Source organism: Tenrec ecaudatus, chromosome 10, assembly GCF_050624435.1.
Source record: "Tenrec ecaudatus isolate mTenEca1 chromosome 10, mTenEca1.hap1, whole genome shotgun sequence".
Classification (NCBI taxonomy): Eukaryota; Metazoa; Chordata; class Mammalia; order Afrosoricida; family Tenrecidae; genus Tenrec; species Tenrec ecaudatus.
Genome location: NC_134539.1, coordinates 124,027,020 through 124,095,768, shown reverse-complemented (window position 1 = coordinate 124,095,768; position 68,749 = coordinate 124,027,020). Strand labels below are relative to the sequence as shown.

At 57.8% G+C, this 68,749-nt stretch overlaps 3 protein-coding genes across 3 annotated transcripts in view; all 3 read right to left on the bottom strand.

Annotated features, from left to right (window-relative positions):
* Positions 1-11,394: 11,394 nt before the first annotated feature.
* On the bottom strand, positions 11,395-33,542 carry TSPOAP1 (TSPO associated protein 1). The gene is given in 31 exon segments (XM_075559281.1): positions 11,395-11,424; positions 12,042-12,152; positions 12,314-12,385; positions 12,467-12,567; positions 12,742-12,774; positions 13,168-13,239; positions 13,575-13,743; positions 14,305-14,459; positions 14,550-14,649; positions 15,264-16,118; positions 16,646-16,834; positions 17,443-17,679; positions 17,758-18,135; positions 18,407-18,558; positions 18,726-19,574; positions 22,566-22,675; positions 22,965-23,080; positions 24,298-24,470; positions 24,977-25,181; positions 25,885-25,905; positions 26,379-26,429; positions 27,942-28,046; positions 28,293-28,415; positions 28,617-28,706; positions 28,959-29,042; positions 29,150-29,233; positions 30,429-30,605; positions 31,144-31,323; positions 31,859-31,987; positions 32,277-32,384; positions 33,213-33,542. Coding segments are annotated over 31 exon segments (5,589 nt in total).
* A 17,932-nt stretch (positions 33,543-51,474) lies between these two features.
* On the bottom strand, positions 51,475-56,091 carry SUPT4H1 (SPT4 homolog, DSIF elongation factor subunit). Its single transcript, XM_075561540.1, has 5 exons — positions 55,930-56,091; positions 55,514-55,620; positions 53,127-53,182; positions 52,844-52,897; positions 51,475-51,829 (listed from the first exon to the last, which is right to left on the bottom strand). Exons 1-5 carry the CDS (start codon positions 55,996-55,998, stop codon positions 51,762-51,764), a joined length of 354 nt encoding a protein of 117 aa, XP_075417655.1. The 5' UTR covers positions 55,999-56,091; the 3' UTR covers positions 51,475-51,761.
* A 1,907-nt stretch (positions 56,092-57,998) lies between these two features.
* RNF43 (ring finger protein 43) overlaps positions 57,999-68,749 on the bottom strand; it is a 64,899-nt gene continuing 54,148 nt past the window's right edge. The window contains exons 3-9 of the mRNA XM_075561539.1: positions 67,338-67,412; positions 67,094-67,225; positions 66,428-66,538; positions 63,972-64,133; positions 63,387-63,489; positions 61,474-62,811; positions 57,999-59,470 (exon numbers count right to left, since the gene is read on the bottom strand). Of these exons, the coding sequence (XP_075417654.1) occupies positions 59,427-59,470; positions 61,474-62,811; positions 63,387-63,489; positions 63,972-64,133; positions 66,428-66,538; positions 67,094-67,225; positions 67,338-67,412 (1,965 nt within the window). The 3' untranslated portion in view covers positions 57,999-59,426. The remainder of the gene's footprint in view (positions 59,471-61,473; positions 62,812-63,386; positions 63,490-63,971; positions 64,134-66,427; positions 66,539-67,093; positions 67,226-67,337; positions 67,413-68,749) is intronic.

Here is a 68,749-nt window from a genome sequence, read left to right as displayed (position 1 = left end):
ATTTATCATGATGTGACCTATTGGTCCAGTTGTGAGAAATTTTTATTTCTTTGAATTGAATCCATACTTAAGGTTGCGATCCTTGATCTTCATCAATAAGTGCCTCAAGTACTCCTCACGTTCAGTAAACAAGGTTGTATCATCTACATATCACATATTGTTTTTTAATTAAATCATTCTATTGAAGGCTCTTACAGCTCTTATCATAATCCATACATATGTCAAGCGCATTTGTACATATGTTGCCATTCACATTTTCAAAACATTTTCTTTCTACTTGAGCCTTTGATATCAGCTCCTCATTATTTCCCTTCCCCCACCCTCTCTCCCTCATGAACTCTTGATAATTTATAAATGCCCCCCTGCCCTGTCTTACACTAACAGCTGTCTCCCTACACCCACTTTTTTTTGTCCAGCCCCCTAGGAAGGGGTTATGTAGATCCTTGTGATCAATTCCCCCTCTCTCCCCCACCTTCCCCTTACTCTCCTGGTATCTTTATTCTCCTTATTGATCCCGAGGGGTTGATCTGTCCTGGATTCCCTGTGTTTCAGGCTCTTATCTGCAGCAGTGTGCATGCTCCGGTCTAGTCGGATTTGTAAGGTAGAATTGAGGTCATGATAGTGGGGGGGGGACACACACATATTGCTAATGAGCCTTGCTACAATCCCAATACTCCATTCTTCTTTATATAATCCAGTTTCTCTGATGATTTGCTCAGCACACAGACTGACTAATATGGCGAGAGAATGCAACCCTGATGCACACCTTTCCTGATTACAAACCATGCAGCATCCCCTTGTTCTGCCCGCACCACGGCCTGTTGATCCATGCACACGCTCTGAATGAGAGCAGTTAAGGGTTCTGGAATTCCATTCTTCTCAAGGTTATCTATCCATAGTTTCTTATGACCCACACACAAGTCCACATCTTTCTGGTATTCTCTGCTTTCAGCCAAGATCCACATGACATCAGTAATGACAGCCCTTGTTCCATGTCCTCTTCTGAATCCATCCTGAACCACTGGCATCTCCTTGACAATGTACTGCTGCAACTATTGGCGGATGATCTTCAGCAAAAATTTATTTGCATGTGGTATCTGTAAGGTTTATTGGGGTGTGAAACAGAACCAAAGATCCAATTGGCAAAGGTTTAGAAGCAGGCTTTATTAAGAGGCTTGCGGGCGGGTTCAGCAACTCAGGGTGTTGAGCTATTGAAACCGCGCTGCAAAAAATCCTGGCAGCGTTTTTATGCCCACTGCTGGCAGGCACAGCTGGGAAGGATCAAAGCTGGGGAGGGTCTGCGCACACAGGTGCTTCAGAGGGGAGAAGGTCATTAATCTTATCTATATGTCAAGGACGGGTGGAGTGACCATATCTTCAAAGAACGTCCTGGCCCTGGGGATGTTTGGTTCTCAGAACTTGAGGTTTTCAGCAAGGGGAGGGGAGGCCAGAGAGGGGTGAGTTCTGAGAGCTAAGGTGGAGGCGCCGAACTCAAAATGGAGTCCCTTGTGCCAAGACCAGGCAGTATCAGTGATAGTGTTCTGTCATTTATGCATTCTGTTAGGTCGCCTTTCTTTGGTACAATATGGTACGAATAATGGATTGCTTCCAGTCAGCTAGGCAAATAGCTGTCTTTCAAATTCCCTAGCATAGATCAGTAAGTAGGTCCTTCTAATGCCTCATCAGTTTGTCGAAATTCTCCAGTTGGCATTGCTGAAATCCCTGGATCTTTGTTTTGGGGTCCTGCTTTCAAGATGGCTTGAGTATTACTAGTAGTTTTTGCTCATACGCCAGCTCCTGAAATGATGAGGGTCCACTAGGTCTTTCTGGTACAATGACTGTGTGTGTATTCTTTCCATCTTCTTTAGATGCTGCAATATTTTGCCCATAGAATCTCTCGATATTGCAACTTAAGGCTTGAGTTTTCTTTCTTGAGTTCTTTCCACTTGAGATATGATGAGCGTCTTCTTCCTTTTTGGTTTTCTAATTCTAGTTCTCTGCGCAGTTCATTGTAATGTTTTACCTTGTTTTCTTGGGCTGCCCTTTGAAATTTCTCTGTTCAATTCTTTTTTCATTTCTTCCATGTGCCTTAGCTAGTCTATGATTAAGAGCAATGTTAGAGTCTCCTCTGACATCCACTTTGATCTTTTCTTTCTTGCTTGCCTTTTTTGCTTTCCTTATGTATGATATTCTTAATGTCATCCCACAGCTGAGGCCTTCTGTCATTGGTGTTCAATGAGTCAAATCTGTTCTTGAACTTGCGGTGGACATACTCAAAGTCCTCACTTGGACCTTGTGGGCTTGTTTTCATTTCTGAACTTACAAGGAGTAATTGATCTGTTCCAAAGACAGCGCCTCCCCCTCGTCTCTTCCCACAGATATAGTCCATTTGATTTCTGTGTGTTGCACCTGCAGAAGTCCACCTGTACAGTTGTTGCCTTTTGCGTTGTTGACAAATGTGCTGTGAATAAGCCGTTGGTCTTGCAAAATGCCATCCTGCGGTACCCAGCTTCATTTCTATCATCCAGACCATACTTTGCATACTGTTCACTCTTCTTTGTTTCCAGCTTTTGCAGTCCAATCACCAATAATTATCAATGCATTTCGATTGCATGTTCTATCAAGGTCCAACTGAAGACATTGGAAGAATTCTTCAATTTCTGCATCACTAGCTTTAGTGGTTGGTGCATAAATCTGAGTGGTAGTTGTATTGATTGGACTTCTTGTAAGTGGGTAGACATTATACTATCACAGACAAGATTGTATTTCAAGATAGACCTTGACATTTCCTTTTTCACAGTAAATGCAACTCCACTCTAGGCATAGTCAGCCACACGATTTTCTGATTCAACGTGGCTACTGCCAGCCGCTTCAGCTCAATATGTAGACACATCATTCCATGTTTTAATGACTTCCTATCTTCTTAGATTCACAATTGATACATTTCAGGTTCCAATTATTAATTAATGTTTGCAGATGCTGCTTCTCTTTTTTTCATTATTAATCATTTTATTGGGGCTCTCAAAGATCTGATAACAACCCATAATTTGATTGTATCAAGTACACTTGCACATTTGTTGCCATCATCATTTTCAAACTATTTTATTTCTACTTGAGCCCTTGGTATCAGCTTCTCTTTTTTCCCCTTCCTCTCCCTCCCTCCCACTCTTGTGAGTCATCGATCAATTATATATTAGTATTGTTATCGGTTCCCCCTTTCTCCCACTCCACCCACACACACTCCCCCTATCCTCATGGTATCACTACTCTCTCTACTGTTCCTGAGGGGTTTATCTGTCCTGAATTCCATGTGTCAAGAGCTTTTATCTGTACCAATGTGTGTACTCCGGTCTAGCAGGATTTGTAAAGTACAACTGGGTCATGATAGTGGGGGTGGGGAAGCATTAAAGAACTAGAGGTGAGGGAGGGATGAGTGGGCAGGGAGGGGGAAAATGAGGGGCTGATACCAAGGATTCAAGTAGAAAGCAAATGTCTTGACAATGATGAGGGCAACAAATGTACAAATGTGCTTGACACACAATGGATGGATGTATGGATTGTAACAAGAGTTGTATGAGCTCCCAATAAAATGATTTTTTAAAAAAGAACTAGAGGAATGTGGTGTGTTTCGTTGGTGCTATACTGCACCCTGGCTGAATCATCCCTTCCTGTGACCCTTCTGTGAGGGGATGTCCAATTGCCTACAGATGGACTGTGGGTCTCCACTCCAACCCCCTCATTTGCATCGATATAATTATTTGTGTTGAATCTTTTGATACCTGATACCTGATCCTGTTGACATCTTCTGATCACACAGGCTGGTGTGCGTCTTCCATGTGGGCTTAGTAGCTTCCCTGATAGATGGCTGCTTATTTATCTTCAAGCCTTTAAGACCCCAGATGCTATCTCTTTTGCTAGCCGGGCACCATCAGCTTTCCTCACCACATTTGCTTATGCACCCATTTGTCTTTGGTGATCGTGTAGAGAAGGTGAGTATAAGAGTGTGAGGTTATCAGAGCAAAGTGTTCTTGTGTTTAGGGAGGGCTTGAGTAGAGGCTCAATGTCCATCTGCTACCTTAATACTTAACATATAAATATATGGACATAGACCTATACCCCTATCATTATAAACTAATATATTTACATATATACATGCCTATGTTTATACCTCTATAAATAGCTTTTGCCTCCTAGTTCTTTCCTCTATTTCCTTTTATTTTCCTCCTCCCCCACTAACATGTTTGCCCTTCATTCGGTGATCAGTAATTCCTCTCAGATACATTGCACTTGATGAAATCCCACCGAGCATTTTACACCCTCCTTGCCATCAATTTTATTTATTTATGTTTTCTGCTACTCTTTGCCATCAAATTCAGAGCCCTTATTGTTCCCTGGTCCCTGAGTTTGTTGGCTCCCCACTCCCTTTTCCCCACCTCCTCCTCCCCCATATCTCCCTAGAACCCATCAGTCCCATTGTTTTCTCTTTGGGGTTATTTGTCCTGCCTATCTTTTTTTTTTTCACTTTCCATTTATTCTTCAATTAAGTCCCATTTTTCACAGGTGTGCCATGATGAATTCTTTTTCTTTTTTTAAGTCTTTTTATTGGGGGCTCGCACAACTCATCACAATCCATACATACATCCTTTGTGTCAAGCACATTTGTACATCTGTTGCCATCATCATTCTCAAAACATTTGCTTTCTACTTGAGCCCTTGATATCAGCTCCTCATTTCCCCTCCCTCAGGAACCCTTGATAATTTATAAATTATTATTACTTTGCCATATCTTACACTCTCCAACATCTCCTTTCACCCACTTTTCTGTTGTCAACCCCCAGGGAGAGGGTCACATGTAGATCCTTGTAATTGGCTCCCCCTTTCCACCCTATCCTGCCTATCTTATATAAATAGATATAGAGGAAAGGGAAAAAAAGGAAGAAGAAAAAACAAGCCTATAAATAGTTCCAGGTCTGTCTGCTGACCTTTATGAATATTTTCCAATCAAGTCTGATGAGGTGCCAAATCCTGCCCCCAAGTCAGAAGTCTCTTTTGGGGACTTCATTACTTTGCTCCCCTTGCTGCTCTGGGCTGTCCCTTCCCGTTTTGCCCCACAGTGTGTGCGTGTGTGTTGGGGGAGGGAGAGAGGCGGGCAGACCGGGCACACTTTCTGCTCTGGCCTCCAGTAGCACTGTGGGTCAGTGAGGGGCACTGGCTGCTGTGGGCAGGGATGTCATCCTCAGGGTGGGTGAGCCGTGATGAGGTCCACTCTCTCCCTCTCTCTCCCTCCCTCTGAGTTTGCTCCCGTGTAGTCTGGACAGACCCAACGCTCTGCCTGAGCTGTATCTTCAATGCTGTCCTTTGTATTACATTCTATTGGGGAGGGGATCAGCATAGCTGGACTTGGGGTCATCCCACTGCTTCTCCTTTTGAGTTGTTCCCGATCCGCAAATGAAGGTCCCAAAGGCTTTTCTCCCGCAAGCTTGCCTCCATCAGCATCGCTGCTGTCAGCTCTGCTCTGAGAAGGCGGCCCTTCCTCAGTGGTACTCTGAGTCCACCTGCGGGGGCTCATCCTCTGTGCTGTGTTCGTTTTCACTAACGGACAATGCTGTCCACACAGTCCGTGGCTAGTTCCTCTGACGCAGACAGCCTGCTCCTTTGCAGTCAGTTCATCGTTTGGAAGCCCTGCTGGCTCAGCTGACATGTGAAAGACCAGCGACACACAAGCCACCACAGGGTGACAAGCAGACAGGTGGGAGCAATATGTGATAGGATGCCTGTTTCCTCAACATCAGACGACGCCTGAGAATCAAGGAGCCGTGGAACCCTGCTTTGGCTCGGGAAAGAGGCCCTGGTGGTGTCTCCTAATCAGAAGGTCAGCAGTTCAAGCCAGCTGCTCCCAAGGGAAATGATGTGGCACCTGCTTCGGTAAAATGAGAGCCCGTAGTTCCCTACTTGGCTGTTCTTCTATACTTGCTGTCTCCGGAAAGTCTTTCCAGCATTATTGGTGGAAAGCCTACTTTTCTGTTACTAAGTAACCAGCTTCCTATTCTCATTCTAACCGGATCCCGAGCAGATCTTCCTGTTCAACGTGGGCATAGCCATTGGAAAACAGCAGACTTTCCCTCCTCCACCACCTCCTCCTCCTCCACCACCTCCTCCTCCTCCTCCACCTCCTCCTCCTCCTCTTCCACCACCACCACCTTCTCCTCCTCTTCCTCCTCCTCCTCCTCCACCACCACCTCCTCCTCCTCCTCTTCCTCCTCCTCCTCCTCCACCACCACCACCTTCTCCTCCTCCTCTTCCTCCTCCTCCTCCTCCACCACCACCACCTCCTCCTCCTCTTCCTCCTCCTCCTCCTCCACCACCACCACCTCCTCCTCCTCCTCCACCACCACCACCTCCTCCTCCTCTTCCTCCTCCTCCTCTTCCACCACCACCACCTCCTCCTCCTCTTCCTCCTCCTCCTCCTCTTCCTCTTCCTCCTCCGCCTCCCCCTCAGTCTGCAGTCCCAGCGTCCTCAGCCCCTTCTCCCAGGTCTGCCCACTCAGGGGACCCTGTGGCCTGGGTCATCTCCAGGGCCGTGTTTCCCGGCCCCCATGCTCCTCCAGCTGGCAGCTCTGAAGGCTCTTCCCTCCACCTCCCGCACTGCTCAGAAAGGCAGCCCTTTCCCCAGTCCTGAGCAGCCCTGGGAAGCCAGCGCCTCACCCGGATCCATGGCTGCAGCTCCGGCCTCAGGAGAGGGAGCGCGAGCACATTCTGGACACTCCTCCTTGGTGGCGGTGGCGGCGGTGGCCCTGTGAGGTGCTTTGGAAGGCCTCCAGCCAGGCATGGAAGGGCTCTTTGATAATGTCGGATGGGTGGGTAAGAATTTCAGGCACCTGGCCAAAACACACATGGCCTGTAATCGTTAACTCCGTCTGTAAACAGTTCAAACGGCACTGAGAGGCCGTCAGTTATTACAGCAGGAGAAGCCTTTCATCTCTCTTGCTCAGAAGCCAGGCGTCCAGCACTGGCCCCACTGCTGGCCATCGGAGCCACGGGGCTCTGGGCACAGACGTGCAGGGCCAGAGGGACGGAACCTGCCCTGGACGACCGACCAGCTTGAAGGAATCGTTCATTTCCTTTTGTCCTGCATCTGGCTGATGCTGAGGGGGGAGGGGTGGGGGGAGCCTGACCAGGAATAAGCGGTGGGGAAGACATGGTCGTCTGGACGGGAAGTGTCCGTTGTCAGGGGGATTTCCCACTCACACCCACGTTCCGAATGCTTTGCATCCTCGTGCCTCACCCTTGACGTTGCCTTTCCTCCACTCCGCTTCCTTCTCTGAGTGTGGCCCTCGGTGCAGCGCCTGGTCACTCGGGAGGGTCAGGCCTGCAGTGCACAGCTCAGGGCTCCCTGCCCTCCAGAGGCTCCCTCACCGAGAGACCGAGAGACCGCGGACTAAGCGCTGCCACCGCCAGAGGGGCGCGTAGGTGCCCAGTAAGGTGCAGGGTGCGTGTCTGCGGGCTCAGAGCGGGGAAGCAACAGCCAAGTGCACCGGCGGTCAGGGGAGGCCTCCTGGTGCTGAGAACAACAACGCCATCAGTAGCTTTAAAACTACTATTATTCGCTTCTTTTCTCTCGTGTTTTGTTATGCCCTTTCCACCCCCTTGCTCATTCTGTTGGGCAGGTGAGAGGACACACCTCGGGTGCACATTTCTTGATTTTAGGCCCTGCAGTATTTCTGTTCTGGGCACACATTTCTTGATTTTAAGCCAGGTGGTATTCCCATTCTGTGCACCCGGCTGCCGCTTGTCCATGCACAGGTTCCGTGGGAGAACAATAAAGTGTCTGGGTTCCCGTTCTTCCCCGTGTCTTCTGCAATTTGCTGTGATGCAGTCAGGTGCCGTTGGCTATGCAGTAAACACCGCAAAGCATCTTTCTAGTGTTCTCTGCTTCTAGCCAGAACCGATCTGCTGTCAGCAGCGAGCCCCCTCATTCTACATTCTTTTCTGAATTGGGCTGGACTTTCTGGCAGTTCCCTGTCCATATGCTACCCCCATTGTTTGAATTCTTTGGTACCCCCTGGGACCCTCCCTGCTGTCTGACCTCTAGGCACGGAGCAGAGGCAGTAGAACTATCTCCCTCTATCCCGCCCTGAGGTTCCGGAGTACGATCCCCCAACAGCCTCCCATATTTTTCTAAAACCCTGCCGTTTCCAGCCTCCTAAGAGGCCCCTCTCCGGTTGGCAAAAGGAAGCGCATGTGCTTTTCTGACCTGTCCTTCGGCGATGGGTTCGGGTTCGGGTTCGGGCTCGGGGAAGAAAGAGTGCACCGGGCAGTCAGTTCATGCACCATAAGGAAATGGGTGCTTGCCTGTCCCCTCTCCCTTTCCCAGGCTCTTGTGCCTCAACTCCAAATGCCTGCTCCTGCAACCAGGGGATCGGAAAGCTAAACCTTCATCTTAGGAAAAGGGAAGTCAAGAGCTGCTGGGTCCTCTTGGTGTAAGCCAGCATCGCCTTGGTCCTAGCTGCCTCTTGCATGTAACTCCTGGATTCTGGCCAAGTTCAAAGCCTGACGTCAGCCACCCCGCCAAAGAGTCCTTTGCCCCAGGGAGAGTCCAGCATCAATTTTGTGAAAATAGACTTTATTATAATAAAATGTCTTTTTTTAAACAAATGCCCCCACCATCCCGCACCTCTGGAGAGGAGGGTGGAAGTGGAGACTCAGTCGAACCATCTTCCGTCACAACAAAGGACACATGCAAAGCAACACTCACCCAGCCAGAGGGTGGGGGGTCAGTGGTTAAGGTACGGGTGGGGACCCCCGACCCCATTCTAAACAGGGAATGTATGAAAATAGCTTTATATGTCTGTCCTTCCCCCCAGCCCCAGACTCAGTGGGGCCAGAGGAAATTGATGCAAAAGAGAAGTTGAATCCAATGAGCAAAATAAGGCAAACCAACTCCTGCTTTCTGCCCGAGGGCCCCTGCGCCTTTGGGGCTTGACCTCGCAGGGGGCTGGGCTGGCAAGGAGGGGTGGAGCACTATGGGTCGGGTCGGGTCAGGCCCGCTTTGGCATGGCCGGTCTCCTTCCGAGGGGCCTGTGCGGTGGAAGCGAGATGCAGGGAGCTGGGCTGAGGTACTGAGTATGTACATATCTACAGGGCTCCCGTCCTGCCGGTGGGGAAGGCGGGCCGGGGAGGGTCCAAGTGCAAACGGTCCTGAAGGGGGGAAGACAGGTCGGTGGGGCGGTTGATCCGTGGGCCAGGAGAGCCAGCGCTGTCGGAGAGAACGGGCAGAATGTGGTGGAGATGCCCTGGGCTAGGAGGCAGCTGTCCCACTGCCAGCTCTGGCTCTGTGGCTGAGGTCTGGAGGCCTTGGTAAGAGTGACTCCCTCCTTGGGCCACGGCTCCTCCTCCTGTGAGCGGAAGGTGCTCCTCAAGAGGACCCATCTTCAAGGCCCGTCTAGCTCTGACCTGCACCACGTCTCATCGAAGTGCCACAGTGTTCTTCTGGGCAATGGGAGGCACGGACCCTGTCATGGCAGACTGCGGGGTCTCCGGAGCTTCGGGGGCCCTTCCGCCTGTCCGATGGGCTAGTCTCACTCCTTCTTCCCAGAGCCCAGTTTCCTGAGGAGCTGCTTCCCCTTGGAGAGGAGACCCCGAATCTTCTCACTCGTACCCTGTGGCTCCCCCAATTCAGTCCTGGAGGGGCCACCAGGGTTGGGGGCGTTGGGCCAGGCCAGGGGTCCTGGTGTTGTGCTGGCCGCATCCTGGAATAGGAGAGAAAGGGGGCAATTGAAGGCCCACCCATCCCCTGACTTCTTCCTCACAAACTCATGCACAAGTGGGATCCCATCTGCCAGACTGAGGCGGTAAGAGCCCAAGGCCCCTGCTCTATCCCACCGAGACCAACACTCGGAGCAGAGAGAGGAGACGGCCGGCTGAGCCAGGGAGCCCTGAGCTGGGAGTCGGACCCGACACTCTCAGCCCTGCTGTTGACTTGTGATGCTGGGCAAGCCCCTTCCCCTCTCTGTGTCTCAATTCTCCGAGGTCTCAGAACCTGACCCTGGGGTGGGGGAGGCTCCACCTTCCTGCAGGTTCTCCCGGCCCAGTCAAGTGAGGCTCGAGACCTGTTCCAACAGTGCCTCTGTGGTTCTCACTGCCCTAGAGGCGGCTCTGACTCACAAGCGGCCCTTTGGGGCAGGGTAGAACTGCCCCTGCGCGTTTCCCAGGCGGTAACTCGCTACCAGGGTAGACGGCGGTCGGCCGCATCTTTTGCCCAAGGAGGCTGCTGTTATAAGGGCTGCCCGTGTGGTTTGCAGGCCAGTGAGGCATCACTATGTCAACAGTGCCTCATCGGTCACCCTGCCCAGCCCGGGACCTTCAGTGAGTGGAGCCACTGGGAGGGGAAGGGGGGGTGGGGGGTGAGGTCTGGCCCTTGAAAAGACCCCAGGACCAAGAGGAAACTCAGGATCCATCAGGCCCACCCGCCCTCCTCCTCCCTCAGCGCTTCCTCGGGACTACAGCCAAGCCCTGTGTCCTCCTTCCCCCTGCTCTCCCCCACCCCACCCCCAGAACGGCAACTTCTCAGCCAGTCAGCTACAGGGCCCAGACCAGACCAGGGAACTGAGAACATGGCCTGGGGCCTCACCTACCCCAAGGCCCTGGGTTATGTGGCAAGACCTGCCCACAAAGAGGTCTGGAACCACCGCCAACTGCCCAGGGCTTCAGGAGCAGGCTGGGAAAGCCCTACTTTCTTACTCGCTCCCAGGGCCCCTTCCCCAGAAGGGAGGGGCTGCTGGGAAAACACAAGGAGGGGCTCCCTGAGCCCCAGAGAAGAGAGGCTTGGGGGTTTCAAGAGGCTCTCCCTTCCATCCCCCAAGAAGAGGAACTTGAGAGCTGGCAGTCAAGTCATGCATGTGGTCCCCGACCTGGCCATGATGCAGGAGAAAGGGGTGGAGAGTGCCTTACAGAGTCATCTTTGTACCCCCAGTAGCAATCCCATGTTACACTGTTCTGTAATGCATCATGGTACACAGACGAGCCACAATGAGTGGGAGGGCAGCAACACAAGCGTCTATAAACTGAGTGTGTTACACAACAGGAGGAGCCAGCTAGTATGAGAGAGGCCTCACATACTAGGATGAATTACATATTCCGATGACCACTGGAACTGCCAGGGAGGTGGGGAGGAGGGAGGCACACCAAGCCAGGGGTGGAGAATCTGGATCCAGCCAAGAGCCAGATCCCCCCTCCACCCACAAGACAGCAGCAAGCAGAGCCAGCCGGGCTCAGGGTCTGAGGCAGGGGTGTCCTGTGTGATTGTGGTGAGAGGGATGGGGAGGTTGTGTGAGATGTAGGGGGGGGCATTCCCCCCACTTACATGGTGCTCTTTCTACATATATCTACCTCCTTCTAGCACTGGACTCTTCGCCTCCTCGTTCTCTGAGCGCAGGGAACAAAGAGAGGAGACGGGTTACCCACAGACCCGCCCGCCGGTCACCACCAGTCACCAGGCCACAGAGCAGGGGGGTGTCCACTTTGAGATCACTTGCATTTGTAACCAGTACACATGGCAGCTCAGAGATTTCCGGTTGGGGCCAGCCCCGCCCTCGGCCCTGCCTCCCTCAGCCCGCCCCTCTGTGGCTGGAGCTTCATCATTCCCCCGCCAGGTGCAAAGAGACTAGCACTCTAGCACTGAGGACAGGACCTGAAGACTCAGTCCTTGCTGGGCAGCTGGCTTTAAACTCTGAGGCCACAGGACGGGGACCACTTGGGAGACACAGATACAGCAGGGACAGGGAGAGCCTGGACCCGCATGCCCTGATGCCCACGCTGCCCTGGCCAGGGAGTGGCTGATGGGGTCAGTGTTGCGGCCACGCCCCACCCCCCCTGCAAACAGGAGCACACTCTGCACCTCCCAGCTCCTGGGAGAGAGCTACCCCTGCTGGTGACACCACAGTACTGGGGCAGTGCTCACGTTGTTACGGCGGCCCCGGCCCACGGCCACCCCAGCAGAGGAGAGACCAGACTGTTGACTGGGAGCCTGGCTCCCCACTGACCTGACTCTCGGCCGGGGGTGTCCCACGCTCCCTGTCCAGGCTGCCCACCTCAGGCCTGGGACCCTCCAGGAAGTTGGATGGCACAAGGCCCCATTTTCCGTTCAGTTCCCCCTAGGGAGGAGATGCTGGTGAGACAGAGGCGCCTCCTGAGGCCTGCCCCCCCAGCCCTGCCCCATTGGCCTGGCAGTCCCCCAGCCCTGCCCCCGCAGGGAACAGCACTATCACGGGAGTGTCATCAGGAAACCCTCCCCCAACACCCCGCACACGCTCACATAGTAGAAGCCATCATCATCCATGCCTCCGAACACAGTGATGACGTCCCCGGCCTGGAAGGGCAGCTCTGCCTGTGGAGACCAAGGGCAGGGGTCAGTGGAGAGGCCCTGCCTAGGCCCCGCTCCGTGTGGGCTCTGTCTGCGGGCACGTACCTCCACGTCCGTGTTGGGGGAGTTCTCCCGCGGATTGTAGTCAAATGCTGCCACCATATCTCGGGGAGCTTTCAGGCCGGCAGAGCCCGCCTGGGGCGGGCCTGTGGGAGGGAGCCCTGCAAGAGAAGGGTGGGCAGGCTCAGGGCTCCCTCTAGACGCCACCACCCACCCTGGAGGCCTGCGACTCTTTCACCACCACCACCTGACTCCTGGTAGCTCCTGGAGTGGCTGCTGGCCCAGCTCTCTTGCCCTGTCTCCCCGGGCTGGCCTCTCACCTGGACAGGGCTAGGCAGGACCTTCTGTCTCCGCTGTGGAACAAGGCTGCGCTGAGCCCTGCCTCCCACTGACTACCTCACCCAAGACTGGGGTGGTGCGGGGCACACTGGGTAATCCGGTCACAAAGCTGAGGTGGGCTCCAGGATCACTTGGGGGCGAGGGGATTTGGGGGATGGTAAGGGACATGCTCAGGCCACTCAGATTTCACAGTCTGGCTCTGTGGAGCAGACCCCTGCCCATCACCCCTCACTCCCAACAGACTCAAGCACCCACCTGAGGAGGGAGGAAGCAGGCGAAAGTCTGCCCTGAGTCCCTTTACTTGCCCCCAAACCTGCATGCAGGACTCCCCAGAAGGTCCATCAGTGCACCTTCACTCACCCAGCTCACACACCCACAGGCATCGAGGGGGCCAGGGTCTCACCCACCTTTCTTGGAGCGGCGGGGCTTCGGGGGAGGCCCAGCTGTGCGGGCTTCGGCATATGCAAAGGTGCAGTTCCCTGATCCGGGAAGGAAAGCAAGGGTCAGAGGTGAACTGCAGCGGGGAGTGTGGGGGTTGGGCAGACCGTGCACGTCTCAGGGTGGGGCCATGGGTCTTCAGGGCCTTCCTCCCCTGCCCATCCTCCCCTCCAAGACCCGACATACGTGGGTACCTGAGAGCATTCCCCTGAGCAGGCCCATTCCTCCACAGCAGACTCCCAAGCCACCCCTGCCTGGTCTCCACAGGGCCCGGCTAAACAAGGCCCCCGCCACTCCTGATGTGCCCATCCCTCAGAGTGGCACCGGGTTGGAACAGGGTAGTGGATGGCAGGTGAGGGACAGCAGCAGGTCCTACCTGAGCCCTCCACAAGGACATCTGGGGACAGGTAACCCCACTGAAGCAGCTGTTGCCTCCCCGCAGGACTGTCCACCGCTACCTCTGCCACCATGTTGCAGGGGATGTAGCCAGTGCGGCCCCCACCTTCGCCCCGGTAGAAGCCATCAGCATCCTTGTCACCAAACACCTAGAGACAAAGACCAGTTCTCTCAGGCCATTCTGAGTCCTGCCCAGGCCCTAGGCCCTGAGCTCCACACCTGTGCCTGCTGCAGATGACCTGCCTCTGGTGGGCCGTGGTACAGAAAGCCGGGAGAACAACACAGAAGAGTATCATTATGGCTCCCCACTTGCCCACGGCCCCCCGCCCCCCAGCTCACCCCGGAGCGGAGCTCTCCAATCTCAGCAGAGCAATAGCAAAAAGCCTCCGATAAATAACTCGCAGGAATGGTAAAAGGGTAATGCCAACAATTGTGGTGCACTGTGTACCAGGCAGTTCCTGGCCTTATGTCTGTTGAATCGCTGAATCCTCTAACAATGCTGTGAGGGGGGCTCTCCTCTTGCCCCCACTGTGTCAATGAGGAAACTGAGGCACAGGGGTTGGGTCACCTCCCCAAGATCTCCCGGCCACCAGTGGCAGAGCCAGGATCACACCATCTGCTCCAGAAGCAGTGCCCTGGGTCTATCATGGAAACCTCCAGTGGGGCTGGATGAAGGAGCTGAGCCCCCAAATCAGCCAGAAGTCAGTCACCTTCAGGATCTGCCCCTCCCGGAAGGGGAGCTCCTCTTCCCCAGCATCGGGGTTGGGAGACATCGACAGGGGGTCGTAGTCAAACAGAGCCACAAAGAGTCGGACAGCTAGGTCCTGGGAGGCCAGGACCTCTTCCGGGGGGCTCCTCAGGGGGGCTGCGGAGAGAGGGCAGCATCTCAATGAGCTCAGGCCAAGGGGTCCCAACAGGCCCCTCATGCCAAGCGCAGCCCCCTTCAGGTGCTCACCTGGTTCCCTGCAGCCTGGTCGGGATGCCCGCGGCCCTCTCCGGGGGGGAGCCCTGCGCCCAGAGCCATCTTGTCCCCTGAGCTCCCCCATCTCTATGGCCTGCAAAGAGAGGGCGACGCACAGCAGAGGTGACCCGCCATCCCTCTGGTGGGCAGGGCCATGCCCGCCCCCGGTGCTGCCCACCAGCATAAGCAGCAGAGCAGGGACAGCATGCTTCTCTGGAGGCCCCGCCCCCGCTCCACCCCACGGGGGCAGCGGCAGGCAGGTAGGAGGGGAGGCTGGAGCCCCCCCAAGCGTTAGATGGGTGCGGGGGAGGGACTAGGCTTAGGTGTCGAGAGTTTGTCCAGAAGCGTGTGACAGGGGCGCCTCAGGTCAAGGTGTCAAGCTTGGTGGTGTTGGACTGGCATCGCAGTGGCATCCCGAAGACGTGACTAGCTAAGCCGGGGACAGGGCCGCCCTGCCCAAGGGCCGGGGGCTGACGGGACACAATCAGAGCTTAGTGTCCACAGAGCATTGTGGGTCCCAGTCCTGTTCGCAAAAGCAGCAAAGCGGTGGAATGCGGGTGGAAGGAGGCAGTTGGGGAGCCCGGAGGCCCAGCCCCCACCTCTGCGGATGGAGGCGGCTGCGTGGAATGGGAGTGGCAGGTGGGCAGCAAGCAGGGCCACCCGGCAGCCACAGGCACGGGGCTGCCCGAGACGGAGGTGGGCACGGACCCGGGAGGCTGGCTCCGTGGCTCTGACAGTCACACTGCGGCCTCTCCCCTGTGGCTCCCCTTTCTCCCAGGTTGGGGGCCGTGGGTTAGTGCTGGGGGCTGCACTGGCCTTCAGAGTCCCCCTGGGCCATCCTGCAGGTGCCGTGCCCCAGCTCTCCCCCTCTCCGGGGGGGCAGGAGCCGGTGACGCTGATGCCCCCGACGCCCACCTCTTGCTCATCCTCAGACTCATACTCAATGCTGATCTCCAAGCACTTGGGAGACAGGCAGCTGGCCAGGCCAGATTCCAGGGGCCGGCCACGCGGGCATTTCCAGGAAGGGGCCGGCCGTGCTCTCCCACCAACCTCTGCCCCGGCTCTGGTCCCCTCGCCCCCAGGGGGACCGCCCCTCTCCCGCGTGGGGCCCGGGCGTCCAGAGGGCTGGAGTCCCCCGTTGCCCAGGACACGGCTGCAGTGTTCTCGGGGGTCTGGGGGCCGCCTGCGGCTTGGGAGTTTCTCCACGGGGCCACCTCCTCGCCTCCAGCAGCTTCCTCCAGCTAGTCCGGGCATGTCCTCTAGGTGGTCCCCAGCCCCAAAGGGGTTGGGAGACGAGGGGTGTGGGGCCAGTCCTTCGGGTTGAGCAGCACAGCCGGCCCCTAGCAATGACGTGGGGTCAGGCAGACTAGTGTCTCGGGGAGAGCAGCCTGCCCCTCGCTTCTCCTCCTCCTCCTCCTCCTCTTCATCCTCCTCCTCGTCCTCCTCCTCCTCGGGGATGCTGAAGAGCTTCTTGCTGCAGAACTGCTGCAGAGGCAGCCCCAAGACCTGCTCCAGCATCTCCTCGTCGCTGTCTGTCTCGCACGAGGAGTCGGGCTGCTGGGGCTGGGGCCCAGGAGCAGCAGAAAGAGCGGCCCATACGGAAGAGGAGACAGGTGGGACCTCTGCCCTCAACGAGGACAGGGGGTGGGGGCAGCCCCACAGCCTGCCCTCAGCTCCCTCCAAGGCCATCCCCCGACCCGCCAGTCTTTCCCTACAGCGGAGAAGAACCCAGAGAGGCCAGTCAGGGGAAGAACTGGGGGGGCACACCCCGGGATCAGGGCCTGGAGGAGAGAAGGTTACGCCTGTAGAGCAGTGACTCCCCCACCCGAGCCCTGAGGCAGAAGCTCCAAACACAAGGCTCCCCTGAGCCCAGGCACTAAATACTGAAAAGAAACCCTCCTCTCCCCTTCCTCCCAGTGAGCCAGAGACCTCTCCTGGGCCACTTCACCCCACCTGGGCCCAGACCACACACCCAGGACCTTGCTGGTGCTCAGCTCTGGGGCTGCAACAGCTGCTGGCACACGGGGTGGAGGGGCCCTCCCTGGAGGCTCAGGACCAGGGCCCGCTAGCCCCTCTCATCACCCTGTTACCTGGGCCCCGTTCTCCCTGATGCTGTTGCCAGTAACCTGCTTCTGGAATGAGCAAGGCCTAGGACCCAGCTCCCCCTCCTCCTCCTCCTCCTCCTCTTCCTCCTCCTGGATGTCTGACAGGTCTGAGCTTCGGTTGTGGTCCACAAGGGGGCTCACCAAACGCGCCCCAAGCTCTGCTGTGTCTTCTCTCTGTAACCGAGTACAAGGATCTACATGTGACCTCCTCCCTGGGGGACGGACAACAGAGAAGGGGGTGAAGGGAGACGCCGGATAGGGCAAGATATGATAAAATAATAATCTATAAATTATCAAGGGCTCATGAGGGAGAGGGGAGCGGGGAGGGAGGGGAAAAAAGAGGACCTGATGCAAAGGGCTTAAGTGGAGAGCAAATGCTTCTAAAATGATTAGGGCAAAGAATGTACGGATGTGCTCTATACAGTTGATGTATGTATATGTATGGATTATGATAAGAGTTGTATGAGCCCCTAATTAAAAAAAAAAGAGGTGGGCAAGAGAGGGGCAGTGAGAGGGCACCAGGGCCTCTGGACAGGCTCTGCCAGGGCAAGGAGGAAAGATGGGAAGGGGGGGTGTATGACAGGGGGACCTTCCTGAACTCTGAGGCAGGAGAGAGATCAAGAGGAGGATGGAAGCAAACACAGAAAGGTGTCTGGGAAGAAACTCATGACAGAGACCCAGACACACAGCACAGACCAGAATGGAGAACAAGGGAGAGGGTGACAACCAGGATGGAAGGGTGCCATCCTTGGGGGAGGCACGTTGCCTCCCCAGCACCATACCTGGACCCTGGTCAGAAGCCCAGACCCTGTGTCTCCCTGGTTGGCCTCCATACACAGGGCCGCCTGGGCCAGGGCTCCCTGGGTGGGGCATGGCACCGGCTGGGCCTCTGCTGTGGACCACTCGGCCTCTTCCTGGGTCCGGCCAGGAGCCGTAGGGCCAGGGCCTTGCTCGCCCACTGTCAGCTCACAGACCCTCCTCTCCTCCAAGGTGCCCAGCACTGCGGCCCCAGCCTCCTCCTGCAATGGTGGGCACTGAGGAGGGGGTCCCAAGCCCCAGGCCCTTCTCCCAGGCCCCACCAGCTCTTCCAAGGGTACCTGGGACAAAGACGCTGGAGGCTCCTCCAGAGGTCCTCTTGATGCCTTGCTGGGAAGGCTGGCTGGGGGGGCCCCTGGGGGCTCTTGAGTTCCGTTGGGGACAAGGAACGGGAGTGGGGAAGCAGGGTCTCCAGGCCCTGAGGAGGCTGGAGCAAAGGGTGGCCTGGCCTCCGGGCCTGGGTGGGGTGAGGGGCAGGAGACCCTGGCTGGCAGGCAGGCCAGAGCCAGGGCAGGGCCAACAGGCGCTGGGATAGAGTCAGCCGACTCGCCGTGGGGTGACATGGTGCGCACAGCCACCTCCCGGCACACTAGCAGCAGCTGCAGGTGCCACAGCTCCACTAGCACACTGCCCGCCGTGGGCGAGGCCACCTCCATGATCTGCGGAGCAGGAAGACAGGAGAGAGAGGTGAGGAGACCCGCTGCTTGGACACAGAACACGGGCGACTGCCGTTACGCCACCATGCTAAACCCTCTGCACGACTTTCATCTCAGTCTCCTGACCAAGAGTGCTGGGGCAGCTGCAAACCAGTCAGCTGATGCCAAAGCCTGTGCTCTCAACCAACAGTGCCCAAATACCAGGGGCTGGGCACCTCTGGGCCAGGCCAGAGACTAGGCAAGGAGGTCCTCCGGGTACCCTCCAGGGCCATACCTTCTGCCCATCGGCATAGACAGCATAGCCTGTGACCCGGACGCCATTGGAAGAGCCGGCAGCATCGATGGTGACTGGGAGCCAACTGATGATCAAGATTCCGGGGGAGGGTCCCTGCTCAATCTGCACATCCAGGGGGGCATCGGGTGGGCCTAGGGGAAGGGCACAAGGCCTAGTAATGCCCACCGGGGACAGCAGCCCAATTGGCCACGTCCTTGAAAATGCAAAGAGAAGTCTCCCCCTCTGGCGCCACCCCATGACCGCCCCGAGTCGGTGCCCCACTGCCCCAGCCCACCCCTCGGTGCTCAGAACTGCATACCTGCTGGGAGGGTGGTGAACTGCAGGGTGGCTGCCCTCTGCTCTGGCATCTCCCAACCTGATTCCCAGGACCCTCGGGGGGGAAGCTGCGCCTCCACTCGGGCCTGGTAGGGGGTCCCGGGCTGCAAGTTGCAGAAGGTGGCCCAGTAGGTGCTGGGGCGGGCAGGTGGGCATTCTTCCCCATTGAGGTAGATGGCATAGGCCAAGTTGCTATTGCCGGGCACCCAGGTGATCTCAGCAGATGTGGCAGTCAGTCGATGGAGCTGCAGCTGGCTAGGCCCCACCCCTGCCCGGCTGCCCACAGCCAGGCAACAGCGCAAGGGATCGGAGTTGCCCCGGCTAGTCAGAGCCCGGACAGAGACATGGAGAAGGTCAGTCCGCAGGTCCAGGTTCTCAAGCATGGCCTTGGGGGGCGCCCCGGGCCCCAGGGCCTGCCGCAGTTCACCATTCACCAAGATGTGGTAGCCATGCACGTCCACTGGCTCTGGGGGCGGCTCCCAGGCCAGCAGCATGCTGTGGGCCAGCTGCTTGAGGACCGCCAGGCGGCGCGGGTAAGGCACCACAGAGGGCTCACCAAGGCCGTCCAGCTGGGGACTCAGGCAGAGCTCACAGCCCACATCATTCTCCTCCAGAGGGGGCTGGCTACACTCTCCACTGCTCTGGGCCCCCCTGCTGCTGCCATCCCCGCCGCCTCCGCCGCCGCTGCCACCGCTCAGGAAACTGAGTTCAGGGCCAGAACTGTGTGACAAGTCGGTCAGCTCCAGAGGGAGGGAGGTCAGAAGGTCGTCATCAGACACACGCTCTACAAAATTGGAGGGGACCAGGCCCCTTCGGCCATCCATCAGCTCTCCTGGCAAAGTGGTGAGCAGGAAGGGCAAGGGGGTGGGGGGGGGTGGAGAAAAGGGAGAGAAACACCCAGCCGTTAATGACTGGGTGTCATTTTGGTGACATCCAGTGCGTGATTTGAATCAAAACTCAGAACACGGAGTGGGTGGCAGCTCCATGGGATAAGGTAGAACTGTGCCTGGGGGTTTCTGAGACTTTAACTCTTTACAGAGATCGAAAGCCTCCTTTTTCTCCCAAGGAGCCGACTGGTGGCTTTGAACTGCTGGCTTGCACGTAGCAGCCCAACGGATAACCTCCTGCATCACTGGGGCTACTGATGGTCATCATTTGACTCAAACCAACAGGCACCTGCCGGTGCTTTCAAAGAACAAGAGCAGCCAAATCCAAGGAACTGGGGAGCTATTGGGACTCATGGTGGGTGTGAGAATGATTATGTGAAACCAAAAGCAAACCAACCCGTGGCCCACGGAGTCCATTCCAAGGCCTCGTGAGTGGGAGCTGATAAAACACGGCAGAATTGCTCCACGGGCTTTTCAGAGCAAGCAGGCTGCCAGGTCTTGCTTCTGAGGTGCACCAAGTGGGTTCAAACTGCCCATCTTTGGGGTTGCGGTCAAATGCTTAACCGTGTTTACCACCCGGGGACCACCGGCCATCTTCAGTTCCAGTATCCGTATGTCTCAGCTGGAGATCAGTTAAAATGCTGACTCTCGTCCACTAGGTCCGGCCGGTGGGTCAGGATTCCGTGCTCCTAACAAGCTCCGGGTGACGACGCTGCCTCTAGGATGTAGCCCGTCCCTGGTTTCGGGAGCGGCAGTGACAGCTTCCTGGGTCAAAGGTCAAAAGGTCTGCAACCAGCACTCAAAACTTTTTCTTTGAGACCCTCGAGTGGAAAACTGTCTATCACTGCTGGGTCGAGGTTAGGGCATCGAGGCTCACTGGACTGTTATCCCGTCATACTGGAAACGGAGGGAGGGGAGTCCACAGGCCAACATGAGGAACCAGATTCTGATTGGGAAGTTCCCGTGGTGGGGTTACAGATCGGAGGCGTCAGGTTGGGGGGCCCTTGCTCCTTTGTGGGAAGGGGACCAGCCTCCTTCTCAGGGCAAGGGAAGGAATCGTTAGCAGTGAAAGCTGTAGGTGCCGGTGACCAGTAGGTGGTGGGTTCTAGAAGGTGCGTGACCTGGCAGCCATCCCAGGCTGCAGCCAAAGGTGAGGCTGTCCCCTGGTGCCAGGCCCCCTGCAGAGTTGGCAAAGACGTCTTTGAAGACACTTGTGGTTGTTTGTTTGGCACACAGCATGTGAAGTCGCGGCCAAGGTGGGGGCAGGCAAAGACGTCCTGAGGGGACAGCCTGGTTGGTGGCTGCACCACCTTACTGGGAGAGAGAGCTCATGGCTTAGAGCGGAAAAAGTGAGCCAGCCCGGCAGCGCTTAGCAGCAGGCCTGCCCCAGGGTTTCCCCAGCAGTCCCACGGCTTGTGCAAGCAGCGAGGAATCCTGGAGAACGAGCCTGCAAGCGGCCCCCAAAAGATAGGTCCACGTCCCAACCCCTGGCCCCCAGGACCTTATTTGGAAGACATGACTTTGCAGCTGCAGTTCAGTAAAGCATCTCAAGGGGGCAGTCACATCCACCCACAAGGGTCTCCCAGAGAGACACGGCAGAGGCCCTGCAGCTCAGAGGCTGAGACTGGGGAAACGCGGCCACAAGCCAAGGAACCCCAGGAGTCCCCGGACGCTGAAAGGGCGAGGAATGAAATCTCTCTCTTAAGCCTTCAGGGAGGGCTGAGGTGCTGCCACCCACTGTGATTTCGGCCTTCCAGCCTCCAGGGCTGAGAGAACATCCATTCCGCTCTTTTCAACCACTCCGTTTGTGGGGCTTTGCTAGGGCACTTGAGGGATGTAAGGTAGAAGGGGGTGCTTTAATCCGAGGCTGATCTCCAGCCCTGCAGGACCGGGGAGCTGGAGCATCTGCTGCAGTTAGGGAGCCTGGAAGCTGGCCACCAGGAGCGGGTGAGGGGGAGCAGTGTCCCTGGAGTGCTCCTTGCTGGACAAAGTGACAAACAGCGCCCCTTTATCCACACCCTTCCAGTTCCTGCATGCGTGGTTCATTCATACGTGGGCTTCTGTTCTTCCTCCACATACTTGGTTTTTAAATTTCTCATCACAAGGGCATATTTACCTGGGAGCTGCATAATCTGGCTTGCTGAGATCCCGCCCTATGGGACTGGAGCCGTGTAAACCACGCAGAAAGAGTGAGGACCATCGTTCCAGGCGGCCATTGGAATACCGGGCCCAGGTGCAGACACCGCAGGGAAGAGGCACTGCACAGGTTCTGGAGGCCTGGCCTTGCGAACCCAACCCTATGGTGCTACAGGCTCAGGTCCAAAGCCTCGCCAAGACCTCACACACAGGTATACACGGGTGGACCCCAATCGTGCCCACACCGTGCCACCTTTCCCTCTGCTGAACCAGGCCAGAGCCAACCTGGAGCACATCCCACTGTCAGGTCTTCTGCACACGGGTCCTAGTGCTCTGGAATGAACCCAATGGCTCCCAAGAGGAACTGGAGGACTTCCCTGAGCCTCAGCATCTCCCTGGACCCTGAAAACTGCTAACCACTTATGTCCACTCCTCCTGGGAGCTGAAGCCTGGGGAAGCCTGGGACCTCCTTCCCACACCTGGCTGGCTCCGCGCCTCGCTAACCACCATCGCCCTGCCTGTGAGCCTGGCATCGATATGGCCCCAGTGCCCTGTGACACTGCCATCGTCTGGACCGTGAGTGTGCACTGTGCCGCCCTGTTTGGGGCCAGGCCCACAGACAGCCTCGTCGTCTCCTTCCCCGGCCCAGTTCGTGGCCTTTCCCCATGGGCCGCCAGGCTCCCTTGATGCCTTTTAGCTGAATCTAAGGTGGTGTAGAAGGCTGAGCGTGCTGAGAGGACTTGGGGAACACGGGCTTAAAGGCAGGGGAGCAGACAGCGCGACTCCCCCTCCCTCCCTACCTTCGAAGAAGCCATCCTCGTCCATGCCGCCACAGACGTAGATATACTCGCCGGCAGTCAGGGGAAGCTCAGCCTCAGGGTTCTCGTTGGGGCCCTCAAAGGGGTTGTAGCTATTAGGGGAAGCAGGAGGAAGAGGAGGAGGAGGACGGCAGTGACTACGTCCCTCCTCCACGTCCTGCCTCCTCTAGCCCTCGGCATCGGGTCGTCATGGAAGCACAGTTGTCCATTTCCAGCAGGGCAGGGCCTTTACAGTGACCCCTGGGTCCAGCCAAGTGAGGAGCACACGCCTGCTGCCGAGAGCCCTGCAGCCCCACTCCCACCCCAACAACATCTCTGTCACATGGTCCCCTCCTCACACCCACCAAAGGGCTGGGGGCAGGGCAAGGGAGAGGGGCTCACCTGTAGCGTGCTAGGAAGACCTGGATCCTGGCCCCTCCTGGGGTTTTCTCTGGCACTTCGGGGAACAGGGGGACGCTGTCTGCCTCCAGCTCCTCTACTTCACTGGCTGTGTCCACCTGGGGGCAAAGAGAGTGGGCTGGTCCTGTCCAGAGCCCAGAGCCGAAGGCCCAAGCTGGCAGGTTGCCAGGCTGCGCCCGAGGAAGACCCAGGCCTGGGAGAAGGACAGCTAACACGTGCTGGACATGGCCAGTTGTAAGAGGCATGGGGGGCAGCGGGAGGGGTGGAGTTGTCCCTAAATCCATACCTGAGCCAGCAGGACGGACAGAACCCAGCTGCATGTCCCAGGAAGCCAGAGTGGGGTAGTGGGATGACCTGAACCCCCCGGGAGCCCTGGCCAGCTGAGAGAGAGCCGGGCAGAGCTGGGATGGGGACCGAGTGTCCAGTGGTGTTTGACTCCTCTACAGGAAGCCTGCCTGATGAGCAGGGCGGGGGCGGGGGCTGGAGAAGTCCCTGCCTCTGGTCCTCTGACAGTGTTCAGCCCTGGAAGGCAGCACTTCCAGTCCACTTGGCTGGCCCTGGCCTAGGGCAGACACCCCTGCGCCTCGGGCTCTGCCTCACCTTTATCGGACCAACCTGAAGAACCATCTTTGCTTCTCTGAAGCTTGGGCCCTGGGGACTGAGGGAGGCGTGGGCAGGGGCAGGGGCAGCTCCTCCGTGACCAGCATTCCCTTTCTGTCACACAAGGGGCAGTAGAAGCCTGGGCGCTGCAGTTCCACCCACTTTGCTAAGGTTGGGCAGCTCCTGACTTGCCCGGCTTCCACCCACCCACCCACGCTGGGACTTGGGAGAGAGAGGGGGTGGCGCTCACAGTGCTGTGTGGGCTGTCTTCCCCCCCCCCCCCCGACATACACACACATCCTCACAGTCACCCCCAGGGCACGTTGTAGCAGCATCAGTATTCGGATATGGGCACAAGCGCTCAGAAAGGGGTCGGTCGGTGGGGGGCTGGCCTAAGACAACGCTGGGGGTTGAATGCTCAACTCCTTGTTCTTTCTCACCGCCACAGGCCCTCCGACGGGACCGTCTCATGATGTGGATCCTGGCGCCGGCATGTCTCCATGCACCCAGCCCAGGACTCTGGGGCCTCCCCAGGTCCCCAAGGGGCGGGGCCAGGTGGCCCCAAGGTGGGGCTCTCCAGAGGCCCTGGAGAGCAGGTGTGGGGCACACAGGGAGGGATGCATGGTCCTACGCTCCCCAAGTCTGCCTCCACCTCTCTGTTTGGGCCCCGACTGCTTGGGAGGACTGGAAGCCCCAGCTCCCTGGTGGCACTGACCTCGGGCGTTGGGCAGGACTTGGCGCTGTTGTGAATGGACTCGGAACGAGAGGAGTCGGAGAGAGTCTCTGCCTTCTTAGCCGCCCTTCGTCCAACCCCGGCGAGGGCCGCGGAGGCAGATTCAGAGGACTTAGAGGCGCAGCGCCCTGGAGAGCCCGGCGGGAGGTCAAGGTCTAAAGAGAAGATGGCACATGGGCTGGGGGTCTGTGTCCTGAGGGACCAGGGAGATAGGGTGGAGCTTCTTGGATGTGGGGTCAAGCCCCACAGAGATACGGAGACACGGGGGCGGAGCTTGTGATCTCACACGACCCTCACAGCAGTGTGGTGAGGGGCATGTAATTGTATCAGAAATGACAGCCCGTCGGCTGCAAAGTCAGTGGGGCTGGGACCACCCAATCCAACCGCCTCCCAAGCCCATCCTGGTGTCTACTGACTCCTGCTGCCCAACTCCCAGCTAGGGCCACGAAATCTTGCTGGACAGAGGGGCGCAGGAGTTCTATTTCCTCCCTTCAGTGCCTGGCTCTAGTCAGGAGGCCCGGCTCTAACTTGCAGTGTGGCTCTGGGTGAGTTGCTAGCCCTCTCTGAGCCTGAACCTCCTGCTCTGCACGATGAGGGCCCACCTTTCCAAAAGAACCCCAGGCTGGGAGTTCCAGGCCAGTGTCGCTGGGACCCCCCTCACCTTTGGAGCCGGACCCCCGGCAGGGCTGGGGTGTGGAGCAGCAACAAGGGGGAGGTGGGCGGTCCCCGAAGGCACTGCCGCCCAGAGCGGAGGAGAGAAGATCCAAGGGGCCAGGGTGCAGGCGGAAGGCCTGTAGCTCCCGTGCCAAGAGGCTGAAGCGCTCGGTTTGACTTCGACACTGCTCCTCAAGCTCTCGGACCCGCGCCTGGGCCAAGATTCACCGTGAGCCCAGCAAAGCTGCCCGGTGCCAGCCCTTGCCACTCAGGGCCTCAGATCACAGGCCCGCACCCCCCCCCCAGTTCCAGATCCAACCCTTGGCCTGACTGCACCTCAGCCCTTAATGCTGACTGAGTGGAGGGGAGGAAGTCCTGGGGCTGTTGGATGCCCAGGTCCCACCCTCCTCCACAGTCAAGACCAGCCTCACATCCCCCAGCGTGTCCTCAAGGCAGGCTGCACTTCCTGCTTTGGGCAGCTTTCTAGGCCAAAAAGGACCACCCCCACCCCCATCACCACCACCAGTAACACCTCAGGGTTCCTCAGCCCTGTCACTTGCCACCTTCCCACAGTCAGTGACCCAAATTCCTGCCCTCAGGGAGGAGGGACAAGACACTCCACCAGGGACCCTGGGAGCTCTTTGTGACACATACAGGCCAATTGCCAAGATTATCTCTCAGGTATCGGGAGAGCCTGGACCTGGCCAGTGTAAGGAGACTCATGGGTTAACTTCCTCAAGGTCTGAATGACTCAGTGTTGGGGGAGGGAAGACCCCTAGTAGCAGGTCTGGGACAAACGTGCCACTGGGACTGCTGGGCTCTAAGGGCGCAGATGAGGCTCAGCAAGCCAGGAGCAGTGTGGATGAACGGGAGTGCCCGGGGAGGCTGGGGGGCAGAGGGGCCAGGAGCTCCTACCTGCATGGAGTCCAAGGTAGACTGCAACAGAAAAGGGAAGCACAGGGTGGTGAGAACCCCAGTCCCTGGGGCAGTCACCCAGAACACCAAGAGCCAAGTTCACTGCCATCTCTCTCCCCATTAACCCAATGGAGGTGGGAGGTGGGGTGGGGAGTGGGGCCCGAGTGGACCACACCCTCATCCAGCAGGCTCCCTGGACAGGCTGAGAAGTTCCCAAATGGAAGGATATTTTTTAGGAATGTCAGCCTCTGCAGAGTGGGCTACAATGAGACTGTTTCCACCAGACTCAGGAGCCCCCTGAGCAATAGTTCAATGGTGGTGGGGATTCCTCAGGGCTGGACAAGTCCAGGGAAACTCCAGAAAGCAAGCGCACTCTCGTGCATGCACACATGCATGCCCACACACGCACAGTTCACTCCAGCTTCATCTGAAGTTCCCTGCCTTTCTCCCAAGTGCCAGACCTGGTGGCCATCTCCAAGGACTAAGGACCTTACCTCCAACAGCTGCATGGCCCCTTCATGTTCCCGCTTGGCTTCTGCCTGGGCCTATCAAGAGGAAGCCATGGAGTAAGATTGGGGAAGGGAGGCGGGCGAGGGAGGGGGACCGTGGAGAGGGTGAATGTTAGGGGGGCTGGGAGCAGCAGAGCCGAAGGGCTCTCCCCGCTGCTCACTCACCCTCAGCCATACCTTGGTCAGGAGGCAGAAGGGTCAAGGAGAGGTGGGGCCTGGTGCTGTTTCTCTGTCCAGCATAGCCACCCCCTTGCACCCATCCAACCCTCTGGGTGTGGACCCTGAGTGTTCTGCACCTGTTGTGCCTCTTCCGCTTCTTGTGAACGTGAGGGGCTTCCAGGGCATGGTGCCAGGCCTATTTCTTACTCTACACCCAAGTCCCAAGCCTCACTGTCACCCTAGGCTCTTCGATTTCCCTCTGGGAGGGTGAGGTAACACCGAACATGGGCGACGACGGAGTAGAGACTCAACTTGAATCCCACAGCGAGTCTCACCCAGTCTGTCTCCAAAATATACTTCTACTCGCCCACTTGATTCCCCCTCCATGGCCTGTCCCCTAGACCAGAATACCATTGTTTCCCATCTGGACCACGGCAACGACACCCTCCTGCAGGCCAGCACCCACAATCCCTCTCCTGAACTGACCCGAAAGTGTTCTAAAACCATGACTAGGGTCTCTCCCCTAACTGCTCACAGAACAAAATACCCCAATGATTCCCTCCGCTTTTCCATCTGACAGGATCCAGCCCTCGCCCATTCCTTACTAGATGCGCATTCTAGCCAGAGTGGTCAAAGGAATGCTACCTGGTGGCACGGTAGTTACACACTGGGCTACGATCCTCAAGGCCAGCAGTTCAAACCCTGCAGCCGCTCCTCGGGAGAAAGAGGAGGCTTTCTACTCCCGTAAAGAGTTACAGTCTCGGAAGCCCACAGGGGCCGTTCTGCCCTGCCCTGCCCGGAGGGTCTCTATGTGTCGGCATCAAGGGCAGTGAGTGAGCCTTACAGTTCCAACACTCCTATTACAGGGCATTTACACTTCTAATCCGGGTTCCAGGAGCGCCCATCCCTTGGCTCTCAGGGCTGGCTCCTCCTTGTCCTTTAGGGATGAGCCCAACTGTTAACTTTTTACTTCGGTAGAGTTACAGTCTCAGAAGCCCCCGGGGCAGTTCTACTCCGTCCTGCAGGGGAGGGTCTCTATGAGTCAGCACGGACTCCAGAGCAGTGAGTGAGTGAGCGAGCGGTCTCGGACAGGTCTTCCCTGATCACCTCTCTAAAGCAGCTCCTCCCTCTGACATATCACCTTGTTCATTTCCCCCACTGCACTTGTCAGTGTCTGAAACCGCCTCATTCCTGGGTCTGAATATTTGCAGATTGGGAGGGAACCCTGCCTTCCGGACCATGGTCTCAGGGTCACCCCAGTGCCTGGCAGGCACACCGTGAGGGCTCAGGGAATGCTTGTTGCCTGAATGAATGAATGACTAAACTGCAGTCCAACAGCCAACTGCCCTTCCCTCACTCCTGCCCGCTCCCAGGAGGCCTGGTCCCCACCTGCTGCAGCCTCCGGACCTCCTCCTGCTTCTCCTGTAGGCTGAGTCGAGCCTGCTCATGCTCTGCCTCCAGCTGCTGCCTCCGATGGGCCACGTCCCGCATGTGCTGAAACACAAGCTCCTGAGTCAAGGTCAGGGCCAGCGCCTGGTAGCTACCCTTACTAGGGAAGATCCATGGGGGAGGGGCCTCAGACACCCGCTGTCTATCCCAGATCCCCTCTGTGAAAAAGAAAACAGAGACTAGAAGTGCAAATGGCTAGACTTGGGATATTGGCCCCAGGCCTTCCTGGGAACATCCCATTCTCCTCTCCCCCATCACTGGTACCAGGGCCTCTCCCCACCTGCACCTCACCTTCAGCACCTGCTCTAGGCTCTCCAGCTTGCTCTGCAGGCCCTGGCTCTTGTGAAGGGCCGAATCCCGCTCCTGTGTCACTCCTAGAAGCCGGCCCCTCAGCTCCACATTCTCCCACTGCACCTGGAGAGGAATGTGTCGGAGCCATGGGTGCGTGCATGAGCTCTGTCCCCCACACTCCCTCATTAGGGAGATTAGCAGTCTCCCTACCCTAGCCCAGGTCGGGGTGGAGAAGGAAGTTTCTAGCCTGGTTGGAGACCCAGAAGGAGTCCAGGTCCCACTGTCCCTGCCCCCCCTTACCCCCCTCTCGGGCAGAACTAGTACCTGCTGCTTCTCTGTGGCACTCCCACTGAGCCGAGAGTTCTCCTCCGTGAGGCGGGCATTCTCCTTCTGGGCTTCTCGCAACTGTAACTCCTGAGGGGGCAGTGGAGCTCTGGAGAGGGGGTCTAGCACCCACTCGCCCCCTCTCCCCACACAGAGGAGCCTGCCCACCGAGTCATGGCCACTTGCTCCCCTGCCTGGAGCCTGCCCCGGACAAAGGAAAGCCCACAGAATGTGAAGGAGAGAACGTTCTCGATGGTCAGGAGGGAGACCAGCAGGGCTCGGGGAAACCCACTTGCTGGTTGGCCGAGGGGAAGGGGGTGCTGCAGCTGGCCCTCAGCTCACCAGCTCCTCACATCGGCGCTGTTTCTTCCGGGCTTCCTGTTCCAGACTCTCACATTTCTTCCGCTTCTTACTGAGCTCTGACTCCTGTTCAGGGGGGCCAGAACCCAAAGGTGTCAGCGCCGGGGCTACTCAGGAGGGAGAGGCAACCGGCCCACTGCAAATGTCCTCCAGGCCTGGCCCTGGGCACTTACCAGCTGCTGTACCTCCGGCAGTTTCTCAGGCTCAGGCTGCCCTAGGATGACCTGCGGGATGTCCACATCCTCCTCAGGCCTGGCCTGTAAATGCCCAGGGATGGGAGGGCAAGAACTGAGTAGGGGGGGGGGGGGACAGTAGGCCCCACCCTATCTCACAGTCAGCAATGAGAACCCAGCCCAGGAGGGGCTGCCTACCCACCCCCATCCATCCTCTCCACTTGATGTGACTAGCAGAGGCTGGACCCCAGTGTCCCGAGTCCTAAGTGCTTTGAGATCCTGGGACCCACGTGTGTCCTGGGAAGGAGGTTCCTTATCCAGGCCAGAGCATTCCCTTGTTAGCTTGCAGCAGCCAGCCCCACTCACGTGCCCTTCCGTGACTGGCTGAGAATTTGGAGGTTGCCTGGACCCAGGGGACAGGGAGGTGTCTCCAGAGCTGGGGTTCTGGAGCCTTCGAATCAATCAGGGGCCTAGCTTGGAGCAGCGCACACCAGGCCCGAGCTGACTCCTGGCTTCCCCCAAACCTGCCTGGTCCCCTGCTCCCGTGCAGGCTGCAGACGCTGAGGGGAGGGCAGGTCCAGCGGGAGGTGCATCTGCCCCTCCTGAGCCAGGCAGGGGTCCCAAATCAGAAACAGAAGCACCCCGCCTCCAGACCCTGGGGCCTAGCTCGCCATGGGTCCAGCGTCCCATCATCTTCCCAGAACAGGGTAGGCCTAGATGCTGCTCGGCAGAGGATGGAGAGGAGGCAGCCCCCTAAGTGCTCAGGATCCGCAGAGGGGCCCCAAGCCCTCGGGAGAGGAGCTGCCTAAGCCCGGTGCCCTTCGAGGGTCGCCCGTACCTGGAGCCGGAGCGGACACACCGCCGCCCCCGAGGAGCCGGGCGGACCTGGCCAGCCGGGCGGGCGCTGAAGGGGGCGTCCCCGCGCTACGGCGGCGGCGGGAGGAGGCGGCTCGGGCTGGGCCCCGGGCGGCTGCTAGGGCAACCGGGGATTTGTAGCCGGGCTATACCACTGGCGGCGCGGCAGGGGCGGCGGGGCGGGCCCGCGGGGCGCAGACCCGCGCAGGGCGCACCCGGGATGCCCGGGGCGGGCGCGGCGCAGGTAGGACGCGGGGAGAGGTGTGGGCGTCCCGGCACCCGGGAAGCTCCGCAGCGCTTCGGAGTGCAAAGGGTCCCCAGGTGGGAGCGCGTGCAGGGGCCACTGGCGCTTCCCGTACCGCCTCCTCCCTCCGCACCCCCAGTCTGCACGCACCCGCTCAGCTGCCCGGGCGTCTGCGCTCACCTCTCTCGGGGCCCCAGGGGCGGGCGCCCCGGCTGCGGCCAGGACCGCGGGACCCGGGGGCCGGGGCGGCTCCTGCTGGTTGCGCAGCGCGATCTGCCTCTGCAGCCGCAGCACCTCCCGCTGGGACTCGCGCAGCAGCCGGTCGAAGTCCCGCACGTGGAGCCACTGAGGGCCCTCCTGGGGTGGGGGCCCGCGGAGGGGAGTCAGGCCCCACGGCGCCCCCCCGGGAGAACGCCGGACCCCGCCCCGCCCCGCCGGAGCCGCTCGGAGGCGCGGGAACAGGCCTGGCCTGGCAGGCAAACCTGCCAGGTGTGTGCAGGCGTCTCCAACCACATGCTCCCACTAGCTCGTGTGCGGCCAGCCACCGGAGAGTAACTCAGTGCTGGGCACGCTCGGCGAGCGAAAGGTCTACAAAGCATCCCTTCCCGCGTGTGTGAGGCCCACGAGCATGTGGATTAAAACAGATGACTAGCCCGCGGCCTCGAGCTGAGAGCACAGCCATTCCCAAGTCTGGGACTCCGGGAGGGCTCCACCCCTTTCAGTTCAAGCGCCTTCTCTTCGCTCCCACCTGGGCCCGTTGCCAGGGGAACCTACTCTCCAGCAGCCTCTACCTTCCCCCTCATTTGCATCTCATTAACATCTCATCCACATCCCCCTAGCTGGCGGCCAGCGGCCCTCCGGAGGGCCGGGCACGGGAAGGGCCCCTTAAGCGCACCTTGCCCACCAGGGTGAGCCTGGCTTGCAGCAGCATGCACTCCCGCTGCAGGGCGGCGATCTGCTTGTCCTTGGCCAGCAGGGCGCTAGCGGTCTCGCTGAGGTCCCGGGCTCGCTGGCGGGCCAGGGCCTTCCGGCATAACTCCAGACTGGGCCCTGGACGGGGCACGGGCGCGCTCACCTGGCCAGAGGTGTAGTGTGGCCAATGGTCAACACTGGTCATCACTGACAAGCAAGGGCCCTTTGCCGGCTCCTCTGCTCTCCTCCCACAGGAGGGGTTGGGGTAAAAACCTAGCGAGGTGGCCTCAGGGGACCAGTGGCCTCATTTGACTCTATGCTGGCAGCCCCCAGGGAGGAAGGAGTTAACTCCACAGCCTAGTTTAGGCACTAAACACACTGCTAATTTTGGGCTGCCACCGGGATGGATCTTCATTCCTACCCTGAGATGAGCTCAGCAGAAGCTGCAGCCGGCACCACACGTGGTAACCCAGAATTCTGCTCCCTCCCATCCAGCCCTTCCCACCCCTGGGAGCTCCAGAAACCCTGAACTTCCCAGGCAGCTCGCCTTTACCCTTCTGACTCCTCTGGGCCCAGCTTCCTGCTTTCCTGGGTGCTAAGAGTCTGTGAGCCCTGAGCCCCGATCCCTCAAAGTCACCTCTGGTTCCCCTCTTCCCTGGTCACTCTGCCTCTATCTATCCAGCAGCTCTGGTCCTCACCACCCTCAGGTTCGTCTCCTGCAGCTTCCTGGCCCTCTCCTCCAGGCGCTTGGCAATGACCGCCAGCTCGGCGTTCTTTCGCTTCAGCCTCCGCACCTTCTCCTCCGTCTCGGGAAAGCTGCTCTTTCTCTGACAAGGGGCCAGGCAGAATTGGAGCCGTGTGTGGAGTCCCCCCACCCACCCTGCCTCCAGGCTCTGTGCTAACTGCCCAGTCCTGAGCCGGGGCCCTGAGTTCACAGCAGGGCCCCAGCAACTACAGACAGGGGCCCACCCTCTCCTGGGTCTTAGGATTCTGTCCCTTGCAGGTGGCGCCTGGTTGGAGGGATGTCTTGGGGTGGGGTGGGGAAGGGCCTGGGACAGGGTCAGGGAGTCTGAGTCTGCCTGGCCCAGGGTTCTAGCTCCACTTTCTGAGCCTCACCAGCAACTGATTTTCCTCCTTCAGGACGGCACAGTGCTGCTGTAGCTCCCCCAGGGCCCGCAGCAGCTCCAGGTGGGGCCTGTTCCCGAAGCCCACACTCAGCTTGGCCTGGCATGGAAAGGAAGTGGTGGGGCCCAGCCTCAGGAGCCCACCCTCCCAGTCAGAGCCCGCCCTTTGGCAGCACCACCTGTCTGAGGTGGAGACACAGAGGCAGGAAGGTTCCCCACCGTACCCCAGGTCTCCGAGGAGCCCAAAGAGCCCGAGAAGGGGCTGCTCCGTCCTGACCCCGGGCCCCTCCATGCCTTTCCTTGGTTCATCCCACTGCCATCTTCTCTGCCTCCTGGAAATGCCAGTTCAACTCCCACTCCAACCCCTGCAGGCTCTCCATGACTCCAGAGTCCCCTCCCTTCCCCCAAAGTACTGATCGCTCCCCCCCCCCCCGCCACACACACACACACAACACATCTTCTGTAGGAGACGCCCACCCTCAAACTTGGCCCTCCCTACTCAGTCCTCGCTCAACCCAGCCCCAAACTCCTTTTCCTAAACCATCAGTTTTCTTGGGTTTCGATTCCACCACACACCTCAACACATACACACCAGTATACTCAGCCCCTCGGGACAAACGGACAGAAACACATGAAAGAGACACAGACAGACAGATTGCCACAGAGAGAGACACGGGGAAAAGGCGGGGACAGGACCAGATGTAGACACAAGCAAGATCCCAAATGACAGATGGAGAAAAATGGAGTCCCTGAGATCAGTGCCGAAAGAAGGAAAGACAGACATGACAGAGACAGATGCACAGACAGACCAGCCAAGAAGACAGGCAAGGTGGGCAGAGGGGCTGCACATCCTGCCCTGCCGTGTCCCGAGGCCAGAGGGCATGACAAGAAGCCCCCACCTTGCAGACCCTGCGTCCCCAGCCCTTACCGTTGGGAAAGCTTCCACCGTCTTGTCCTCCAGCTTCGGGTGGCCGGGTCCAGGGCCGTCAGCTGGCTGCCCTGGGAGAGGCAACCCTGCCAATGCCTCTTCAGAACCAGTGCCCTCCACAGGCTGGGGGCTCGGGTCTCCCTCAGGCTCCGAGCCCTCCTTGGGCCTCCATTCTCCAACCTGCCGAGCTGCTGGACTGTCAGCAGCGCCCGGAGCTATGCTGCCAGGCTGTCCGCCCTGGTCTGGGGTGCCGCTCGGCCAGGCAGGCAGTGCCCATGACTCCATGGCTCCGGGGTCCCCAGGCTGTGAGGGAGATGTCAGTGGCTCCATGGTTTTGCCAAGGGACCCCAGAACCTGAGCAGAGAGACATCACCCAGCCCGGTGGGGGAACTGACTGGCGAGGGTCATGGCCAGCCAGACCCTGTCTCTCAGCTCCTTGTTTCACCGAGGCTCCATCCGAGGCTGGCTGAGTGGTCTCCGTCCCCGAGCTGGGAGGCTGCCGAAGGAGCGAGGCTGCGGGAGCTGGAGCCGGGGGTTGCGAGCTCTGTCTGCGCGTGGTTGTGTATGGGCGTGTGGAGAAGGGAGGGTGTCCCCCGTGGGGGCAGGGAGGCTATGCAGAGGCCACCAACAGCGGCACCTGGGTGAGGGTGTGTATGTGCAGCTCCCAGGTCTATCCGTGTGGGTCCCTGATGTTTGTAGAGCACCCCCCGTGGGTGTCACTGTCCGTGCCTGTGTCAGAGTTACCAGTTGTTTCTGTGTGTGTGTGGAGGGGGGGGGCCGGAATTGCCAGCCTGTGGCAGTGTGTGATGCTGTCACTGGTTGTATCTGAGTGTCTCAGTGTTGTGCAGCTGTGTGCATGCGTGTCATTGTGTGTCCGTCAGCGTCGCGTCTGTGAGTCTGGCCATCCATCACATCCCCTCTCAGCCTGACTAGGGTCCGCAGGAGCTGCTGGGGTGGTCCCCACTGGTTCGCCGTGGTCCTTTATCTCGGCTCCTCGATCCGCCGCTCTCGATGGCCAGGCAGCCAAGCTGTCCTAAGGAGGCCTGGGTCGATGGGCTGCTTGCCTCATAGTCTCTGCCCCCAGTGGACTCAGCTCCGAGGACTGCAGGGGTCCCCTACAGCCACAGCCCCGAGATGGTGGGCGCGGAGGAGGGCTGAGCCTCAGAATGGGGAGCAAGCAGGGGGGAGAGCCAGCCCTCCCTTCCCCCTCCTCCTCCCCTCTTGCCCACCAATAGGAAGTCAGCTGCCGGTTTCCATGGTGATGGAGAAGGGCTGGTGAGCTGGACCGGCTGGCAGGGTCGGGACAGAGGGAAGAGCAGGTTCCTCCTGGGATCCCAGCCCAGTGGACCCTGCCTGTGACCTCGCACCCACCCCTCATCCCCACCCACCCTTGTACCTCCCACGGTGCAGAGGCAAGGGAGCTGCGCGGGTGGACCATCCCACATTCCAGCCTGAAGTGAGGAGACTGAGGAGACGTAGAGAAGAAACGGCATGACTGACAGACAGACGTCCAGCCCTGGCGAAGGGCAGGAATAGAAGAGATGAGATTGGACAAGAAACAAAGAGAGAACTAGGCAGAGAAACGGAGAGGTAAAAACCGGCTGGAGAGTCGCTCCGCTCTCTCCTGATGGGCTGCATTTGAGGGACATCCTGGCTGTCTCCCGCCAGCAAGGGGGACCACAGGGTCAGTGAGCTGCTTTTGCCTCATAGCGCCTCTTCTGTCTAGCCTTGGACCGTATTGTGAGAAAATGGCTTTTTGGAACAGGGACCTAGGAACTGCTTACCCATGAGTCGACCTGTTCATGGGAGCAGGAGCCGAGACAGAGGACCCAGAGGGGAGTGGGGTGGGGGGTGTTGGGACAGGCTGTGGAGAAGCAGCCCCTCCCCTCTGAACCTGAACTCTGTCTGTCTGCAGTCTCAAAAAGCCTGTCGCAGCCAAAGTTGAGAGCCCTCGTGTGGCGTCCCCGGGGAATAGCAGCTGTCCTGAGCCACAAGGCCCCCACTGAGGGTGGCTCCACCCCAGGTGGCAGCTGATGGAACTGTGGGCGATGCCTGGGGAAGAAGTTACACACTCACTTCCCGAAAACAGGATGTGGATCGGTATGACAAGATGTTGTCACTGCGTGTACTTCAAAGACGTGTGCCTGCCGTCGTGTGTGTGCATGGTATCATGTGCATTGATTAACAGGCATCGCTGATGTTGTAGGTGTATGGGGCCATTGTTCTCCTAGAAAGATGAAGGGACTTCAAAAACGTCATGGGAAACGGAATTGAAAGATCATGGAATTTCCTCCACAAACTTTCTGAAACCCCCTTGGCATTACTAATAAGGTGTCTGTGGGCTTCATGGGGTATGTATGTATATAGACATGTGTGTGTTTGTGTGTGTGTGTATGTGCGTGTCCAGAACCCTGAGTTTGCTTTTTGGTTTTTGTGTGTGTCATTGTGTATTCTGTCTGTTTGCCAGCATCTGTGTGCTTGATGTTAGGGGTGTGTGAGGCTATCGTAGTCTACAGGCATGTCATGAAAAATGCATATGCATCTCGGTTATGTCACTGAACACATATACAAAACAGTGTCATTTTGTATTGTGTAAACATGTATGTGGCCGTGCACATGGGTGTGTTGTGTGAGTGTGCCCCTGTGTTTGCTGGTGAATGTCATTGCTATGCTTCTGTGTGGACGCTCTCCTCTGCATGTTCACTTAGATGCTTATCTCTGCACATTGTGTGACCTGCCAGTCACTGCACGCGTGCTGATAGCATATGCACATGTAGAAAGGCACGCGTGTGCTTGTGTGTGCGTGTTACTACCTATGCCTTTGACTGCACAAGGTGCTTTGTGTATGTGCTAAGGTACACATGTGCCCGATCCTCAGGCTGTGAAGGGCCATGGATGTTCTTGGATTAAAACTGAAGGTGGCAGCCCTCCACGGGGGACCAAGGGGTGGGGGGCAGGCAGCAGGTGGAGGGCACAGCAGGGCCAGAGCTGGGTTGAAAGGTGAGAGGCCCTTCCCAACCCTGCCGCTCCAGGTCTCCTCCTCTTTCCTCGGAAGCCCAGGAGGTCCTCTTCCCAGCAGCCCAGGCCCTTCCCTCCCGTGAGCCTGGGTGTCTTCTGGTTTCGTTTTTAAAGGAGCACCACCTCCGAATCAATCTCCAGCTCATGGCACCTGGTGCGTTTCGTTTCAGAGAACGGCGCCCGGGTCGTCCTCTGTCCAGAAGCTGGCCAGCCGCCGGGTGGGCTCAGCCGCCAACCTCTAGGTTATTAGTTAAGCACACCCATTTGTGTGGCCCAGGGAGCTTTCTGGTCTAGGAGACAGGGCCCAAACCATTTCCTCCAGAGAATGGGAGGCCTTCTTCTTCCAGGCCTCAGGGTGCCCCATCCCATCCACGTGCCTGCTACCCCCACTCATCCCCCAATCCCAGTAACAAGAGTCTCAGACAAAAGAGAAAGAGTCCATTTTTTATTAGTGAAGAGGGCCCTGGCACTCCCACCCCCTGCCCTCCCTCTGCCCTCCTCTCCGGTCTCTTCCTTGCCCCGGCATCGATCCATCCATCGTCTGGCTTTCGCCTGGGCCCCCATTCCTTCTGGTCCTCTTCGAAGTTGCATCAGATGTACACACCATCCGGGCCTCCCCACACCCCACCTCAGACTTTGGGGCAGCAGAGGAGCAAGTATGGCGGGTTCCTGGTTGGCAGGAACCAGCACTGGGGACAGTGGTTGTCAAGGTGGGAGAGGAGGGGGAGAAAGTGCTGGGAAGGTGGGGGGGACGACACCTGCGGTGCTCACCTGTCATGTGAGATCCTTAGATGGTGGCAGGCGGCCGCGGGGGCGATGGCGTGGTCTCCGAAGCCCACAGTACACTCATCCATAAAGTAGGAAACACTACACCCTCCAGTGCTGTTAGTAGTGCTTTCTACTTTATGGGTGACTGCACTGTCTGTCTGTCCGTCCGTGTGTGCTTCTGGCCGCCTGCTCCTCTTCCACACTGCTGTACGCCGCGGGGCTTCCTAGGACCCCACCACCCTACAAGGTGGCCCCAAGGACCCGCCCTAGGCCCTGTGGGCGGTGACTCAGCATGGCGCCAGATCTTGCCTCCTCTACCAACCCCCCCACTTCCTCTTTGGTTCCTTCTTCCCTTCCCCCTAAGCCTCTGCCCCATCCCCCACTTTGGGGGGCACTCAGGTACAGGAGACTTAGCAGCACTGCCGCCCTCAGGCCTTCCACCCGCTGAAGGACTCCTGCCAGACACACTGCCCCCCTTCCAGCGCCCTCCCAAGGTCGCCCCACTCTCTTCCCAAGGCCAGGTCTCTAGCCTCCCCACCCAGCCCCAGCCCAGGCCCTCATCCCGCCTGGCGGCTTCCCCCAGGGTGTGGCAAAGAGGAGACTGGCCATGTTGGGCAGAGGGAGAAGTTTGGCACCCCTTTGCCGACCCTGCATCAACCTCACCCCCACCCCTTCTCTCTGGCCTCCTGCCACAGGGCTTCTGACTCCTTCCCTTCGTTGGGGCCAGGAGCCACTTCACACCCTTATCCAGAGAGAAGTTGCCATCGCCATCGGCCAGGCTCCACCACCATAAAGAGGGGGAGGGGCTACTCCTAGAGCTTTGCTAGTAGGCCTTGTCCCCCTCCCCAGGCTCCTGGCCCCCTCCCCAAAGTATCTCCACACTGGGCCCCAAAACCCAAGCCCTCCTCTGCTCTGAGGCCCGGCAATTGGGGGGCTCCCATTGGCGCTGAAGACAAAGTTCTGACCTTACCTGATGCCTGAAGGCTGAGAAGAGCAGGTCCTGGGCTCCAGGCTGAGAAATGGGGTCCCCTCAGGGCGGGCAGGGCTTATAACCCCAAGGCCACGTGGGTCAGCTCTCAGGGCACCCAACGGACTTGGAGCCCGCCCCCATACCGCAGCACAGAACCGAGGGCCCCTCCCTCTCTGGGGAGGAGGACAGACAGGAAACCAGTCAGGCCTGGGTGTCGGTGGGCGGAGGCCCAAAGGGACCATCTCACACGTCGTCCTAGGCAGGTGGCTTCCTGACCTGACCTTCTTCTCCCCCCTCTCTCGGTCCCTCCCCCCGCCCCATGGCACCAGCGCCAGGGGATGGTGCAAGAATCTGAGACTGATTCAGGGCATTGGAGGTACCCTAGAGACAGGCCCCCTGCTAGGAACCTTGATGGGTGCCCCAAGCTTAGGGTCCTCCATTCCAGCAGGAGGGACGGTGCTCTCTCTAAGCCCCACTCCCGTGGAGTTGACCCCAACCCAGAACGCTGCCTTCTCTTCCAGGCAACAGTGGCGGTAAGACCTCTACACATGCTCCCCAGAGAGGCCACCAAGCTGCCTGCCGAGGCAAGAAGGGGCTCTGGGCTAGCATGCCCTCAGCACCCACAGAGCCGCTTCTCCCCTGGCCCCAGGCTATCCCAGGCTGCAAGAGACCAGGCCTGGTTTGGAGGACGCTTTGCACAGGGGGCGAGGCGGGGGTCAAATCAGGCCCCAGTGGGTCTATTGGCACCAGGCTTCCCTTGGGGTCTGTGGTGGGGGACACCAGGCTTCCCTTGGAATCTGGGGGGACACCGGTACAGGACAGAGCTGTGCTATGGTCCTAAAACAGAAGGCTGCCCAGGAGGCAGGAGAGACAGGGGAGTAAAGAGAAAGAGGCTCCAATGGGGGTGGGGGTGTTTTTGGCAGCCACCGGATGTGGGCATGGAGTCCACCCACCTGCATGTCACCCCCGCTTTCCCCACGGGCAAAGCAGGAAACTGCCTAGCCCAGGGCCTGTGTGGGGAGAGGTCTTCGTGATCTAGGGCCGCGACAACAGAAACGCCCCACGTGGACACTCTCCTAGAGAGGTCTTTCCTCACTAGCAGGACACACTCCGTGTGGCGGCTCGGGGCACAGGCGTCTCTCTCTGCTGTCTCCGAAGGAAGGTTCTAGACCTAGTCTCTTCTGAACTTCTGCTCTTGGTCACTCTCTCTTCCCTCACCTCTGCTTCTTTCCCTTATTTGTTGAATCACCTGTGTACATCTAAAGAGATTAACCAAAGACACACCTAACCGGAATCCTGTCTCATTAACATAACAAAGGCAACACATCCCGTAATGGGATTATAGGTTACCACAGGCATAGGGTTTAGAATTGACAGCACCTAATTTTGACACAATTCCATAGGTGGAAACCTCTTGGCCCCTCACAATACATGTGCTTGTCATATGCAAAACACAGCCACCCCATCACCTCACCTGGAAAGTTTTAAATTCACCTCAGCTCCAAACTCTCATGTTCTGACTCACCCAGATCAAATATGGAGGAGACTTCAGGCCTACTCCATCCTGAGGTCAAGTTCCTCTTCTCCTGTGGAATCTAGGCAGCAAATTACCTACTGCTGAAGCCCAATAACGGAAAAAGCACGGGTCAACATTTTCATTGCAAATGGTTGACTTTGAGAACTGGAGGAAAAGAAGAGCCAGCAGGCATCCAGTAAGCCCCAAAGAAAGCAAGCCACTTATAGGAACTTTCAAGGCATGAGAAGAAAATGGTCTTTGGAAATGTCTGAGAAGCACCCTGCCCTCCAGCCTCGAGGCCCCAGACCTGGGATTCAGCCCTCCCTTCCAAACCCACTGGGGTGGCAGCCTGCTCCCTTGGCTTTGTGTGGTCCATTCTCCTCGTCTGTCTGAGTGGCAACCCACCCTCAGCTCTTTGGCCATGGCAGCTCCACCCCCTCAACTTCAGGAGGCAACTCCGTCTTCCTTGCACCCTTGGCCACCAGCCTCACATCTGGAACTGGGTTGTTGAAGATCCCATTCTTCGGAGGCTGGGAGGCTGTGGCCTAGCTCTGAGACCCACAAGACCCCGACACAACCCAGAAGGTCCTGTTTCCCACGCCTCTCCCAACCCTTCTGCAGATCACAAGGCTGACGGAGAGCCGGTTCTTTGCTTTTCACTGAGGACAACAGACGCCGTGCCTTTGGCCTGTTTTCTGCCAAGAGTAGGGAGCACTCCTCCTGTCACGCTTTCTCTACCTGCTTTAATGGATGGACGCTGATGGGCTGTCAGCTGCGGGTAGTTGGCAAGATTCAGCCGACACAGGCTTAACCTCTTGTGTAGCCGCGTCCTTAGGAGACCTGCTGCGACACCTGTCCTACTCGGAACCTTCCAGATCTTTACGTCTGGCGTTCCTTTCAGGCAGTTCATGTTTAAGTCTGCCTCTTGCCTCTTGCATTTATTTGACTCTAAGTGACAAGGAGAAACCACGCAGCCACGTGGAGCTCTCATCAGCCAGCTGTCCAGGTTCATCACATGCAGCTCCACCACCATCACCCCCACCCTCATCCAGACAGGCTCTTTGCCACTGCTTAAGAAGCACCACCCTGCCTCCATTGGACAACCACATGCTCTTTGTTTTCTTTAAAAAGAATTTTTTTTTTATTTAAAAATTTTACCAAAAGCACATTTCACCTCCACCTTGCCAGCAGCACTCTGCTGCTGGGGGCACACGGGTTCTCTAGTAGCGGTTCTCCACCTGTGGGTCGCGACCCCCTTGGGGTCGAATGACCCTTTCACAGGGGTTGCCTGATTCGTAGCAGTAGCAAAATGACAGTGATGAAGCAGCAGCAAAAATCGTGCTATGGTCGGGGGTCAGCACCCCAGGAGGAGCTGTGTGAAAGGGTCGTGGCGTGAGGGAGGCTGAGAACCACTGCTCTGAGAGGACAGACGCTCGTCTGCCTTACGCTCCAGTCTTCCAGACGCTGCCCACTACCCAATTCCAGAGACAACTCACAGCATAGGTGTCAGAATAGCACCCCACTCTTCAGGGACCTACTTCTCTCTTACATAGCTAGTGCAACCCAAACAGAAAGACTATACGTGAGGGATTTTAACGAACAGAATTTTCACGCATACTTTAGGAGGCAAGAAGTTCTGATTTCAGCATGTTGGTTCTAGAGAAGGTTTCCTCTCTCTCTCTCTCTCTCTCTCTCTCTCTCTCTCTCTCTCTCTCTCTCTCTCTCTCTCTTCTTCTCCTCCTCCTCCTCCTCTTCCTTCTTCTTCTTCTTCTTCTTCTCTGCAAGGAGGTCCTTGTCTCTTCTGAACTTCTGCTCCTGGGTGAGATTCACAAAGCATGACATCATTCTCCCCCCAGCTCTGCTTCCTTTAGTTATTTGTTCAATCTCATTTGTATCTCAGAGAGATGAACTCAATGTACACCCCATAGTAAGTCTCCCTCATTTACGTAACAAAGGCATTTTATTCCCAAATGGGGTTCTAACCACAGCCTTAGAGGTTAGGATTTATAACACATATTCTGGGAGGGACACAATTCAATTCATAACTGGAGGGGAGCCACAAACGGTCGGGGCAGTGGAGCTGGGATGGGCTGGGGTTGGGACACTCTTTCCCCCCAGGGTTCAGCAAACCTCTCAGTGGGTTGGGCTCTGTATTCAAGAGGGATGGGCTCAAGAGAAGGTCCGGGAGGCCGGAAGAGGAGAATGACCCATGACACCTTCCTAGAAGACTGTGAGCCCCTTCTCTGGGTGCCCCTTCCGGGGACAGGCCCCCACAGACTTCAGGGCCTGGACTCGAATTGGCATGGAGAGCAAGCGTGGCAGAGATGACCGGACAAGGCCCTCTTCGAAAGGGCCCTTGAATGGGAGAGTGGCTTTCAACAATGCAGCAGAGAAAGGGGGACCTCCACTCGGACCAAGAGCAGAGGGAAGGGTGGTTTGTAGGGCCAACTGGCCAGAAATGGATCAGTGCTCCTTTAAGAGACCACCCCTGCCTCTGACTCTGGGCGGAGGGGAAGTGGCTGCCCCAGGCGATAAGAGGGTAAGAATATCAAAGTTGTGCAGTGATCTGGGTTCCTAGACCCCCACCCATCGTGGCCCCTCCTCCTAGGGCATCTGCTCGCCCTCCCTTTATGCAGTCCTTCCCAGCAGAGTCCCAGAGGAGAGCCAGAGGGCCTGGCTTCTGGGGCAGCTCTGTCATGGGGCCCTATGGCATGTGAGCTGGGGCAAGTCAGCCTTGAGAATCTCACCCCTTCCAACAGTCTCCCGCCCAAACCCTTCCTGTCCTGAACGGACTAGTTGGTGTTCCTGGCCGCCTTCACCAACAAAGGACACTTCTTTTCTGAGGCCACCCTGCACCCTGCTGCCTTCCTATATGTGTGTCTCTGAGGAGAAAGACTGAGGTCCCTTATCTCTGTCTGCAGAGCCTCTGGAACCAGGAGGTTTCAGAAGAGGCCGGGGCTGCAGAAGGGAGGAACGGAGGGGGTCCAATCTCCAGGGGCTCGGGGTGCCTATCTCTGGACTAGTCCCTGGGGAGAGAACAGGGCCAGAGATGGGTGTAAGTACTAACTCAGGGGCAAGGGCAGGGGCTGAGTCTAGGACAAGGCCCCAGGAGCAATACGAACAACCCAGAGACCAACTTTGTAAGCCTGAGTGTGTGGTGTGGGGGCTGGGCGTACCCCTGGGAGTGGAGTGGCATGCTGGACTGAAGCCTGCGCCAGGCGGGCACCCCACGCTGGGGGCTGCCGGACCGAGCCACGTGGGGCTGAGAGCAAACGTGGTGGGTGTAAGTGTGAATGCACAGGCACCAGGCCGCCCAACAGCCACGCCGCTGCGGACATGCCGGCGAGGCTCCGGACACACGTGGAGGGAAGCCTCCTGCACACCCCGCATGGGGAAAGGGAGCCGCTCGTTCGTGGGAACTGAGCTGGCGTTTGAGAAGGTGGCTGGAAGAGCACTCGGTGGGCTCAGAAGGCAGACCCCTCCATGGCCCATGGGAGAGGCCTGACTCCCACCCCGCCCCTGGAAGCCTCGGGGGATGAGGGAAGTGAAGCCCTCCACGGTCACTGCGAGGAGACACTGTGGCACTGCGCTGTGCGGAGACTTCCAATGGACAGTTCACTTCCACCCCCGCCCCAGCCAGATCCCGAGGGACAAGCTGGGCTCACTCGGACCCTGCTGAGAAATGTCCTCCAAGGGCCTTTCTGCTTGGACCTCTTATCCCAGGGGTTCGCTGCCTGAGGGCAGGAAGGACCAGGACATGAACCCGGGTGGAGAACGAGCTTGGACCAGGTGACAAGGGTGAGGCTGTGGGGCCCTGAGCACAGCACCCTGCAAGGCTCCCACCCCCATGTCCCTGGCCTCAGGGGCAGCCCACATGGGGTCAAGCTGAAGCTGTGGGCAGGTCAAGAGGGGACTAAGGAGAAAAGGGGATAGGACCGGTCTCAGGTGCTCTCCAGATACCGGTGAGGGTGTGTGAGGGCGCTTTGTACCTAGAGCTTCATTCGGTGCTCATAACGACCCCCACCCCCTTGACTCTGAGGGGCAAAGCAGAATAATTACATAAAAGGACAACGACAGGCACACCTTGGCCCTGGGTGGCACTGCTGACAGTGTCCACGGGGCCGGACTTGTAGATGCCGCGGTGGCAAGCTCAAAGTCACAGGGACCCCTCCCCCTCTCCCCTGTCCTGTCCAAAGGCTCCTGGAGGAGGGTAGGTGGAGCAGGGCTTGGAAGAAGAAAGGGAAGTGGTTTTCAAGGTCCTAAAGCGTGTGAGGGGAACAGGTCCAGAGGGTGGAAGGAGAGGCCTACTGTCTGTACATGAAGAAAACTGAGGCTCCCCTCCAGCTGCCAGGGATGGGGGCAGGGCCCTCAGCAGGCTGAGATGGCAGCTCAGATAACCTGCCTTGTGAAGAGACACCAAGAGAGAAGCCACAGGACCTAACCACTCGCAAACAGGAAGGCGGAGCAGGTCTGGCCTCCAAGGAGCTAGGGCTGGGGGCACAGGGGGGAGGGCGGTGGGAGAGAAGGCAGAGGACAGGCCACAAGGGAAACTGATCTTTGTGATCTGAGCAGCAAGGGGCCGAGTCCAGCCATTACAGGATGGATGCGGATGACGATGCCAACAGCCCCCATGTTCCAAAGCTTCCTCATCCGCCCTGCAGGGGCAGCAAAGGGAGCAGAGGGAAGAAGGAAGGGGCCTGAGAATCCCCAAACTGCTCACATCCCCACAGGGGTCATCTTGGCACCTAGGCAAAACTCCAGGACCACTCCTGCCCTGAAGTCCCTACACCAGTTAGGACCACGCCATGCTCAGACTTCTCATCACAGCTAAGAGTGGCAGGGGTGGGTGTAGGTGAGGGGCAGGAGCAGGCCGCCCTGACCACTGCTGTGGGAGTGGGCAGTGAAGCCAACTGCATCCCAGGTGACCTGGGAACTTTTGTCTCTCTGGGACCTCCTCGTGGGGCTGGGGGATAGGAAAGAAACCCACCCCCAGTTCTCCCCAAACTTTGTGTGACCGGCAGAGCTGCACCTGCTCCAGCTGTACCTGCTGCACATAAACTGTGGGTGCCCACCACAGCCTTTAGCAGCCCAACCACTCTGCACCAGCAGCAGGGCGGGAAACCGGTGTTGAGGGGCCTAGTCCCTCCGGGTGACTGTTGGCAGGGTGATTCTGAATGTAACATCAAGAGCATTTAAAAGCGGGGCAGGAGCCTCATGTTCCAGAGCAGTGGGGCACCTGCCCAGGGACCTGAGAGGAGGGAGCAGACCTGCCCCCACCCCACTCCACAACCCCCTCTGGCCCTGAGCATCCTTTGGCTGGGAACAAAAGGCCTTTGGTCCCTGTTTTCCCACACAGAACTTCCAGGGTGCCTGGAAAAGCTGAGGGGGGCGGGGATGAACTGAGAACTCAGGAGATGTGCCCCCCACCCCCAAAGCCTGGTTCCTTTCTTCCTTCACTCCATTCACCTCCATCTTCTGCACATCATGGGGAGAAGGTGGGGGCCACCAGACACCAGGCCACCTTCAGAAAGCATAGTCACACCTGGATCTCAGTCAGTCACCTTGCTGGGGTGGAGGGTGAGAGCCACATCTCAGAGACAGGACCCTGAAACTCAGGCGTGGGGTGGGGGTGTTAAGTTTCAGGCCAACGGCTTGAATGCCAGTCCCATCCTCTCTGAGAGAGTCCCATTCCCCACGCCTCAAAAGTTGCTGGTCTGGCTGACCACGGAGGGACTTGGCCTTGGGGGAGACCCCCCCCTGCCTGCTGCTCCTCTCACACACTAACAGGAAGGGGGGGCTGCCTAGAGAACAGCGAGAGGAACTCAGGCGACTCCCCGTCGCCAGCCATGAGACCAAGTGACCTTCAAAAATCTCTCCAAGGGTCATGGCCACCTGAGCCCCTTTCCCTGGAGTTTAGTAAGCAGTCAGATGGGGGAGGGGGCCACGAAGGCTGGGAGCCCCCAGCAGCCGGCTCCAAGCACAGGAGCCGTTAAAAAGTGACTCAACCAGAAAGTGTGTTTGAAGCAAAGGCCGCCTGGGCCCCAGAGCCAAACCTCAAAAGGACGAAGTGAGAGAGGCCTGGTGGGGGTGGTGGAGGTGGGGGGTGGGGGGTGCTGGGCCGAAGCGGGAGGCCCGGCCTGGAGGCGGCCTGGCCAAATAAGGGCAAATGCTCTGGGGCTAGCCAATAGGGTGCAGGCAGCCAAGTCATGGGGCTCCGGCTCCCTTAGAGGCTTGGGGCCCACAGGGGAGGGGGGAGGGAGAAGCCGGCCCGCTGAGAGGGTGTGGGGGTGGGTGAGCACGAGAGTTGTTGAAGCCCTGGCCCTGGGAGACATCAGTGGTGAGGTCAGAGACACCCCCTCACCCCCACCTCCCCAGGAGCCACACCTGCAGATGAGCTCCAAGGGGCAGAAGGAAGAAGACCCAAACTCCCTGCCCCCACCCCAGTTAGAGTCCTGGTGTCCTGCCTGGACAGGGCACAGGCAGCTCTGAGGACAGACAGACAGCAGTGTTGTGCAAGGGGGAAGGCCTGAGCTGCAGCCCACCTTGGGCAAGGTGGAACCACTCTGGTCAGCTCTCTTCTGGGAAGGGAGAAGGAGCGTGCCTGGGGGTGGCTCTGAGGACCAGAAGCAAGCAGGGCGCAGCCGGTCCAGCCTGGGAATTGCCCACCTGACGCAATAGGCTGCTCCTGCAGCGCTCCTTGTCTCCCAGAGGTTGCGCCGCCGCAGCCTTTGCAAGGGCACCCAGCACTGTCCCCGTGGGGGAGGGAATCTAGCTTCAGTCCCTCCTGCCGCAGATGCAGAGCGGAGCACCGGCCCTCTTTACCCAGACAAGGGCCCACTTGGACCTGACTTCAGCTTTCCCAGCCAGGCTGAGTCGGCTGCCAACCGTGCCTCACCCTTCTGCCCGAGATTCCACCCCCACCCCATTTCCCTGCCCCCCTCTTTGGTGCAGGGCTGGGGAAGAGCCTCAGCTGCCCAAAGCAGGTGGGGCTGCTGCCTCCTCCACCTCCGTGATGGTGCCAGCCCACAGGCCCAGGAGGGAGGTGGGTGGAGGCTGGCTGTCGCCTCTTCTCCCAGTTCTTCTCCCTCCCTCACATGCACTTGCATTTCCCCTCTGCCTCCTACTACTCAGGTCCCCAGGGATGAGGTGACAGTTAAACCCCACTTCCGGCTAGGGGGCCCCAGAGTAAGTACTTCCTTCCAGGTATATTCTGGGGTGAGGGAGGAGCTGACAGGGTGGCACTTGCTGGGTTGAGGAGAAGCTGGGGGGCCCTGGCCCTGGGTCTGAAGCTGCTCTTTCCCTCTGCTGCCCAGCAGGGTCCCTGGCAGCAGGAAGCAGCAGCAGCTGATAAGGACACTCAGGAAGTTCTCCGAATGGGGCTGCCAGCTCCAGGACTTGGTACAGGGCCAGGGGCGGGATGGACCCCAAGGAAAGTTCTTGGGCTTGGAGCCCTCTGTCAGTGAGGCCCCAGGCCTGCCCTCTGAAGGGGAGGCTGACAAGAGGCAGCTTGGTACCAGCAGCCTAGGAAGCACTTCCTGTGCCCTGGGTTCCAGCTGCCTGGGATCCTGAAGCTGAGAGGAACAAGCATCTTTAGAGTGCTAGACACCTGGACAATGGCTGCTAGGCGACGGATAGCGGTAGCAGAGGCATGGGGGGATACAGAGGGCCTGCAGAGTAGCCGAGTCAGTCCCCGGCCCGCCGAGACCAGACCACTGTCAGCAACCTCTCTGGGGCCAGGTCCTCTCACCCATTAGGTGACACTCTCGGCCCTGGAGTGCAGGCTCTGCCTCAACACTCTGGCCTCGCCCTCCTTCCCAAGACTGAGCAGCCAGCCATGTACTTTTCTCCTAAACCTAAGCCTTACTGGCTCACCAGACAGCAGTTCTTACAACCAGGCCTCCATTCCCATTTCAGAAGACTAGAAGAGGGGCAGCCACACATGCCGCCAAACAGCAGCTAGACAACAAAATTGACTAATAATAAGAGTAGGTTACAGCTCTCAAACGGCTTTGATCTAAATTAATGTATTTGATTCTCACAACTACCCCCAGGCAGGGCCCACCAGCTGCATTTGTAAACTTTCTATTTGGAGAGTAGCCTGTACACAGGAAAGTGAGCACAGCTAAGTACATTTGTAACTCGACATATTTTCAGAAGGCGGACTGATGCAATCAGATGGAGAGACAGACGCTCGTCAACGCCCCAGGCCCTTCCGTGCCTCCGCTACAGCTCTCCGTCACCTGTGAACGATGGTCCTGGTGTCTGACACCGGAGCTTCGTAAACTGCATCTCACAAAGAGGAAACCTCATTGTGGAGAAATAAAGTCACCTGGAAGTCACAAGGCTAGTGAGGGATGGAGGCAGGGACTTGGCCCCGAGATAGACAGACATCTTCATCACTGAGAGACATAGCGTCTCGGCGCTCCAGTGGGATATGAAGATGCCACAGCCAGGCGGCAGATGCAAAGGGCAAGGGCTGACGCAGGTGGAGGGAGCCCGGGAGGGAAGGAAAAAAACAAGAGAAGAGATCAGAAGCTGGAGGCCCGTGGGAATAGTAGGCGCAGGTGGGTGGGCACCGGAGAATGGGGAGTTTCCCAGTCTTCTGCCCAAAGGTTCCTTAGTAAGCTCAAAGATCCCCACCCTGGGCCATTTCCACTCATTGTAGTCTTCTCCGAAGCTAATTTTAGAGATGATGGTGGGGGTGGGGGTGAGGAGGTTGGTGGGGCTCAAAGTGTACAGATACGTAACTTTCACTCACCATTAAGCTAATGGTTCTGTTTTATGTCTTCTGGTTTGTGGGTGCACGAAAGGAGCAAACCTTCTGCCCCTGGGGAGAACTGCCAGGTTCAGGAGTCCTGCCATTGGGTATGGGCAGTGTACGTTTTGAGCGAGATCGGGTAACTTCATTGTGGCCCGATCACGTGAACTCTTTGAAGCTCAGTCCCCATCATTAAGCTGGATGTTAACTGTGCCTCGGAGGTTCTGTGAGGCTCTTAGGAGACGGTGGCTGTGAAAGCCTCTGACTAACGGTGAAAGGACACTTAAAATGAAAGACAGTGGTGACCAACATCAAGCTGCCTTCCAGACGAATGAAGCCGCCATCCGCCGGTTCTTAAGCATGATCTGTCTGACACACACGTGCACACACATCAGGGGCCTGGGAGGGGCTGCAGGAGGGAGTAGCGGATTAGAGACAAGAGTGGAACTTCGCCAAAGCCGGTGAACTCAGGCCTGACTTCACCAGCCCACGTCCAGTATCCTTAGAGAAAGGATTTCCCTCTTAAGCCCAGAATATTTTGACTCTTGCTCACCTAATCCCACCACGACCCAAGATTTGGGACAAGAGGTTCTAGACCCACGGCAGGCGGTGGGTGGGCTGTGGAGTATGGCGGGTGAGCAGGCAAGAGGGCAGCTAGGCCACTGTTCCTGGTTTCTGACTTGACTCTGTCCTTGGATGAGAGAACCTTGCTTGACTGCAAACGACTACTAAGCAAGAAGCTGCAGCCTCCAGAGTAGGTTCTGAGCATCAGCAGGCAGAAAGGACGAGCTCTGAGAGGCGGAGTGAACACATGGCCCACAAGGGCTGCCAAGTGCAGGGCAGCAGTACCAGCCCTTGAGAACCTCATTCCCGGGGAGCCCTGAACCATGGTCTGTCTCAAGCTTCTTTGGGCTCCCAGTGGGGAATGGGACTCTGTGCCTTCTTGAAATTTCCTGTCTGGCCTGCAAAGAGCCACCACATGGAAGGTCAAGGCCCGGAGGAGGCATACGAATTCAGCAGCCGCCTCCCTTGGGCGCAGGAATCCACGGAAGAATCCAGAAGTCGCCGCCACCGGCCCCCCCACCCCCACAAGCACTGGTGCCTGTCTTTCGCTTCCTGTGCGACTTGACAGTTACGGCCCTCACTCGGTGTGGGGCTGAGGCCGTCCCAGTGTGGTTATTTGTTCACAGCTCCTCGTGCCACCCCTCCCTGCAACTGTTTCCATTCTCACCGAGCAGCCACGTCCGGGTCAGACACGCAGGACGGCAGCTGGGGCTTTCCAGGGGACTTTTGAGAAAGCCAGTGAAAGTGGTGTGGCCGACAGCCTCCGCACTCCTGCCCAGACCCACTCCAGGCCTCCAGGATGCACTCGGCCTGGTGCAGCGCCGCCCCGGCCCTGCAGATGAAGTGCAAACCCGGCCTTCAAGGGGAGCCATCTCTCGGGAGCCTCTTGTTCGCTGAGCTGGGAAACCCTTCACACTGGGTCTGAAAGTGGGGCCAGAGTTTGAAGACACAAGGGAAACGCTGCTGAGGACCTGTGGGCGTCCAGCTGCCTTCCCAAGGGAGCAGGGGGGCTAGTCAGCTTCTCCCCTCCTTCCCGCACAATGCAGGCGCCGGTGACCAGCAGCTGACTCGCTAGCAGCCCCAGGTGGGAAAAGAGCCCTGGTGCAGGCACCTCTGCCGAGGGTCTGTGCTCAGGCTGCCGGCGAGGTTTGCAGTGTTTTCCCCACTCTTTTGGTTGGTGGTGTGCACAAGGCTCCCAGAAAGACAGAGTGAAAGTGGAATTTCTCCATGAACCGGTTGACCCCAAGCCAGAGTATTTTCAATTGCTTCGTGCCCGTGTGAGAACTGGACCATGGATAGGAACTGAGCCTGAGTTGCGGTGTTGTTACTAGAACTTCCAGTGTACTACTAAACGCGGGAATCGGTCTAGTGGCCCGCTTGGGTTAGCAGCGGTTCCCAAACCACGAGAGCAGGGGTGCTCCACCTTCCTCAACGCCGAGACCCTTTCAGACAGTTCCTCGTGTCGGGTGACGCCCAAACAGATCATTATGTTCGTTGCTACTTCATCACTGTCATTTCGCTACTGGTATGAACTGGGTGAGCCCTGTGAAAGGGTTGTCCGACCCCCCAAGGGGTGGAGACCCACAGGTTGAGAACCGCTGAACCGCTCGCTGCACTAGTGGTTCCTAACCCACGCCTGCATCTGCGGGAGACAATTTTTAGGCGCCTCATTCGACCAGTGCCGGTGGTTTCCGCCTTTCAGCCGCGGTGCCCCAGCCACTTCCTCTGGGCTTGGAGGACAGCCACCTTTGCTGCAGGTGACTTCTGAAGGCAGGGCGTGGAGCCACGGCGGGGCTGACCCTTCCCAAAGGATGACGTTCCCTCTCACATCTCACTTCTGCGGCCAAGACCAAAAGAGCGCAGCACGTTTGGAGGGCTTCCTGGAGTCCTGATAGACTGCAAGCAGCCCTGGTGGCACAGTGGATTAAGTGTTGGGCTGCTAACCTCAAGGTCAGCAGTTCAAAGCCAGCCAGCCAGCTACTCAGGAGAAAGACAGAGCATTTTACTCCCATGGAGTTAGTCTCAGAAACTCAGGGGCGTTTCTACCCTGTCCTGCAGGGCAGCAGTGTGGTTTGATTAGACCACGGACTGCCAAAATGAACACCTATCTCGGAAGGACTACAGCCAGAAAGCTGCTTTGAAGGGAGGATGGTCAGACCTCCTGCATGTCACCAGGAAGAAAGCAGTCCCTGGTGGACACACACGAGGAAGACCCTCAGTGAGACGGAGTGACCAGTGACCGCAGCACTGGGCTCCAACAGCATCGACTGAGGCGGGGAAGGACCCGGCAGGCTGTGGTGGTGTGGTACGTGGGGCCTGCAGTGACTCAGTATCACCTAATGAATGTGAAACTGACCAAAGCGGTCATGCTCACTTAATCCATCTCAATGAGAACTTACCATGAAGTTTTTATTCCAAAATTAGCAGTCCACTTTGGTCAATCAGGTGACCCCCTGGGACTGCTAACCAGGCTGGTGCAGTTACCTAGCGCAGGACAGCGTTCTTCCAATGAGACCAGGGAATCGCACTAAGACAACAACCCCAGGGGCTCAAACGAGCAGCAGGGAGCAAAAGGCCTTTGCTTTGGGGGGAGGGTGCTTCCAGGGCAAGGAGTGAGACTATCCCCAACGAAGAGAAAGGGAGATGGAAATGAGGTATGACTCATGGGTTTAGGAACTTTCTTAGGGGCTCAAGTTTATTAGCATTTGGTCCCCAGAGTCCTACCCATGGGCAAGGCAACAGCTGGGCTACTCCCTCCCCAAGGCAGTCTGTTAATCACCAGCCCAAACCCCTGCTGCAGTCCGAGATGGTAAAGTGTCCAGGGGTCCCCTGCACTGCTCTCTTTCAACGGCCCCTTGGCTGCGCCCAGAGCTGAGAGGTCGGGAGGAATGAAGTTCCGCACGTGTGCTCCACAGGAGGAAGCGCAGGGGCAGGCGCGGGTGGTCTTGCATGGTGCTAAGTCTTTATCGCCGTGTCTCTGGATTTGTAGGCCACTCCTCGGCTCTTTAGCTCCCGCACAATTCCTGTGAGCGAAAAGCAGAGAGATCGATGAACAAAGAGTCAGATGGGTAAGAATGACTCTCAGCTGTTAAACGACAGCTTCCAGGCGACTGTCAATGGTCCCCTCGGTCAGCTTGTTACCATGGGTTCACATTCTGGATCCTTGCCTATCAGCTGGCCCTCTGTGACCCTCTGTGTCCTGCTGGCCCAGAGGGTTAAGCACCGGGCTACTAACTGGAAGGGAGAAAGCTACCATGAGGAAGAAAGACGAGGCAGTTTGCGTCCATAAAGAGGTAGCGCCTCAGAAACCCTGAGGCAGGGTCGCTCTGAGTTGCGCTGTGAGGCAGATCGACTGAAAGTGTTGGGTTTGGGTCTTTTTGTGCCTTGACTTCTCTCTCCATGGAACGGAGAGCCCCGGAGCACGTGGAGGTTGGCACCGAGGTCGACTGAGGACTCCTGCGGTGCTTGCTTGGCACAGTGCACGCAGTACATACAGTACACGCAGTACATACAGTACATACAGCACACGCGGTACATACAGTACACGCAGTACATACGGTACACGCAGTACATACGGTACACACAGTGCACGCGGTACATACAGCACACGCGGTACATACTGCGCACGCGGTACATACAGTGCACACGGTACATACAGTACACGCAGCCCACGCAGTACATACAGCACACGCAGTACATACAGCACACGCAGCGCATGCGGCACACGTAGTACATACAGTACACGCAGTACATACAGCCCACGCAGTACATGCAGCACACGCAGTACATACAGCACACGCGGCACACATAGTACATACAGTACACGCAGCCCACGCAGTACATACAGTACACAGTACATACAGTACACACGGTACATAAAGCACACGCGGTACACACAGCGCATGCAGCGCGCACAGTACACACAGCGCCCACAGTACACACAACACATACAGCACACGCGGCACATGCAGCACACGCGGTACACACAGAGCATGCAGCACACACAGTACACACACGATGGCGGTTACGATGGTTACCTTGGGGTAGGCGACCAGTGACTGACACAGCATACACACCTGGCTTAAAGTTACCTGGGAATGAAGAAAGGAGATTGCAGTTGGAGTGAGTTAAGACCAAGGGCATGTTGAAGCTTAAGCTAAAACTGGAAGAGGGCTGCACCCCTGAGAGGGAGCAGAGTGACCATGTCCACCCGGGCCACTGCTTCCTCGTCTTTCCCACCCTTACTCCACTGGGTTAAAAATCCCCACTGGATCGAGGGATGACAGCTAGACTGGGTTATGGGGAAAGGGAGAGACTTACTGACTCGCTGCCACTTGGAGACCCAGCTGTCCTCTGGACTCATCATCGCGATGATACTAAGGGGAAGAAGGTACCAGAGAATCAGTCGGAGCCTCACCCTGCTATGGACGAGGGAGCCCAGTGAGGCTGCCCTCGACTCTCTTTGCAGCCAGCACGACAGTCCTCGAGGAGGAAGCCCAGGGAGCGCCAAGCACCACTGACTCTCAGATGGAAAGTCCTCCTCTAATGGGTTGTGCAGCACGAAGCGCGCACACGAGTCCTGTCGGGATTTCATCAGCAGGATGAGAGGCAAAGGCTGAGGTAATACACAAAAACAGCCAGCTCAGAGTCTGACCGTATCTACTAAATAAGCATCAATCCTTTCTTCTTAATAAATCATTTTACTGGAGACTCTTACAGCTCTTATAAAACTCCATGTCACTGGTATCAAGCACATTTGTACCTATATTGCCAAACATTTTCTTTCTATTCAAGCCCTTGATATAAGCTCCTTCTCCCCCCACTCCCCCACCTTCGTGACCCTTTGATAAGTTACAAATATTATTTTTATATCTTACATGGACCACTATTCTCCCTTCACCCTAGCTCTGTTGTTCACCCGCCTGGGGTGGGGGTGGGGGATTTATATGGTCATCATTGTGCTCAGTTCCCTCTTCTTCCCCTACCCTCATGTGCTTTAAAAAGGAAATGACACCCCCCCCCCAACCCCGAGAGGGGTGACAGCAGGGCTAACAGCGGCTGCTGGCCTGCAGACAGATCTGAAGCAGCACGGAGGCAGGCCATCCTCAGTCACAGGTATCTGCTCCAGCCATTTACTTTGGTTGGGATGTTTCTTCTACTTCTTTCTCAACCTGCTCAAATGGCCTGGTCTGATGGTACCTCGTGTTTTGGCAGAGGTCCCTAGTCCTCTTCTGACCTCCTGTAACACTTGATGTGTGCAACTCTTTAGAAGCCTGCTGTGCAGAGCTTCACACTGCTTCTCTTTAAGTAAAAGTGTGCCTCTTGGCGGTTCTCAGGCCGACACAGTCCTTTCAGTGCTGGTGGGGGCCGGCCTCTGTAGAATGATTTCCTATGGCTTCGGCATCAGGCGGCCTGGGTGCCACTGCCAACTGTTAACTACTTCCAGGCTAAGTGACCTTCAACAGAGTGCAACTTCTTTGTACTGCAGTTTCCTCACTAGCTAAATGGGGATAGTCATGATACACCTGCTTGGGGGGTAGGGCGGGTCATGAAGATTAAATAGTCAGTTAAATATCTCGCACAGACAGTGCCTGCTAGTACTAATTGCTACATAGCTATTAACACCTAGCCTGCTCCTTACTACAAGACTGAAGAGGGTCCAGCTACTCCAGGTGAAGGTACTGATTTCCTGCCTGGTAAATAAAAGGGTTGTGCTCAACCTCTAATGTGCTGTAAAAGTATGATTCGTTGTGTTCTATAAAAAATATTTGCTATAAGACATAGCCATCCATCTGTCATTATTTATTACTATTTACTTAGCTTAATGGTAATTTGTTAATTGCTACTATGTACCAGCCACTGGCTATACTGGTAAGTAAGAGGGAGTCATTCCAAGTCCCAAGCTTCAATTTTGACTGGTTCCAAAGCCAGTCCAGGTCAAGCAGAGGGCAGATTGTGAGAAATTTTGTTAAATGACAGAATTCCAGGAAGAAACCACACACACACACACACAAACCTAAAAGGTAAAACATACTGAATAGTACACTCCACCTGTCCTGCCAAATACTGCCTTCTGGTTTCTTGCTTAGGAGAGGGGGATTGGACCATTATATTTCTCTCACTTTTCCTTTTCCCCACTGAATAACCTTGCAAATGATCATTTTTGTCGTGGGGGTCTCTGAGCAACGCCAGAAAGCCTCCTCTTCAGAGAAACAATCACCTATCACCACCACTGTACCTTATAAAGACTCTTCATGCAGACAACAAACATCTCCCAAGCCTCCACTATCTTTCAGGCCCTGTGCTGAGCAGGGGTGCACAAACAAGTCAGGCCCCACCATCAGGGAGCTGACGGTCCAGTGAAGTAATGCCCAATGAAAACAGCACACTCGGCTTCAAATTCTCCAGTAGCCATGTTTTCAAAAGTACAGAGAAAAAGATCAATTCAACGTCAATAATGTGTTCTTGAACTCAAGAAATCTAAAATTTACCATTCCACCATACAATTATTAGCCCCCAATTAAAGAATACATTTTTAAAAGGGAGACGCCTTCATTCTTTCACCTTAAGGCTGCTCACCCTCAGAGATCAGTTAGGACTAGTGGGGAATGCCAAGTAAGTAAGCAGGTGTCCAAAGCCTGCCCGCCCTAGCTTGTTGGGGACAGGAGGGGACGCAGAAGCCAGTGAAGGGGGGTAACGGGCCTCACCCATCGAAGGAAGAGCTGGTGCAGTCATACACCATTTCCCGGTTGCCCTTCATCTGCAGATACGTATCGCAGTTGTCACAGCCGTCATATTCAAACTGATCGATCGTCTGGGAGGGGTGGCGAAAGAGAGGTACGCATAACGTCTGCCCAGCCCACCCTCTCGGTTCCCCACCCCAATCCTCGCGTTCCTTCCTCGCTTATTCCCACTGCGGTTCCATGCATTCCCTCCCTAGGCCCTTCAGGGCCGGCCGCCCTCTGCGATGCCCGCCCCCGGGCCTCCGCACAACGAATCCACCCAACGGCTCGCAAGGCCTGTGCCGAGCGTGGTCCTGTCGCCCCGGGTCCGGGCCTGTGCTCGTGCCCACCCTGCGCCCCGGCGCGCTCGCCCTCCCCCGCGCTCGGCCCCCGACGGCTACCTTGACGAGCGAACACAGCAGACAGGCCCGCAGGTGCCGCAGGTCCTTCGGGACCGTCTCCAGGGCCATAGCCGCCGCCAGGAAAGAACCGCAGCCACCGCTCCAGCCAAAGCCGCTTCGCCGCAGGAAGTAAACACTGAGTTACCCAGAATGCCGCTCGGACGCTGCGTGCCACGGACTTCCTCTTCCGGCGTGAGCCCGCCGGCCACGCCCCCTCCGCCCCCCTCCCCGCTGCCGAAGATGGTCTCGCCCGTCGGGGGGCGGGGCTGGCCCGGAGTCACCTGGGCCGGCGCGCGCTCCCGCCACCTGGGCCGGCGCGAGGGCGAGGCGGGGCGGGGCGAGGCGGGCGAGGCGGCGGCGGGAAGCGGGGGAGGGGGGCGGGCGCCTGCGCGGGGTCCCGCCGGCGCGGGCCATTTGACGCAGGCCGCTGGCACCAGGCCGCCGGGGCGCCCAGACGCTCGCGGGGGCTCCTTGTCGCCTGCGCGTTTCCGAGGCGCGGGCCGATGGCCTCCGCAGAGACCGACACGAACCCCCGGCGGCCCCACCCCGTTGGTTGCCCAACTGCGGGCGCGCTGCAGGGTTTCCGCTTGCGCTTGGCTGGAATGCTGGCCTGCGAGCGGCCGGCCGGCCGGGCGGGGGCCGGGGCGGGCACTTTAATCATTTCAAAAGCTCCCATTCCGGCTTCTGACGTTTAGACACAGTTCCTTGGCGTAAGAACATCTGCAGGGGATTCGCTGCCCTCTTATTTTTCCACTGTGTCGCCACTGCCCTCGAGGTGACCCTGACTTCCGGTGGCCCCGTGGGGCAGGGTAGGACTGCCCCTTCGAGGTCCGCGGGAGCAGAAAGTGTCATCTGTCTGCCTCCAGAGGGTTCCAGTCGCTGACCTTGTGGTTGGCATTCCATTGCTGGCGTATTCGAACCCCTGACCTTGGGGTTAGCAATCCAACGCTTAGGCTTCATATAATAGGAAGCTAAATGCCTTGCTTTCTCTGTCAAACGCCCAACCTCATCTATCAGAACCCCTGGGGGGCCCTCTCCTGGCCTCGCGGAGCTCTGATCGGCACTGTGCTCCCGTGCGTTCTTCCCGTTTATCTGCACGGGAGCTTTGGGATACAAATAGTGTGTGTGTTGTATCCTCTAGCTAGGCCTCCACATGGAACGTTTCTCAGATGGGCTCCTGAACTGGGCTTTGGTGGTTCTCTGTCACTGAATAATAACGTTCCGCTATGGATGGAAAACTGAGAGCACTTGCCCAAGGTCACAAAGTCAACAAAGCATCTGAAATGTGGCACAGGAAAGCCGACTCTTGCTGTCAGGTGCCATTGAGTTGCTTCTGACTCACAGCGACCCTGAGCGGAACACTGCCCGGCCCTGTGCCAGCCTGGCAACTGTTCCAAAGCTGAAGCACATCGTTGCAGCCACTGGGACAGTCCACCTCCTGGAGGGCCTTGCTCTCCATCAACAGCAATAATAAAGATCATGGACGAGACCCTCGTCCTGCTTCCGCCTTGTTTTATTAAGCCCTGCTAAGTCGGGTGGTATCCTTTTGCAACTCAGCCCGCTGTCAGAAATCTGTGAATGTAGGAGATGGAGTTGTTACCCTGAATGACAACTGTGACGGTTAATGGTTTTCTGTCAACTTGGTAGGGCCAGGATTCTCAGTGGTTTGGAAGTTAAAATGTAGTGATCCCTCAGGATGAGATTTAACACAATGTAATCACTTCCACGATGAGATCTGATTCTGGGAGTCTTCAGCAGCCTGGCATCTTATGGGCTGACCTTGGATTCATTCGGCTGTGCAGCCAGAAACCTGCCCCTGACCTGCCCATCTGGGGTTCATCAGCCGCTGAAGCTCCAAGTGTGAGTCAGGAGAAGCCTCTCGCCTGACATCCGACCCACAGACTTGGCAGTTGCCCACCCGACAGCTATGTGAACCACACCCTTGATGGGAATCTCCCTGTGTACATAGATAGGCATAAACTTCACAGCTTCTGCTTTTCTGGAGAACCCCACCTAAGGCAGCAGCGGTTCCAGAACAAAACCACAAGACCAAATTGTATTTGTGGATAAATATATTAGCAAATAAATACATTTCTCAACGTAGTGCCTGATTCAAGCGTCTTTCTGTCTGGTTCAGATATAAATACCCATGTGGGTGCCTAGGTGCTAGTCTCCCCACTGACTCGGAGGAAAGGACGCTCCCAGGTGGGGGACCCTGTGCCCATCATGCCCCCACATTCACATTCCAAATGGGATAATGCCTGAGGGGCCAGCAATGACCAGGCTGCCCTGGAGTGAATGTCACCCTCGGGAGACCTCTCAGCCCTTGCCCACTCGGCTACCAGCAGCCCAGGCCAGACTCTGTGCTCCCCCTCCACCTTCGTGCACATCTGCTCCCTGTAGGTCCCTGCCTGTATGGCTTATACTAGGGAGCTAGGCCTCTGGCCTCCAAGCCTCAGGGCCACAGTTGGCTTTTACTTGGCTCACCTCCCTACTCAGAGAAGAAACATCCCTGCCTGTCTGTCCTGCTCAGCTGTGCGTCTGCCTCTTTCACCTTCATTCCTCCAGCCTCTCCCTTCCCAGGGGAAGCCCTGCTAAAGTCCTCCACTGTCCACCTGCTTTGGGACTTTGAGAAGAGAGCTCTCCAAGGAGAGTCGTTCCCCTCCCACCCTGGCCCCAGCGGCAGTCCCCAGAGGGATTGGAGTGGCAAGGATGACAAGGAGTCTGAAGATCAGAGACTGTCATTCCAGGTTCCTCAGGATGCTGTACCCACCTCGGGGACAGTGCACCACACTCTGGCTACCCCGTGACTTAATACAGCCACTGTCCATTTGAGAACAAGGGGCGGCGACACCATCCTCCCTTATGCACCAGGGAGGCGCTGCCTTGGGAAGCTTCAGAGACCCCACTTTTCAGGGCTCAGGGCTCATCTCTGCTCTTGGTCCTTTTCAAAGAAGGAAAACGATAGGGCTGTCCCTGATGCAGTTCAAGCGAGCACGAGGACCAGGGCTCGAGCCCCCGCTCATCAGCAAAAGGCCGTGAGAAAGGGTCAACAGCAGCCAGCTGAAGCCACTGGTTGTCCGGACAGGCCTCTGGGATGATGGGGACCCCGTGGGGCTCAGGGAGGTAGCAGCACCTCTGTAACACCCTTGATTTCCATCTCTAGCTTCCTGCCTTCAAAGACACCTGCCCTTCCTGGGAGCTAGCCCCCACCCCCACCCCCACATACACACAGGCAGTGGCTAGCTGGACTCACACTTCACTGCTCTGGAGATGTGTCCTGTAGATAAGCGGGGAGCCCTCGCTCCAAAGCCGGGAGCAGGAAACAGCACCTCCCACCACCCACCGTAACCACTCCTCTTCCAGTGGTGCCAGGAAGTAGAGCAAAAGAGGGGGGCTGGCCGGCTGAGGTCCCTTCTTCTCCCAGGAGCAGGATTCTGCCTGGGGGGCCTGAGTCATCCAAAGTCCAGTCTTGATTGGAGCCAGATCTGAAAGACTCACACGGCCTGTTCACACAGCTCCTCCAGCTCCTCCTCTGAGCCTGCAGCAGAGAGAGGTGAGGAAAGCAGACACGGAGGCTCAGGCCAGGCTCCTGCTGCTTTCACCTGTGGGGCAGCATGGCTGGGAGGGGCCACAGAGAGGGAAGGGGAGATCAGACTGAAGGATGAGAGGAACCCCCCAAGTGAACCCACTCACTCACTGATTCACTGCCGCCGAGTCCATCTGCTGTGCAGTGACCCTATGGGCAGCGTGGAACTGCCCCCGTGGGTTTCTGAGGCTGTACGTCTGTCTCTATGGGAACGGAAAGCCTCATCTTTCTCCCGAGGAACACTTGGTGGGTTCGAATGGCTGACCTTGCAGTTAGCAGTCTAATGCATAGCCCACTACACCACGCAAGGGTCAGAAAAACATCGAGAGGTTGGGAAACACACACAACAACCGGTGTGTACCTAACATGTGCGGTATCACCCAGTAACTATTTAACGAGCATTCGTGTGACGCTAGCCTGTTACCCAAAGCTTCCCTTCGCCATCAGAATCGGCTACCATGTGGGAAGCAGAAGTCCAAAAGGGATATGTAAGGCGCTTGTAGGACAGGAAGTGTGCGCACAAATCGTGAATATGCCAGGAGGGTAGGACCAGGGCCCTGAGAGATCTACTGAGGAAGGGGAGAGATCATATCTAACTGGAGCAATCAGGAAGCCTTCCTGGAATGGAGGATAAATGAGTTGGCCATGCAGACGTAGGTAAGATTGGATTGATGGGACTCAGAGAGAGCTGCAGGCTATTCTGAGCTGCAAGAAGTGTTTCCTGGTTTGGTGAAAGCATAGAGTTGGGGAAGGGAAGGGGACTAGTAGACAGCAAGGTTGAGAAGGGAGGTTGGCGCTAACAGGCACAGGGCCTTGAAGGTCAAACCAGGCTGGATTTTCCATCCTGTGGTGGCCTGATGGGCTACATGTTAGGCTGCTAAGCACAAGGTCAGGGGTTCAAATCCACCAGCATCTCTGCTGGAGAAAGATGAGGCCGTCTATTTCCACAAAGGGGACGGTTTCAGAAACCCACAGGGGCAGTTCTGCTATGTAAGAGCCACTGTCAGAATCCACTGGATGGCAGTACACTTGGACTTGATTTTTGGTTTTTGGTGGACAAGATAGTTCAAGGGGAGCTTTCCGGACAGTTACCTGTGAGGAAGGGGAGAGCATGGAGAACAGGGGAGCAGAGTAGCTCCCCTGCACAACTTTCTAGTCAAAAAACCTGAAGCGCAGTCCCCAGCCTGCATCATGCCCTGTTGAAGGCAGGGAAGAGCTCGGCGGCTGCTGCATTGAAGACACTGACCAGGAGCCCTGGCAGCAGGCGGTGGCCCTGGGTTGCTAACTACAAGATCAGACATTCGAACCCACCCGTAGCTCCACAGGCAGGGGCAGGGGGTGGGGGGGCGGGGGCGGGGGCGGGGGCGGGAATGAAGTCGTCTGTTCCTGTCAAGTTGTAGTCTTTGAAACCTGGCGGGGAGCGGGGGGGAGTTCTACTCTGCCCCGCAGAGTCACCAGGCGTCGGAATCGGCTTGATGGCCATGGGACGACACTGGCAGAGGCCCAGAGTGCTGGGGTACAGGAGACTATGGCAGATACAGTTCACAGAACCTGGTACTGATGCATGTCAGGAGCAGGGCGGGCAAAGGCAGCACTGAAACGAGAGACTGAGCGAGGGGGGGACTTCTGGGCCCTCTAGGTGTTTGGGTTAACCTTGAGCTGAACACAGTGGCATGGCTGCACCAGCGGCCCCGGGGTGGGCATGCCTTCATTTGAGCTGTGGCCCCAACCGTCCCAAGTGCCTCTGAAGCCCCAGCCTGAACCTGCCTGGGGTCCCCCTGATGACTGAGCAGCCTGGCAGCGCTGGGGAGCGGTTGCTCAAGAACATAAATGTCCCCCCTACTGGATCCTTCTTACCTTGTCGACCCCTTGCTGGTCGATGCCACCTGCCCCGTAGCATGCAGCTTCCCCAAGTCCCCTCTGCCCCACCACACCTACTTCCCCTAGAAACTCACCAGGCTGGGCTGGCAGCACCTGGCAGTGTGGGTACGGGCATGGCGTGCCCTCTACGGTGTCAGGACTCCATTCGGAAGGCCCCTGCTCAGGTGGGTGTGGCCCCAGGGGCAGGTGTGGAGTCAGACACAACCACACTGGCTGTGAGCCTGAGCGACAGGGCCCGGGGGGTTCTGGCAGAAGCCGCCTGTCCAGGCCCGAAGGTGCCAAGATCAGTGGGTGGGCCTCTGGGGACCACGGGCACGGCAGGCCGGGGCCATGGCGGGGAAAGACTTGACAGGCTGGGTGTGCAGCCGAGCCCTGGGGCTCTGAGGGACCTCCCCGCCGCTTCCTTTGTGGGTGCCGGGGGGAGAAGCTGGATTTCTGCAAGCTGAGAAGGCTGCTGGGAGTGGGGTCGGGGCTGGCGGTTTTAGCTGGGCAGGGGGCTGCCTCCGTGGGGGCCATAGACCATTGTGGGTTGGAGAGTTGCCCTGAAGGGGCTATTGACTTGGATCTGGAGGACTGGTCGTCAGGAGGTGGTGCTGGTGGGGGCTGTGTCCGGGGAGCGCCAGGCCTGGGCTGGGCGGCCCTGGTCTCTGGGCCAGACTTCCTGCCATTCCACTGGAATCGCCTTGTATAGTGGTGGTGCCGGTGGCGGTGGAAATGGACATGGCTGGAGGCCTGTGTTTCCCCTGTGGGCACCACCGAGTCCAAGGACCGGGGACGAGAGGCGACGTCAACGTGAGTCTCTTCCCCCGGGGGCTCCCCGTCGGGGCTGCAGTAGACCAAGGGGTCAAAGTCACTGCTCAGGGAGCTGCGGAAGGTGGAGCTGCTGCCGTGGGTGCCCTGCAGGCTGACGTCCGTGCAGTTGACCACCGAGTCGCTGGAGGAGCCGTGGCAGGGCCCCGAGCTCGAGTCACTGGCGGGCCCGTCGGCCAGGTAGCCGCTGCGTTCTGTGCAGCAGCTTTCTGCTGACCCGCTGCTGTCCTGGGGCCGGGCCCGGCGCGGGGGCACTGGGCAAGCAGCAGGGTGCTTCGAGGTGCACCTGAGCCGGCCGAGCCCCCAGTGCTGCGCGGTGGGCAACTGGGCCACCGACTGGTGCTGCGACTCACCCGGAGGCCGGGGGGCCGCCCCCCTGGGGAGGCGGTGGTGGTGCCGGGGGCCGGGGCCTGGCTCTTGGGCCGGCCGGAGGGGGATAGGTCTGGGTCGTGGGGGCTGAGCTGGCACTGAGCTTCGAGAAGGGCCCAGCAGGTAGGCAGCAGGGAAGTGATAGTGCGCGTGGCCAGGGTGCTGACGAATGAGGTGGAGTCTCTGGCCTGGCTCCTGAAAGAGTCTCGAGGGCTGGGGAAATGCGTTGCTTTCTGGAAAAGAAGAACCAAGCGCAGGCGGTCGGACCACCGGCCCGTGGCCGACTCTGGGGAGGCGTGGCTGCAGGGGACCTAGCCCTCCCTGCATGGCCTAGGACGTCTGTCCTACACATGCCCTGGGCCTTCCTTCCTCCAGCCAAGTCCTGGGAGTGCCAGGCTAGGGGCCAATGTCCGCACCGCCGCCAGACCTCAGCCCCGGCCCTGCTGGACAAGCCTGGCCCTTTGAGTGACTCAGAAGAAGCTCCTTCCTCAACAAGGAATTCCACCGCTGCCTTCAAGAAAACGGTCCTGTGACTTAACCGCCAGAAAACCGGAGTAGGCGGCAAACATCCCACGGTTCGAATCCGTAAAGCTGAATCCATAGCAATACTAACAATTTTTCAAATACGACAGATGTCTGCGATGTGCCGGGCCCCCCTCGGATGAGGGCCTTTCGAGCAGTGCACAACCCGACCCCTTCCAGTGGCGGTGCGCTCCCCCTCCTGCTCCGACGCGGCCCCCTCCCTGAGAGCAGCCACGTCCTCCACCCCTCTGCCCGTCCACAGGGCAGCCCTCGGCCCACCTCCTACCTACGATGTTGAACATGCAGAGAGGGCAAGTTCGATGCTGATGCAGCCAGGGGTCCACGCAGGTGCGGTGGAACTCGTGAAGGCAGGAGATGACTCGTAGCTCCTGGGGAGACAAGGGGCTCGGGATCAGAGGCGGCTGTGATGGCCAGAGGGGCAGGAACGGAGGCAGGCCCCTCGCGCCCTCTGGCTTCCTCTTGGAGAAGACCTCCTGGTAGGCTAGAGAGGGTACCGCGGGCTTCGGTATCAGGTACGTCTAGCTTTTGTCAGTTAGCTATTTGCACTTGGGCAAGTGTCTCGACAGACCGATTGTCAGTCTGAAAACCAAGGATAAAAAACCGAATCTCCCCACCCCTTGTCATGAGGCCAACAAAGAGACAGTGCAGCTAAAGCACCCACCGAAGAGCCTGCCCAGGGTACACCCTCAACAAGCATCAACTCTCGGCCTCTAGAGGGGCAGGGCAATTGCAAGCCTCGGGCTCTTCCCGACGTCTGCCCCATGCAAGATGCAGGGGACACAGAAGGGCCAGGACGACCACACCACACCCCTCCCAGAGCTGCCCGCCCCCACCACAAGCTCTGCCTTACCTGCCCCTCAGAGAACTCCTCCAGGCAGATGGCACACATGGGCGCCGAACTGCAGCTGCTTCCTGAGTCTGCCCACTCAGCCCGGGCCCGCCTGCAGCTGGCCTGGTACCTCCTGGTAGCCAGCTGGCTGATGGCCCAGGCTGTACGCTGCTGAAGGGGCTCCTGGGAAGAGGGGTGGGACTCAGCATGGGGCAGAGCCTCTCCTCTCCAAGCTGGCCAAGCCCTCCCAACCAGCCCCGCTCACACCACCGAGCTTTCTTGTCCTTGGTGTCGATGGGAAACTGTTTGTCCAGCTGCCTGCTTGTCGTTATTAGCTCGGATGTCTAAGTCGGGCTGAACTTTCTTTCTTTTTTTTCCCTTCCAATCGTATTATTGGGGGGCTCTTACAGCTCTTAGAACAATTTGTACATCCATTGTGTCAAGCACATTTGTACATAGGTTGCCATCATCCTTTTCAAAACATTTTCTCTCTACTTGAGCCCTTGGTATCAGCTCCTCGTCATTTTTCTTCCTCCCTCCCCCACTCCCTCACCCTCATGAACCCTTGATAATTTATAAATTATTATTATCTTCATGCTTTTACACCATCTGCTGTCTCCCTTCACCCATGTTTCTGTTGTTTGTCCCCCCCCGGTGGGTTATACATTGATCATTGCAATGATTGGTTCCCCCTTTCTTCCCCCTACCTTCATGGTATCACTACTCCCCTTATTGTTCCTTGGGAGGGTTATCTGTCCTGGATTCCGTGTGTCGAGAGCTCTTATCTGTACCAGTGTACATGCTCCAGCCTAGCCGGATTTGTAAGATAGAACTGAGGTCATGATACTTGGGGGAGGAAGCATTAACGAACTAGAGGAATGTTGTGTTTCGTCGGTGCTATACTGCACCCTGGCTGGCTCATCCCTTCCTTGTGACCCTTCTGTGAGGGGATGTCCAATTGTCTACAGATGGGCTTTGGGTCTCCACTCCACCCTCCCCCTCATTCACATCAATATGATTGTTTGTTCCAAACTTTCATTGTCCAAAATCAAACTCCCGATTCCATGAACCACCTCTGACCAGACACCTGTCCTCCCCAATTGCCCTCACCCTCACTCACTCAAAGTCACTGCCATCGAGTTGGCTCCAACCCACAGGGACCCGAGAAGAAAGGTAGAATTGCCCCCTTTGGGTTTCTGAGACCGTAACTCTTCACAGGAATGGAAAGCCTCATCTTCCTCCTGTGAAGCAGCTGGTGGTCTCGAACTGCTGACCCTGAGGTGAGCAGTCCAACACATAACCCGCTATGCTTCTGGAGCTCTGGTAATTCCATTCTTTCAACTGCTCAGACCAAAAATCTGGATGGCATCCTGCATTCCTTTCTCCCATACCCTGTAAAGATTCCCAGAATCCACTTCTTGCCTCCTTTACTACACCTGGCACCCAGGTGACTCAGTGGGTTGCATGTTGGACTGCTAACTGAAGGTCAACAGTTTGAGTCAGCTGCTCCGTGGAGGAAAGACGAGGCTTTCTGCTCCTGTCAAGATGGATCACCTTGGAAACTCTGTCCAATAGGGCCACTGTGAGGTGGGACCCGCCTTCCTCTAGCCCATTCTCACGGTGGAAGCAAACGTGACCGTGGTAAGACTTACGTTAGGCTGTTTTGTTCCGAGACACCAAACCTTCAGTGGCTCCCATTTCACCCAGAGTGAAAGTCCTGGCAGTGACCCCCGGGAGTCTGGATCAACGTGACCTCCATGAACTCTGTGCCTCATCTCCTCCTCCGCCCCCCCCCCATGGCACCGCCACCCCCCCCCCCCCCCGGCTCTCTGCTCCCGGCCCCTGGGCCTCGGCACGCACTGTCCTGCTTCTACTGCTTCTGGCAGAGATTGGCACAGACGATTCCCACATCTAGTCGGAGTTTTCCGTTCCCGAGCTACCTTCTCAATGTGACCTTTCTTTTCAAAATGAAACCTCCCCCACACGCTTCCTCTTCCCCTTTCTGCTTTCTGTGTCTCCCAGCACCTACCACTATGGAAAAGACTACATTAGAGGTGTGTGTGTGTGGGGGGGGAGTTTCCAAATCTTTGTGGAAAAAATGGTATTGAAAGAGAACCGAATATTCCCACACGCTTTCCCAAGCTCCGTTACCTTGTATCAATTTTGCTTCTTGTCTGTCTCATCCCATTAGAATAAAAGCTCTTGGAGGGCAGGGCTTTTATCTCCTCCATCATTGTGGTGCCCCTGCCTGGCAGGTAGTCAGAGCGGGTGTGTTGGGTGAATGTAGGTGTGGCATGAATGGGCAGGCCCCTGGGGAGAGGCTACTGGACATCACCAGAGGGACATGGGGGTATTTGGAGGTAGACTGTTGGGCGGATGTGAAGGTCCCTCCCTTCTTCACACCCTCTTCTTGCTCCCACCCTCCCACAGACACCCACACTCATGCCAATCTCCACCAGGGAGCCCGCACTGCTCACCGGCCGGTTGGGGTTGGGGTGGGGGCGGCACCGGATGCGTAGCACGGAAGCCAGGATGATCACAAAGATGGTGCCCACCACCGTCAGAAGGATCCACACGTCATAATCTGGCTGTGGGGGGGGGGCAAGCAGAGAGGGAAAGGGGTCAGAGCCCTGGGAGGGCAGGGGCGAGCTGAGCTCAGTGGGAGGAAACAGGAGACACACAGAGCGGGCTGGAGGCTCTCCTGGGGTCTTCCAGCAGTGGAGCTAAGTGGGGATGAACCTAGGGAGGGGCTTAGCGGACCCTGCCTACCCAAAGCCCTCGGAGGAGAGGGGTCTCCTCATGTCAGCAGCGAGAAGCACTCTGAAAATCCGGGTGCCGGAGAGGAAAGGGAGGGGAGCCTCTGTAGGCCGGAATCCCTGACTCTGCAGCTGGAGGCACCAGGCAGCGTTGGGGGGGTGGGGAGAGATGGGGGTCAGGGCTTCATTGTGTCTCTGCCACCCCAAGCTGCCCCCGACCTCATCTGGCCCCATGTGTTTCAAGGCACAAAGGCACACAGCTGGGTTTCTGAAGGAGCTCTCCCTCTCCCTGGGGACAAGAGGATTTCTAAAGTGTCCATCAGCTTTGGGTGAGGATGACCACAGGGAACAGGTCGGGGTGAGGACGGACACTGGGGCAGTGCTTACCCAGGCTGGGGGCTCCTTCAGCTCGATCCTCACGAGCGCCTTTCGGTTCTTGTACACAAACTCCATCAACTTCTCGGCGTCGCTGCCCCAGATCAACACCACCGGCCAAGTCAGCCCCAGGGGCTGCTGCAGCTGCAGAAGGGGCAGTGGCCGGAGGGGCTGCTGGGTCCCAACTCTTCCTTCCCCAGGAACCTCACTTCCCTCCGCCCTAGCCCGCCTGAAACACCCTAAGGTCTCTGAGTACCTGCTGGGCGGCAGCTCGATCCTCAGTGATGTCAAAGAGGACAGCGCTGGCTCCTCGCTCGCCGGCCATCCGGGCCTGCAGGACACACAGCGAGGTTGGCTGGGGGCTGGGGTGGAGGCAGCTAATCCAGACCCTATCCTCATCCCCACACGGACCCACCCCTGCCCGGGGCTTTGCACACACGGAACCCTGCACACTCACACACACGCGCACAGGCATGCAAGGGGTCAGTCAGTGGAACTAGGTTCTGCCTGCCCTAGTCCCTCAGCCTAACCAGGGCCCATTGCCTTGAAAGACCTTTGTTTTGTAATGTGACAAACCCTGAGCAAGGAGTCACTGGGAGCCAGGGGGGCGGACCAGACCAGAGACACAAAGGATTAAGAACAGTGCCTGTCCTTGGGGCTCCATCGCAGGCCTCAGCTAAGAAGTGTGAGAATACATGAAGGGGGTGGGGGCGGTGGGACAGATGGAGCAGAGAGTGACCAGCCCCCCTGGGACAGGGAGCGGGTGGAGATGGTTTGAATAGAGCAGGGCTTTCCAAAGGCCAGCCCTGATGGACAGGAGGGGCCTGTGGGACATCCCTCAGCTTAGGTTAGGTTCCAAGAGCCTGGGCCACAGGGCTCTCCCATGAGGCCTCCCGGCAAAGCCCAGGCTCAGCCCATCTCCTTGGCAGCCCCTCCCTGCATGCTCCAGTTTGCCAACTCTTTCTCTGGCTCCAGCTCAGAGTAACTTAAAGGAGTCCCTGTCCGTCCGGGGCTTTCTCTCCTCACCAGCTCCCTGAGTAGAGGGGCCGGAAGCCCTGTCCCCCAACCCCGGGTTCAGCTGTGCACCAGGGCTCCAGAGAGGGGCTCTCACTAAGAACTGAGCGGGGCTTGGGGAGGCTGAAGGCAGCCAACCACAGGGCTGGGCAGAGGCAGACAGTGAGTCAGGAGAGAAACCAGCAGGCATCTAGGGATAAGTGTTGGGGGACTAACAGAGGAGATAAGAGCGGAGGGAGGGGCGGAGACCCAGTGGTCAACCACCAACAGATGACACTGTGAGCCAGAGGCTCCCTGCCCAGTGCCTGTCCCTCTGCCAGCCCCACTCGCGAGAGAGCAGATGCCTCCTCTGGGAAAGGGCTCAGCCCTCAGGGCTGACTCTGGGCCTTCCTGCAGGCAGTGAAGGAGTTAAGCCAGCTGCCTGGAGGGGGGGCAGGCAGAGGAGCCAGGCCCGCTTTACTCACACGCTCCGCTTTGATCTAGGCGTCCCAGGGAGAGCCTGTCAGGGCAGGCCAGGGAGCGGCTGCCGCTCCCTGGGGCGGGTGGTGGCCAGGGGCCCCTCAGAACCCACTGCCCGAAGGCAGGGGAGGGCGGTGGCGACCTTCTAGTGGGACTGCCCCCCTCCCGTGGGCCAGAAATGTAACTTGCTTCCAG

Coding starts and splice junctions, on each gene's coding strand:
- SUPT4H1 (XM_075561540.1), bottom strand. CDS start 55,998: ATGGCCCTGGAGACGGTCCCGAAGGACCTGCGGCACCTGCGGGCCTGT. Junction 53,183..55,513: donor ACCAGCTCTTCCTTCGATGG/GTGAGGCCCGTT, acceptor TCTTCCCCTTAG/TATCATCGCGATGATGAGTC. Junction 51,830..52,843: donor CACTGGTCGCCTACCCCAAG/GTAACCATCGTA, acceptor TTTCGCTCACAG/GAATTGTGCGGGAGCTAAAG.